This window comes from Cajanus cajan, chromosome 6 (assembly GCF_000230855.2).
Source record: "Cajanus cajan strain Asha chromosome 6, NIPB_CcT2T_4, whole genome shotgun sequence".
NCBI classification, from domain to species: domain Eukaryota; kingdom Viridiplantae; phylum Streptophyta; class Magnoliopsida; order Fabales; family Fabaceae; genus Cajanus; species Cajanus cajan.
Window position 1 is genome coordinate 21072971 of NC_138522.1, and position 72089 is coordinate 21145059.

The following is a 72089-nucleotide window of genomic DNA, read 5'->3' on the forward strand; positions in this document are numbered from 1 at the left end:
CCCACCAGACAAGCAATCTCCCCCTCAGCAATTGCTCCCGCTAGGAATTTAATACTTGACCTCAACTTTGATAAAATTTTTGGATTGAGCATTTACCACTAGGCCAAAAGTTATAATTGATAATGAGGACACAACTTTTTCTACTTAACCATAGTAGCCTAATTTTCACATGTCTCGGCTGTGACTTGGCCCACCTAGGCCTTCACCATGGAACAATTGATGCCCACCTAACAAACAATCTCTCCCTCAACAATTGCTCCTGCCAAGAATTGAACATGCAACCTTGGCTCTGCTACCATTTGTTGGATTGAGCGCTTACCACTAGGCCAAAAGTTATAGTTGATAGTAAGGATGCAACTTTTCTACTTAATTATCAAGTGGCGATTAAACTTTTCTTGGTCTTCTTTTTGTTAGACCATTTTTTCTAAGTGTAGGACACTCAGCTTTCATGTGCCCAAGTTTCTTACACTTATAGCAAATGATCTTCTTACTCTCCTTATTGACAGGCTTCTTAAACATGTCATTTTTCTTATGGGAGCTTCTAAGTCTTCATTTCTTCTTCGGCATGTTCTTAAACTTCTTAGACACGAGACAGATCTCATCATCTATTGAGTTTTCAAAACCTTCTTCTTAGTTGTGCTCAAACTCCACCTTCATAACTTTACCTTTGTCCTTCCTTTTGCTAGTTTCTCTAGTCCTTAGAGCAACAATGTCATTATACTTTGTGAAGAAAAAAAACTACAAGAGAGGTTTGAATAATGTCAATCAAAGACTCAACATTTTTTTATAACAATGAAGTAGTAGCATAAGCCTTAAAGGAATGTAGACAAAGAGATAAGCAAAGAACACATAGTATATTTATACTGGTTCGTCTCAACCACTAAGACTACATCTAGTTTTTGATCAAATTTCACTATCTTTGCAAAGATACAAGTATTATTTTACAAGTCATTTCTGACTCAACCAAAGTATTCTTTGACTTGTCTCTTCAAACAACTATCCAAGTATTCTTTGAATAACAATGTCTTTTATGGCTTCAATTGATAGTGCATAATTAATACATATTTTAGTATATTATGTTGGGCTTATTTGAAATTCATAAGTTTCTTATATTGATGAATTGGTTGGCATTTGTTTTGGTGAACTATTTTAGTTTTAATTCTAAATTCTAGTTAATTTTCATAAATTTTGTTCAGTTTAACATGTCTTGCACAAGTCATATCTAGAGCTCCCAAAGTCAAAATTGGACGTTCTTAGTGTCCTTGAAAATCTAAGGTAGAGCTCTACAACTTCTCTATTGGAGTTTCACACAATTCAAAGTTTAAGGGTCCAAAAATGCACCTCAATGTTACATCTTTGCACTTCATTTTAGGTTTACTTTAGGAACTTATTGTATTAGTAGCCTAACCTTGTTAATTAGTTGATTAGTGGGATGGACCTTGTAAATATTCTAATTAGGCCCACTATATTGGTATATTAATAGGTGTTGAGAGACTTGTTATGTACATTTTCTCTCATTTTTCAAATTTTAGGGTTGCTTCCTCTCTAAATTTCTCTTTCTTTCTCGCAGATTTTCTCTCTACATTTTCTACATGAATAAAATATAGTGTCTTGATGAAGATGTGTGGCTAGGGATGAAAATGGGTAAGCTTAGGTCAGACTTTGAATATATAGGTTAGACTCGTTCTACAAAATTAAAGCTTAAACCTGACCTTATTATCTATTATAAGATTTTTTTATAAGTCTGTCTTGACCTTTTGAAAGCTTAGGTTGGCTTATTTACTTATTTAAAAGTCTATTTATATTAATAATGTTAATTAGATCAATAAACTTAATTTTTAAAAAGTCCACATATTTTATTTTTAATATATAGTTTACTTAATATTATTAAAATTTAAATTTTAAAAGAAATATAGGAGAAAAAATGAATCATTTTTTGTTGAAATGAAAATTCATGTGTAGCCATGTATATTGATGTACACTCACACATAATGTAAGTTTATAAACCTACAATGAAAAAAAATAATTGCATAAAAAAATATTTTAAATATTTATAATTTATTTTTCTTTATAAAGTTATTTGTTTATTTATATTTTTAATAAATGTATATTTGTTTTTATTATATTATAAGTTTAAAATATAGTTTACTCAATATTATTATAATTTAAATATTAAATGAAATATAGGAGAAAAAGTGAATCATTTTCTATTGAGAAGCAATTCATGCTTAGCCATATACGTTGACGTACACTCACGCATAGATTATAAATTTATAAATCTATAATGAAAAAAAGACAATTGTATATATATAAAAAATTATTTTAAATATTGATCATTTATTTTTGGTTTATAAATTTATTTGTTTATTTATATTTTTAATAATATATGTATATTAATTTTTATTATATTATATTATATAAATAAATAGGCTGACCTATTAGGCATAATAGGTTTTTTTTTCTAAACTTAAGTCTAGCTTTTTTTATATAAATAGGTTTTTCTAAAAGTCTAAACTTGACATTATTATTAAATAGATCAAGTCAAACCAAACTTTAAAGAAATTAGGCCACAGGTCCCTGCTTAAGGTCTAGACTAATGTTTCCCCTATGTGTGGCTAATTCATTCAATTGATTCGAGATTCCATGAATTGCGATAAAATTCAAGTTTTCTATCTATTTTTACCATATGAATTATCTTCTTCTCCATTATAGACCTAATTTTCATTTTTATGATTATGAATTTTGTTTTAATTATATTTGAAATAGAATTGAAGATTAATTTTGGATCTAGATTTAAATTTAAATCTAGACCTAAAATAACCTAAATCAACTATTTGTCATTCTTGAATTTCACAAAAATTGTGAGATCGAGATTTCATTTCATGTTTTTTATGAAATTCAATAGATCTAAATTTACATCTATATTTTAATTACATTCGTGTTGATTTAGGTTGATTGAATTCGGATTATAATTTGAATCGTGAAAATTTTATCGATAAAGATTGAAATCTTGAATCAATGCAATTTTCAATTAAAATTTTTGTTTAATTTTTTTGATTGCATTTTTAATTGTTGATCATTATTTCGCTATTTCAAATTCTCTTACTAATAATTGCATGACAAATTTATATTTAATTGACTTATGCCTTCTAGAAAAATGACCTAAGTTGTTCCCTATATTATTGATCATAGAGAAAATATAATAATTTTTTTATAGTGATTCAATAATAATATCATCAAGTATTTTTTTACAATAAAGTCTCTTCAAACGTCAAGGTAAAACACAAAGTTAAAATTGGGTAAAGATAACAAGTATTTCGTCTTTCTCACAAGACGTGATACAACTTTTAAGTACAATCTTTTACACACAAAGAATTAAATGAGTGATTCAAAAATTATTCTCTTCTTTCTTTCTGAATCTTTAAGCTTTTTTACATAAGTGTTTGATGAAGGTGACAATTGCAAACCTTTGAGTTTCACTTGTAGGTTTGCTTTGTTTTTCTTCATTTTCTTTCCTTGTAGAATAAGATGTGTATTGGTGCATTAAATGTGTTTCAAACAACTACATAAAACTAGAAAATGTTACAAATAATCTTTACCATTAAATACTAACCTTCAAGTAACCACATAAAACTAGAATAAACACCTACTTTGGTCCTTGAATTTGAAAGACATTGTTATACTAGTCTCTAAAACTAAGAAATCATGATGGAAACCTAATCCTCAAGGATCCCTTTGGAAGAGGTAAGACCAAGAAGGTGAAGGTTGATCCATAAGAGAGCTCACACATGAAGATCATTAGGTTTCTAACTAGATCCATGGTTAGGAGGCTAAAAGAGGCTTGTTGCGGGTTGCATCAATTGTCCCGTGGCGGAGGCTAGGTGGGCTAAGTCACTGTCGAATCATGGCGCTTGGGCTGCTGCGCTCTTAAGTAAAAAAAGTTGCGCCCTGACTATCAGCTATAGCTTTTGGCCTAGTGGTAAGCGCTCGATCCAACAATTGGTATCAGAGCCAAGGTCATGAGTTCGATACCCAGCTGGGCAATTGCTGAGGGGGAGATTGTTGCAGGTTGCATCAATTGTCCCGTGACGGAGGCTAGGTGGGCCAAGTCATTGTCGAATCATGGCGCTTGGGTTGCTGCGCTCTTAAGTAAAAAGAGTTGCGCCCTGACTATCAGCTATAGCTTTTGGTCTAGTGGTAAGCGCTCGATCCAACAAGGCTTCTACAGAGGAGGTACATTTTAGACCTATGTTTTACTTAAGCATTGAGTATAATTCTTCTTAGTAGTTTCTTAGTCTTCATTGTAAATACATTGAACATATTGTATAGATATTTTTTTGACTTGTATTTTGGGTCAAGTAGTGTAGGATTTTTGTTCCTTGTATTTTGGTGTAATTAATAGTTTATGGGAGGTGTAACTAGAAAGACCATGGGATTATTTGGGCTTGGATGGCCCAAATGGATTTCTAAAATACACCAAGGTTGGATGTCCACTCTCCTAGGCAAGTGGTTTGTGTGGAAGAAAATATGCACAAAGTTTTGATGATGCCAAAGCATTGAAGAAAATAAAGATCAAGTTAAAGCAAGCTGATCAAGAAGCAAGATCTCAAGTAATAACTAGATAAGTCTTGACTGCTTAGCTTAATATGTAAAATGAACTTTTAGAATTTACAAATTTGACTTGGCCATTAAAATAAGAATTTCAAGAAAACCTAAACTTAATACTTTTGAATATAAGAATAAGTTGTTTGAAAAGAAAGCAAAAAGAGTATTCAAAAGATTAAACAAAAATATTTTTAACTGGAAAATAGAAGTTCTTTATATCTTAGGTTTTCATAAGCCAAAACAAGTGACATGTTTCTGGTAATCGATTACCACTTGCTGTAATCGATTACCAGAGAAAGAAAACCTTTCAAAATGTTAAAATGCTCTCTGGTAATCGATTACCACTGACTGTAATCGATTACCAGAAGAGAAATTTTCAAAATTCGAATTTGAACTATACAGCGTTTCAAACATTTTGAACTTAAACCGTTGTAATCGATTACCAAGTCTTGTAATCGATTACCAGAGCCTATTTTCTGAAAAATTATAGAGAGTTACAACTCTTCATGAAAAGACATAACTCAAGAAACAATTGTCTATAAATACCTATAATTTTTCAGAGAAAGGTGACGAACTCAATTGTGAAAAATTATCTTTACAAATCACTTGGCCAAAATCATTTGCAAAATCTCTAAAGAGTTCATCAAAGATCATGAAAGTGTAATATCCACTCTTCAAGAGAGTCATTCTGTATTACTTAATAGATCATTGGATCTATAAAGGAGAAAGGGTTTTTCTCCTTGTTGGTGTTTGAATCTCAACACAAGGAAAGGGAGTTCCGAGGTGTTGGAGGATTCATTTTCTTGTAAGGTTTACAAGAGTAGTGGAATTCTCAAGTGGGAGACTTGAGGACTGGATGTAGGCAGGATTGGCCAAACTAGTATAAAATCAAGTTTGCAATTCTTCTTCCCTACACTTTTATTTATTTGTTATTTAATTGTGTTTGAGTTGTTCTTCATCATCATTCTTTACATGCAAATTTGTCTAAGGAAATAAAGTGATAAGAAAGTAATTGGAAAAGTTTTTATAAGAGGAACCCCCCCCCCCCCTCTTAAGTTAATTGAGGCTAAGGGACTAACAGTTTAGACGTCCAAGTTTGGTGAGGAAGCTATCCAATGTCCAAACTTGTAGAAGAAGCTTTCACATGGCCTTGAAAGTGACATCTCAACTAACTACTAGAAGTAATCAATAGGATAGTTAATTGGAGTTAAGTTAAGCTAAGCTAAGTCATCTTTAAACTAAGGTTAGCTTAGCTTGCTCCACAAGCTTCTAGGAAGGTAACTAGGGATAGTTAGTTTAAGTGTAAGAAAGCTAATTATGGTTCTATTTGAACCACAGTTAGACTAACTTACACCATAAGCTACCTATTCTCTATATAAGGCCTTTCCATTACTTTGTAGACACTTTTGATACATAATAGAGGAATTTCTGAGTTATTACTTCAAATTTCTCTCTCCCAAAAGTCTTCAAACTCTTTGATTTTGATCTAATTCTCTTATCCTCTTCCTAAAGAGTGTGGTGAGGATTAAAATGACTCATCTTCGTCCAATTAGTGGCACCTCTTAAAAAGTGCTCTTCACCTTCCTAGGTGAACCCAAGGGCTTCTACCTCCATTAGAAGCCTCAAAGAAGCTGGAGAAGTGCCAAGAAGTCAAAGGTCTAAGAAGGAACTTGAAAGAGAAATCAAAGCCAATTAATTTTCTATAGGAGATTTCCATCAAATCGTCAAATAAATTCCTAAAATATTAAGAAAATTCCTTCAATTTAACTACTTATTGTCATTGTGATTCTTGAATATATATTAATTTTATCACTTTGGTTACACTTTTTTTTTTTTTTTTAAGTTCTAGATTAATATGATTATGAATTTACATGTTAGGGCCATATTTAACAATATTTTAGTTTCGAGAGTAATATGATAGTGTCCTTCAAATTCAGAGACTAAATTGAGTGTTTTAAAAAAACTAATAATAATGGTAAAATGACATGAGAGTTGTCATGGAAACATGTTGGTTGGTTGGCCGCTGGCGTGAGGAGCAAGAAGGAATGAGGTGGATGATGCATCCCTTTCAAAACCAAAATCTGATTCAAATCCCCACAACAACCAAAAAGATCAAATTATGGCCCCACTCTCAACACTTAAATTGGGTGGGTATCCAACACAGTCACAAATTGAATCAGATCGCTCCACATTCACAACTAGTAGCTCTACATTACTGTATATAAATAAAAGTCTAAAATATTGTAAAATTTAATCTAATTTTAAAAATATGATGAGTCATTGAGTTTAATAAATATGCACAATAAGCATAAAAGACTTTACATCAACTAACTAACAACCAATTTTTTTATGATGTTTAAGATAATTATTTTTATTTATTGACAAACATTAATCATTAATCATTAATTATTAATTATTATGTTAGTAGAGGGATTAGAACTCACATCCTCTTTATCACACCAATCCTATTTCCCTCTTTTAAACCACCAAACCAACCTTATACCTCCCGAAATAATTATTGTATTTTATGATCAAACAATTGTTTAATATATATATATATATATATATATATATATATATATATATATATATATATATATATTAATGCATTTTGTTTTCTCTCTAAGTTGTTACACACATATACAACTGTTTTTTCAAATGGTGACTAAAGATCAAATTTCAATTTAAGAAATTAAAAATAAATTTACTTTAAATTTAAGAAATTGAAAACGTAAAATAGGTGAAGTTATAAGATTAAAGAATTCACCTTTATATTTTATTTTTTAATAAAATGCATAAATCAACTGTCGTCTACAACTTTAATTTCTCATCTTTTAAAAATAAAATAAAAGTCATATATTGCATGCCTGACTTTTAAATATGTTTTTATTAATTCAATACCAAAGTCGTAAATCTAAGTAAGCTAGAAGTCATACATCTTTTGGCTTTGAATTAATGCAAAAGTCCTGGATTAATTTTAACTAGAAGTGGTGAATCAAAACTTTTATATTATATTAATAAAATAGCTATAATCGTCAATGTTATATGGTTTACAGAGCCAGACATGACTGACCCATCCACGTGCCTTGTACATTCCAAAAAGTCCAAAGGGTCTATATATGCATTCGAGAAAAGAACTTAGAAGAAAAATTAAAATTAACTTTTCACAGATTAAATTAACTTAAAACACAGGTTAAAATAAAGTTTTGAAAAAACTACTACAAGAGAAATTCAACAAATATAAATAAGCTAATGTCACCTTGTAGAAAACCTTTATTTTATTTTCCTTTCATATTATTTTTTCCTATATGTATAGAAAAATTTATTTGAACATGTCATAAATCGTGTAACACAGCCAACGATTAAAAATGAGGCATGGCCAAAGAAACAAAAGTGAGATCGGAAATCAATGCAATGCATAGCCAAGTAACACAAAAATCTATGATTGGAATGAAGTACATTAAGTCTTTTCCCCCACACTTGACTGTAATCCATGCGTCAATCAAGCAGCAATTAACTGAAAGCAATTGACAATTTGCATTAGAATCCAAATTGCAAGATATGAGACTTGAATCCACGTTAGAAGTATGAAATTTTAGCGTAAAGTCTCGCATTAGAAGTATGAAATTCTAGAGTGCAATTTATAAAATCTCTGGTTCTATGATTACAACAGCTAGCTTTTGTGGTGATTATCAGATTTGCTTGGCATAACAATACAACAGGTTTAGTAATATAATTTTCTTGCTATCAAAATTCACTTTACAGGTAAGACGAGAAAGGCCAACACAAAATAACTTTCCCCACCAAACTGAGAAACTAGAATGGACATTTTTCACTACAGAACAATCATGCAAGAGGGGATTGATTAATTGGTAACAACAAAATAGCAGGAACACCAAAAGAGAATGCCTGCATATGGTTTTAACTCGCCTAATTTTAATGGTCAAATATCAGTTACAGCAGGAAAGTACCTTGCATATCCTCCACCCAGGCAAATAGTAGATCAATTTTCCAGCTTCTTACATTCAAATGCAACCAATTTCCGTGCCGTCATTCCACCAGGAACTCCAACAATAGTTTAGAGTTTCCAAAAATTTTGCCTGATAGGACTGGTTTATCATCAGTCAGGATGTGATTGTCCATGCTTGCTTGATTCAGTAGTTACCTGGCCAGTTGATATGCGCATGCTGTGGTTGCTGATAAACACTGCCACCGGTACCTACCATGTCAACTGCACCGGCCATTGTCTGGGATTGTTGCAGAAGTGGATGGACTGCACCAGCAGTCACTGCTTGCGTGGGGTGATAGATGCCAGGAAATGTGCCATGGCCAGCCTGTGTAGGGGCAAAAGTCATGTGCTGACCCTGAGGTGTAAGGTTGTAGAATGAACTACTGGAAATGTCAGGACCAGGTGCACCAAGATCCTCATTGGAGGTTAAAATCCCGGCAGTTGTTGCAGAACTTGGATTATAACCACCGGCGGGGGAGGAGCCATATGCGCCATAGGCACCTGGCACAACAAAATGAGTTGAATTAGCAGCATTTGTTCCAGGTTTGAACTGTGCAAGAGGATATTTCATCCCTGCTGCAGCCACTGCTGGAGGAGGTTGTTGAGGAAATGCAGCATTACCCAAAAACTGGTGGATTGCGGGTGGCGTCACATAAAATGGCGAAAAGTAATGACCATAAGGAACATAGTTAGGAGGGTAATGCGGTATATGAACCCCACTTGGCGGTCGAAAGATGGGGAGAGGCTGTTGTTGTTGCTGTTGAGTAACAGCTATTGGGTTTTGCATGACCCCAGCAGCTTGAGTCACAAGTGGTGTTGTACCAGCTGTAGACAAGACACCTCCCTGCAAACAAATAGAATGCACAAGTTTTTACAAAATCTTCAACATGATTTTTCCAAACTGTTATCAGAATCATACTTGAAGAAAATAATGCAATAACATTTATCCTAAAATTGGGAAGTCAGTTCATGCCAGCATCAGTACACTAGGAAAGAAACAAGCCCACAAACCCAGATAAATTCCAATAGAAACCGCACAGCCAACAGAGAAAGGAGAATGCAATTAACAAACAGAATTACAGACCATGGGCACAATGATTTCAGAAAACTACCAATAAATCATCTAGTAAATCAAAGAAGCTTTATTTTTAATGATCGTTCTAATTGACAGCAAGAGATGTCTCCGGGTTTTTTTGCCATATATTTGGGTAATGAAACTAAATAAAGATTTGATCAATTTGTATTTTAAGGACAAAATAGGAAAGTAAATGTGGAGGCCAAAAGAATTAGTATCCCCATTATCTATTATTATAGATCATGTAAAATAAGTTTTTTTATACATCAGTAAAAAAAATAAGTTTTATGATATGTTATGTAAAAATTGATTTTAAGATAAACTATTACATCTGAATTGTCTAAAATAATCAGTTTTCTTTATAGCAAAGTTACAGGAAAAAAAAAAGGTATGAAATTATTTGCAATACTTGATTTTGTATTTAAATTGATCAATTGTTGGGGGGAAATGGGAAAAAAAAAGTTAGCTAAAAAAAAAATTTGAAAAAACAATACGACCTTTTTTCCTCTGTGATAAATTATAATTAATATTTTTTTTATGATAAAATTATAATATAATATAATTTCCTTCAATGTTACCAAACTGAGAGAACAATATTATAAACTAATTTTTGTGAATATAAATCAGTTATAATCTCAAAATATAAACAATCCAAACACAGTATGTATTTAGGATGGTGAGCTCGATTAATATTAGCCTTGGAAACGGTCTCCACTAAGTCTATTAACAGTTTATATACATGGATTCTATGCATAACTTAAGTACTCATTCTCTTGAACAAGAAAGCATTCTCATTCTGAGCTCTCTAAAATATTTTGTTCTCTCTCTCCCGCTCTAAAATTTGTCAGAAGTCATAATTTAAAAATGAACTTTGCATCAACAAAAAGATATGAAAGAACAGAGCAGGAGTCAGAGTTTAGAGACAACAGAGGACATAACAGAGTGGCTGGAAACTGTCATAGGATGGCCAGAAAATGCCAGAAATGATATAGAAAAAGGCGAATAGTTAAGCTTTGTCTAGACTTCAGAGATATCAGTGCACTCTAGTCAAACAAGGAAAAACAAAGGATTTTACTATGCACTAAAGGGAAAAAATCACAACATTGTCCCTAAAACACAGAAATTGACACATTGTTACAGGGGGTGTAAATCAGGTTTTTCTAACCTTATCAGAGTTGCACTGTCTATTGCATGAAAAAGGACACAATTTGGATGCTGTTGTGGCCATGACTGCAAACAAAAACTGCAACATGGCATTGCTTCTGTAGCATTCCAGTGCTGCCACTTTGCAACACAGCCACTACTGCACCACTCTAGCACACTATTGATTGTTAGAGTCCCCTTCGATTTTACTTGAATATATTTGTCAATTTGTTTCTTGAACAATAAATCTGGACTTTGGACTATTCTAGTGTGTTTTCTTATTAATCCTCCTTCTAGTTTCTAACTCACTCTCCAAACCACAAAAAGATTCTTATTGGCACCCTTATTTCGGAACTGAAAAGCTCCTTCTCAAGCTTAAGTCTTTATTATGGACACATGTACTTAACAGGATTAACACAAAAGACTTTTTGCAATCTCCGGAAACATGTTGACATTTTTTATGCATTGCTAGAACTTTTTAGCACTCATGGAGACTGGAGTACTGGGCATACATATCTTATATCTTCTTAGAATAGTGAATTAAGCCTAACTCTACCTTACAAAACCGGCTTGTAAGGTGAGAGTTGTTTTCTACTTATATACTATTCAATTGCCTAATCTCTAGTCGATGTGGGACTTGGGTTTTTCCTAATACATCCCCTCACGTCCAGTACTATTGGGCTTGGTACATGGATAAATGGTGGGTGACCCTTTTTAATGATTTAGGATTGGCTGGACTTAAGTTTTTTTTCTCAATACATCCTCTCATGCCTATGGCGCATGTATCAATGGTGGGTGGCCCATTTTTAAGAATCTAAGATAACTCTGATACCATCTTAGAATAGTGGATTAAGCCTAACTCAACCCTACAAAACCGGCTTGTAAGGTGAGGGTTGTTTTCCACTTATATACTATTCAATTGCCTAACCTCTAGTCGATGTGGGACTTGGATTTTTCCCAATATATCTATTCATTTTGAAGTTGTTTCTACCGGTGCCGCAAAGAGTTTTGGCAAAATGAGGATGAAGGTTTTTATTGAAATGTGCATTCCCATAGTTAGCTACTATTGTAAATATCATAGATATTTAGCAGATCTAGAATATCTCTAAATATTTTTAGATATTTATTTCCCTATTTATTTTTATTTTGTTTCCCTATTTCTTTATTATTGTTATTTCCATTTTTTGAAGATCCACTGATGCTGACTATGTAGAGTCAGTCATAGATAGAAGATCCACTTCTGGTTATTGCATGCTTCTTGGTGGGAATCTAGTAACATGGAGAAGCAAGAAACAAAATGTAATTACTAGATCTTGTGCAAAAGCTGAGTTTCAAGCTATGGCACATGATATATGTGAAGGATTATGGATGAAAATCACTTAAAGTTAAATATGAGAGTCCTGTAAAGTTGTTTTGTGATAACAATTTGGCTATCAACATGGCTCATAATCTAGTTCAGCATGATAGAACGAATCACAAAGATTGATAGGCAATTCATCGAAGAGAAGTTGGATGATGGCATTATAGTTACAACTCATATACCTACAAGGCTTCAAGTAGCAAATGTCTTCATAAAGGGACTTCCTAGTGCTAGATTCCAAGATCTGATTAGCAAGTTGGCAATGATTGATATTCATTTACCAACTTGAGGGGGGTGTTGTAAATATCATAGAAATTTAGAAGATCTAGAATATCTCTAACTATTTTTAGATATTTGTTTCCCTATTTCTTTATTATTTTGTTTCACTATTTCTTTATTATTGTTATTTCCTTTTTTAAGCATAGTTGTTTATAGTATAAAAAGGGGGATTATGGAATGTACAAAACACACAATTAATATACAGTTTCCTTTTCTTCAACTACAACCTTTCAGTGCATCAGGTTGGAGCAAATGCTTGCATCTTTAAACATCTCTTTACTCCGACCTTTTTCTTAATGAAATAGTTTTATTGTTATTGTATTTGGCTTATCATTGAAGTTCTGCCCATGGCTTTTCTAGAAATAAAGTTATTTTTTTTTACGTGTTTTTGTTGCATTCCAAAAGCTTTTTCATATTACTTGTATCTATCTTTCAAGATTTCTTATCATACCCTAATTATACTTTCATCAGTAGTAAAATTTCGTTCTAAATATAAAAAAACCAAAAGAATAAATAATAATCCAGAACTTAAACAAGGAAAAATATCACCCACCCTTTTTTTTTTAACAAATCCAGCAGTACATAGTTAACAAAAATGAAAAAAATGGTAAAATACATTTTTGGTTCCTATAGTTTGCTTCGATTTTAGTTTTGGTCCCAATACTTTTAAGGTTTGGTTTTCAATCCCTATACTTGAAATTTGATGTTTGGCAAAAAATCTGAGAGAGATTACTCTCAGCTGGTATATTATATATATATATATATATATACACACACACACACAAAAAAGGAGCAGAACAAGTACAATTGCCAGCAAAAGCAAGGCTACAGTCTAAAGACCTTAACTCTTAAGATAGATAGGGCCAAAAACAGCTTTTATAAAGCCGCACAACATATATATAATAAACAATTATTTTAACACTCCCCCTCAAGCTTGAACATATAAGTTGTATGCACCAAGTTGGGAACATATAAACTGAATCCTAGTAGCATATAAGTTGTCCTGCAATTTTTCAAACCTGACTCCTTCAAAATATCAAGAGCATATTTTCTTTGTGAAATTACAACACCTTTCTTTGATTGAGCCACTTCGATACCAAGAAAGTATTTCAGACAGCCAAGATCTTTGGTCTGAAAATGGCTGAATAAGTGTTCTTTTAGTTGAAAAATCCTAGTAGCATCATTTCTTGTAATAACTATATCATCAACATAGACCATTAAATAAACTTCCCTATGTAATGACAATAAAAAACTGAATGATCTACCTCACATTGTTTCATTCCAAAAATCTGTACAATATGACTAAATTTACCAAATCAAGCTCAGGGTGATTGTTTCAGTCCATACAAAGACCGACACAATTTACAAACTAGACCACACTCCCCCTGAACAACAAATCCAGGAGGTTGCTTCATGTAAATCTCTTCCACAAGGTCACCATCAAGGAAGGCATTTTTAATATCAAGTTGGTGGAGAGGTCAATGACAAATAGCTGCCATAGCAAGGAAGATCCGAACTATGGTGATCTTAGCCACAAGAGAAAAAGTATCATAGTAATCAAGACCATAAATTTAAGTGTATCCTTTGGCTACCAACCGAGCTTTAAGGCGATCAACTTCACCACTCGGCCCAACTTTAACAGCATAGACCCATCTACAACCAACAGTCTACTTCCCACGAGGAAGAGGGACAAGCTCCCACGTGCCATTGTGTGCAAGAGCCTGCATTTCATCAATCATGGCTTGTCACCATCCAGGATGATCAAGTGTCTCATTGATAGTTTTAGGAACAATAGTAGATGACAAAGAAGAAACAAGAGAAGTTCGAAGGAGACAAGCGATGATAACTCAAAAAATTATAAACATGAGTAGACCGAATATCTTTTCGGATAGCAATGGGCCAATTTGAATTGGAGTCGTGAGAAGATGTGGAGGATGAAGGACCCATGGTATGGGAAGTTGTTCAAAGAGGATCTAAACCACGAGAATCTTCAGGAGGTGTGAAATTAGACTGTTGTGTTCTGTGTTAATATGTAATGAGAGGTGGTGGAACAACTTCAATTGACTCATGAATATGAAAGGCTAATTTTCATCTTGGTTGAAGTTAGAAGGAGTAGGATTCATCATCGGGTCAAAGGATGGAACGGGAAGAAACTATTGAATGGAAACAGGATTGTCCATGGAGGATGAGGAAAGGTGTGTTCTTAAAGAAGGTAACATCAACAGACATATAATAGTAGCCTTTGCAGAAAGTTTGTCTAAATCTGGAGGGACATTATGAACAAAGCAAGTACAACCAAACACCCAAGGAGAGACATGAAATAAAGGGTCATTTGGAAAAAAATTATAGAATGAGGAATTTGATCTTCAAGAGAGGCAAAGGACATTCTATTTATTAAAAATCAAGCAGTAAGGACTACATCTCCCTAATGAAGTATAGGAACATTCATATTCAACATTAGAGAGCGTGCAGTTTCAATGAGATGTTTATTCTTCCCCTCTGCTATAGTGCTATGTCATTTTGTTGTGATGTGAGGACATGTGTATTGACGTAAAATACCCTGTGAAGATAAAAAGGAAGAAAGTTCAACATATAAATATTCTTTAGCATTGTCACTTGAATATTTTAATTATCTTCTCAAATTGGTTCTTAATCTCATTAAAAAAAAAAGACATGAATATGGATAAAAGTTCAGACCTATCTTTCATTAAATAAATCCAAGTACATCAAGAGAATTCATCAATGAAGGTTACAAAATATCTAAAACTAAAAGATGTGGCACAGTTTGGTCCCCATATGTCTGAATGAATAGTAGAGAAAACCGAGTTACATCTATTGTCAGTTTGTTTAGGAAACCATGACCTAACATGTTTTCCTAATTGACACGATTCACATTTCAAAACTGGAAGTTGCTTGAGACTAGGAACCATTATCTTCAATTTTGCTAAACTTGGGTGACCCAAACGGTTATTCAAAAGCTTTGGTGTTGAAGTTGCAAAACAGGACACAGACAGGCTAGTTTCTAGGTAGTAGAGAGCTCATGATTCATGTCTTTCACCAATCAGACAACCCGTACCACATTCCTATATGACAAAGAAATTAGCATCAAATGCTACTGAACAATTTAATGAACAAGTCAATTGGCTTAGAGAGATTAAGTTATAAGGACAATGAGGAATGAACAAAACAGAATTTAATTTTAAGGAAGGAGACAAAGGAATTTGACCAATTCCCTGAGATGCAACTTTTGACCCATTGGCGACAATAACAAGATACGGAACTTTTGGAGAAGAAATGGACGAGAATAAGGAACTGTTACCAGAAAGTGGTCAAAGACACCTAAGTCAAGTATCCATGGACCATGACCTTCCACAGAATGAGAAATACATATTATTGAAACACTTGGTACAGAAGAAGATTGGACTTTGTTGTTGGAGATTTCAGATTTAAGCCTCAAATATTCTTAGTACTCCTCATCAGAAAACTTGGGATTTGATTTTTTAGATTTAGACACATGGGCTGGCGAGGAAAATCATGCAACGAGTAGCAATTTTCTTGTGTATGACCCATTCTTTTGCAATATGTACACTGAGGACATCCACTTCTGCCATCATGTCCTCCTCAATTGCTACGTCCTCCTCTTCCACGAGGTGCTACCATTGTTTAAGTTTCAATAGTTTCAATTGGGTTTTCATCTTTCACTAAGGTAGGAACACGAAGAAGTCAAATGACTAGGCTGTCCATGGAAGGAATTTGATCACCAGCCAAAATTTGGTCACGTATATGATTAAAATCTGAATGTAAACTTCTCAAATTCAAAACCATATATAGCTTATCAAGTTTTTTGTTGACACCCTCCAATGAGTCAGTCACAAGAAATCTTTTCAGTTCTTCTATTGCATCCCGAGCTTTAGTTACATGTGAAACCATATCATGGTTGGTCTATTTAAGAGAAGTTACTCTTTGGGTTGCATCAAAAAGACGTTGAATGTCATTAGCAAAAATATCTTTGGCCTCCTTCCAAAAAGAATGACATGTCTTAAATGATCTAAGTATCTATAATACATCAAGCTCAACTGATTACCATAGAACAACATGAAGCTGGAATTCAAGTTTCTGTCATTGAGATTTATTTTCAGTAGGGATAGCACTGGCTTCCTTCTCCAAATGGTCATGGTATTCTTGACCAAGGAACCACAACTCTAGCGAGGTAGACCAAGACAAATAGTTTTCCAATTCAGTTTTGCAATTGTAATGGTAGGAGTACCAGAAAAAATGGAAATCGGACCCGCGGAGGCCATTTCAATGACAAGGACAAAGGAGAAGAAGTTTGAACACCACAACCCACACCTCCAAGTAGGTCAAAACTAATAGTTGATGGCAGAAGCATGACTAGAAGGAGCCACCGAAACTATTGGAAGTGGTCCAACAAGATTCCGATAAGTAGAGGACAGCGCGTGAGATGCACGCACCAAATAGGGGCACCGAAGAAAAACGACGCGTGGAGGAACGTGCCTGGATATTAGGGTACGAGACTTCCTGGGTTAAATCACACTCCTTGAGGCGCACCTAACCTTGAATTCGGTGACTTAAGAATATAGAGTTGGATCTAACCCACTCTAATACCAACTTGAAATTTGATGTTTGGCACTAGTATATATATATATTTTTTTTTTTGGATGATATGGCACTAGTATATTATATATATATATATACACACACACACAAAAAGGAGTAGAACAAGTACAATTGTCAGCAAAAGCAGGGCTACAACCTAAAGACTTTAAATCTTAAGATAAATAGGGCCAAAAACAGCTTTTATAAAGCTGCACAACATATATAATAAACAATTATTTTAACACCTACAATTTTAAAAAATTTGGTTTTGGTCACTACTACCAGTAATGTGCCAAAACACAAGTCCTGTAAGGTACAATCATTTGGACTTATTCCTAGTATACTCTAAAGGGCTGAATTTAAATAAAACAATAGGGACCAAAATCAAAACAGAATAAAAGGAAAAGGACTAAAATCTAAATATACAAAATTTAAGGACCAAAAACTAAATTTTTAAAGTATAAAGACTAAAACCAAAATGTATTTAATTTCAAAAACAAACATAAAGCATGACAGTAAACATGGCAAAGACCATTGAACGTGGTTAGATTTATATCCCTAAGTACCCTAATGGTATACATCCATACAGGTGGGTGTGGAAGAATAAAAGTGAGTGATATATATCTAGAAAGTAGAAAACGGATTTCAAAATGTGGTCAATTTTCATTCCTTCATTTGCAATCTTCACAATATCACATGCTCTCCTATGATTAACTCCACTCCTAACAAAAGAACTTAAAATTAACAATATGACAGAACTTGGATATAAATGCAGGTTCAAGACACGCATAATTAAATTCAAGAAAATTCAGTTAAGAGCCAAATATAGAGGTGTAATAATACTTTCACCATTAGATTCAAGAACCAAGCTGAAAGTGAGAGAAAGAACTCTGAATCTGAATGTTATTAGAATTCTGTCTTTGTGATACAATTACTCTCGCACACACATATATTGCGGTGATTAACAGAAAGTGACCTGGATTAATTGATCTGACATATACAGTAACCAATACAATACAATACTGCTACACTGGCAGCAGCAGTCAATTACCTGTCACAATCAGAAGCTAACAACCTAAGCAGAATCACGTGCTTCTTTAACACACCAGTATTAATTATGCAAGCAGTAAACTACTCAGACCTCCCTTGGTTTTACTTTAATTACACCTCCCTCAAACTTTACTTTTCAAAAAGTTCCCTTACCCACTGGTGCTATCTGTTCATCTGTTGGTTTTCACAATAAAGATGATTGTGTGCAGTAAGGGAAAAAAAATCAAGGTAAGATACAGTAGTTTCCCCTATGTTTAAATATCATTAACCTATTAGAGTAAACAACTTTTCTTCTTAATATTAGAGAGCACACAGCATTGTACTTTAACAATACATACCTCATGAACAGACTGAGAATTTGGTGCAGGCAGCACTGCAGCATTGCCATTGTACTTAGTTGTAACCTCAGTAGAGGGAAAAGAGGATAGATGACCATCACTGTCAGCACCAGACCGATGAATGTGGGCATAATAACTAGTTGGATCAATAGGTTGATGAACCTATGACAATCAAATTTAACCTTTTAAGCCACAAAAATGAAAGGTAAACTAAATAAACAGAAGTAGATAAAAATAGGTCAGAGGGCTCACAACAAAGCTTGGAAGTTGAGAAATATCATGAGCTTGAGAGTCAGATTTATCAAATTGTGCAGACTGTGTTCCCGACATTGGGGGCATAAAACTTGAACTGTATTTTTGAGAAGTATGCACCAGAGAGCACTGATTATCTCCAGATGGCAAAGTAGCATCTTGCTTGGACTCATTATACTCCTGAATAGCAGGAGATGACACTACAACCTCACCAGATGATAAATTCTCAGGCATAGTAGTGGGTGATTGTGGATGGTCAGTATAATCTTCCACAACAGTTGTAACTGGAGCATTGTGACTGCTGAAGAATGAAGATATAATTTGTCAGAGGGACAAAATGGAAAATTACTGGAAACTAACATATTAGGCAATGCAAACACAAAAGATAAGATATATGTTTCAGTAGTTACGACTTACGAGTACAGAAGAATAAAATACAGAAGAAAATAATTGAAAAGTGTGATGGAGCTAGTTGGGTCTGGAAAACAGCATTATAGCACACATATCAAATGAAAGGAGTTGAAAATTTATTTAGGCTAGTAAGTAAGAACACTCATCATCCAGAGTATTAGATTTAGGTAATTGTGTGTCAAATGTTAGCCACAAACTTGTGTATTTATATTGACAACAGTAACTGTACGATGATATCCCTAATTAATGCTAATTGTAATTAAATCAATACAAAAATAATAACGTGCTAAAAACTAATATTGTCATGCACTGCATGTTAACACAGCATAGTTTCACTCATCAAAAGTTTGAAATTTAAAGCCTAAAAGAATGACTAATTATATTACTTATGTCATAAAACTCTCACATAACCAACTGAGCAAGTCTTCAATTTTTGTGCATCAAAAGTTCTGTTCTGCCCATTAATATCCTTTCACGAATGTACTTCTATATTTATATTTATATTCATTTTTAAGTTTTACTAAACAAGTATTCACCAAACTACATTCACAAACTACAGTTTCAAAAGAATACAACCTTGGGGCCGACTCCTCTGCAGTTTCTTCAACATCCTGTGATACTTCAGAAGGTGGCATAGAACTCTTTTCATTCTCTGGGCCACTATCATAACTTGTATTACCCCTATAAGTGAACCCCAAACTCCCAAAGCTAAACTTATTCTTCTCAGAATCAGGCACCAAGATATGGTTTGGAAGTTTAACATGTTGACGTGGTGAAAGATGTAAATCCTCCATCTTCCTCTGTAGTATAGAAGCAGCTTCTCCAGAGTCAACGACCTTAGACACAGATTGTAACTGCCCAGTTGTTTCAGCAGAAGATTCAGATAAACTAGCTGATCCAGAACCCCCGCTAATTGTACTTGTGGACTTTGGTTTCCACTCCTTATTAAAACCAGCTGTTGTAAACAGAAACTACTTATAAATCTTGACAAGCCAACCCATGACCATAAATGGTTATAGCAGCAAGAAAAATGAGTGCAGTCACACTTAGAATCATCGTATTCAAGCAAATCACACACCTATCAACATCTAAAAATTAAACATACTGATTGAAGCAGTTAAAGGCACATAAATACAGTCAATTTATCTGGGTTGCAACAAATCTCTATAATCATTTGTTAAGCATCATGACAAACACTAATAAGGCAAAGGAGAATTTTCATGTAAATGCAATCATGAAATTAACATCATAATAAAACTGCATTCACAAAAATGAAAAATATCAACGTCATTTTGACTAGAAAGCTGATAACTCTAAACAAGATAAGCCTTAACTTGGTATTTACAACAGAAAAAATAAAAAAAATAAAAAAAAAAATACAGTGGGGAAAAAATATGCTTCATATAGAAGCTAATTTCATGTTCTAAAGATTTTTATATATGTGAGGTTGCGTGTGAAAGCTTGTGGACAACTACAGCAGCTTTACTCCTATTGATTCAAATCATGCTTTCTTTCTTCCCAAAATTCTCCTTTTTTCCTATTAGTTTCTCTCAGTCTTTCTTTTCATATATTGGTTCAACATCACCACTCCAATTTTCAGGTCAACTTAAAAAACAGTAAAGCATGTTTGGATTCTCATCCACGCACCTCTAATGTGGATCAGAGAAGCAACTATTAGTTGCTTTTTTGGTGTTTTTGACATAAAAAATTGATAAAACATGGATCACCAATGAGAATCCAAACATGCACTAAATGGGTATTAGAGTATAGAACTTTACTCGGAAGTTTACTGTATTTTCACTTGTAAAAGTGACTGTTGTTGCTGTTAGTGGTTAGTTGTCTGTTAGTTAGTTTGTTATCTTGCTGACAGGTGTCCTGTATTCCTTCTGCTGTACTCTAGAGTAGCTTCCTTCTACTCTTTAGCAACTATATAAATAGTTGCATCTCCTTTGTATCTTCAGGAAAATATCAATATATTTCACATTCTGTTATGGTTTCCAGAGCAAGGCTCAATCCATGGACCTTTCTCTCTGTTTTTCCTCCTCCTTTCCCTCCACCACATTCTGCTGAAATGAATTCCTCAAAAGCAATAACCTTTTTGACAGTTTCAGAAAAATTAGACTCGAATAACTACTTGCTAAGGTGTCAACAGGTAGAATCGGTGATCAAGGGACATCCTTTGTAACGATCTCTCATTAATCCACAGATTCTGCAGAAATTCAATCCGTTAACAATCACAATGAAGATCGTGTAACCAAAGAGAATTTTGCGTGGGAGCAACAAGATCAACTTCTCTTGTCTTGGCTCCAATCATCTATGTCGAAGGAGATGCTTACCAAAGTCATAGGATGCAAATTGTCCTTGCAGCTATGGGACAAAATCTATATGTATTCACACAAAATGCAAAAGCAAGGCAGTTTCAATCTAAGCTTCAAAATGTGCTGTTAGAGAATCGCACTATTTCCAACTATCTTCTCCACATACAAGAGCTCATTGATACACTAACAACAATCGGAGACACTTTCAATCAAAGAACACCTCAATGCTATCATCAAATTCCAAAGGAATACAAATCCTCCGTTTCTCTTATCAGCAGCAAAATTGAACCATTATCTGTCAATGAAGTCAAAACTATACTTCTCACTGACAAAGATATCGATAAAGAGTCACAAAAAAGAAATATCATGGAAAATCTTCATTGCTAGTCAACATCATTGAAAAACACAGCTTCTAAATCTGGTTCATCAAGAGACAAATTAGCAACTTTATGTAAGGAGAGATGAGAACAAATCCCTAGTTTTTGTTTTTATCAAGATTTTTTTTTGTGACTCCTTCCTCCTTGTTTTTATTTTTATCGAGATTTTTTCTTTTTTTTAAAAAATCTCAAATCCACATGTCAAAAAGTTGGGCCACACACATTGGAGAGTTGGGCAGCGGACCACGTCCATAGCGCACTTGTAAAGTGTCCGCTCCAGAATAGTGTCGAACTTTTGAACACAACAATCCCACACTATGTCCTTGCATCATAGTTAATAGGAAATGGTCAAGATCTTCCTTTTCAATCTGCAGGTATTACCTCCTTTACATCTCTTGTTAATTCTCAAATTCCTCTTATTCTAAAGTTAACCGTTTGTGCCTCAAATTACCAAAAATCTTATGAGTGAGTCAATTTTCTAAGGATAATCATGTTTATTTTGAATTTCACCCAACTTTTTGTGTGGGGAATTTACAGGCCACTAATGAAGTCATACTCAGAGGAGCTGTTAGTACAGATGGTTTGGCATTCTAGGCTTGGTTGGCCTTGTATACATGTTCAAAATATTGTCTACAAACATTGTAATCTTCCTCAAATAAATAATACTACTGAATTCTGTTCATCTTGTCTTGGGAAAGCAGAGACTTCATCTATGTTATCTTCAACTGTTTATAATCAGCCATTAGAATTGATATAATCAAACCTTTGAGGTCCTGCTCCTTTACTTCTATAGGAGGATACACCTACTCTACGATATAGCTTTTGCTGATGCGTACCAGATTTACTTGGCTATATTTCTCAAAACAAAATCTTAAACAATACATATTTTAAAACAATTTCAAATTCTTGTTGAAAAACAGTTTCAAACTCCTATAAAAGTTGTTCAAACTGATTGGGGGTGGGGAGTACAAACCTTTTTTCCAATAATCTAGCTGCAAATGGAATTCAACATAGGATTAAATGTCAACACACACATCATCAAAATGGTGTTGTTGAAAGAAAATATAGGCATGTTGTTGAACTTGGCCTTACTCTATAAGCTCAAGCATCCCTTCCTCTCAAATTTTGGGATCATACTTTTGCTATAAGTGTCTATCTTATCAACAGACTTCTCACATCATCCTTACAGTTTGAAATACCTTATCATAAACTCTTTGGTCACCTCCCTGATTACAAATGGCTTTTTGACCTCAGTAAATTAAAAAAAATTAAAAATACATGAAATAAATTATAAAAAAAAAACTAATTACTGAAATAGGTAGTTTTGGACAAGTCAGCATATACGTGGCACTGAAAACGCCTGGGGGTGGGCGTTTTTTAGAAAAAGCCTCCCCCCCAGGCGCCTTCTATTGCTGATGTGGCACGGGCAGATTTGAACTGAAAACGCCTCCCCCCCAGGCGTTTTGTTGACGTGTCAGATTTGAACTGAAAACGCCTCCCCCCCAGGCGCCTTCTATTTTCAGAAAGAGCCTCCCCCCTAGGCGCTTTCTATATATGGCAAATTTGAAAAGAAAGAATCTGTGGGGTAAGCGTTTTCAAAGCCACCTCTCCCTGAGAAACATTGTGTTTGATTAAGTTGTTTTTTTATTTTTAAAATCATTTCATAAAATAACTAATATTTTAGTTTACATATCACAAAGAGTAAATGTTTATTATATTTAAATTTTATAATAAATTATACATATAAATAAATATTATATTTGAATATATAATTTATATTTAAAATTTATATAAATAGATATTTTTAAATGTATAAAGTATATTTTAGATTTGAGATAAATAATTTATATTGTAGCACAATATTATTTTTAATTATTTTGACTTTGTTTAAAAAATAAAATTTAACTTATAAATAAATATGATAAATAAAATTAAAATATAATTATTTATTAATTAAATATTAATATTTTAAATTAAATTATCAATAAATAGTGTTATAATAAAATGATTTATTATAAATTAAAATATAATTTATATATTTAAAAATATTTATGTATACTAATTTTAAATATAATTTATATTATCAAATATAGTATTTGTTGAGAGGAGAGCTTGAAGCCTAAAGAAGTTTTGATGATCACAACACAAGTGTACAACAACAACTTACAACATGGAAGCACAAAAACAAAGTCAAAGAAAAGTCAAGAAAATGCTATGTAATGGAGCAATGTAATAGAGTTTAGAAATTAAGTTGTTTTGAATGAGATTTTATATTGAGTGCTTAGTATGCTTTGTGCATAATCAAATCTATATCTAAACTAAGTAGAGAGTATATGATGATGAGTTAAAACATTAAAAAGTTATTTTGAGACTTAAAATGAAGTTTTAAGTACTAACTCAAAAATAATCGATTATTGTTAAATATAATCGATTATTCCAGCAATAGGCAAAATGGGATGCCTTGCTGCAATAATCGATTATTTGCCAAAATAATCGATTATCCCAGGAACAACTTTCTGGAATAATCGATTATCCAGCAAAATAATCGATTATATTGTTCTTGATTGGTTTTCAGAAAACCTGAAGAACAAAATAATCGATTATTCTTTAAAATAATCGATTATCTGCGTCTGAAACTTTTATAAATAGTTGGAACTTTGAGAAACTTCAGACAAGAGTTAGAACTGATAATCAATTTGTGAAAAACGTTTTGTAGAGTCTTTGTGATATCTTGGAGAGTTTTCTTTGTGAAATCCAATAGTGAAAACGTTTGTGAAAAGCTTGTGAGAAGATAATCATCATCATATTCTTGAAAGGGGAAGATAAAGATTTGTTCAAGAATTCCAGGTGAATTCGTTCCTTTATTCTTTGTGAATCTTTGTAAAAAATCTTGAAAAGGGTTTCTCAAGTGGTAAGGTTTCTTGTAGTGGGTTCTACAAGGGGTGCTTTCTTGGGGTCAAGAAAGTGGTTATCTTTCGTGTTGAAGTATATGCATGTGTGTGTGCTTGTAAACCTTCTTGCTTAAGATAGTGAAACAAATCTTAATCAGGTGTTGATTAAGGACTGGATGTAGGTCACATGTGGAGTGCCTGAACCAGTATAAAAGACTTGTGCAATCTTCGTCTACCTTATCTTTTACATTGTGTAATTTCTTGGTTGAACTTTAAAGAAGATAAAACTTGATTAACAAATATATGTGAATTTTGACAGTTTAAATCTGAATTAGAGCATTATTGTTGAACCTCATTATGTTGTAATCAAGTGAGCATATTGCATTCATATTTTCATAACAAGTCTTTAGAAAAGCTTCATTTGAAAATTTAGTCTTAGAAAAGTTTAAAAGTGAAATAAAGATCCTAAATACTCTGATAATTTTTAAAAGGTCATAGAATCCAATTCACCCCCCTCTTAGATTGTGCCATTCTTTTCTAACAGTATTTATTTATATATAATTTCTTATAAAATTTTAACTATATATAACAAATATTTAGCATATATATTGCACAGATTAAAATATTAGATAAAAAATTATAGGAATTTCTATAAAAAAATATTATTAAAATAAAATCTCTAAAAATGTTTTCATACAAAATAACCGATTTTATTTTATATGTAAGGATGAATTTTTGAAAACTAATTTTTAGATAAGAAGGGTGAGGACATAATATGAGACAAACCAATAGAGAATATGAGTATCAGAAAATTGAAAAGCAAAAAAATGATATTTTAAATTTTTTTAAAGAGATACAAGTAGTTGTGATTTGCTTATATTTAAGACATTTTTTTTTACTTATAATAGAAAATAAAAGGAGTAAATCTTTATTTTTAAAAGCAAGAAAACATGTCCTAATTTTGAGAAAATATTATTTAAAATCAAAAAATTAAAAAATAATAATTCACCATTGTTTTAAGTACTAATTCATTTAGTGAAATAAATTCAAATAAAATTTATGCGCATTAAATTCCAAACTCGGTATGTAACTTTTAAATTAACTAAAATCACATCTTTCTATAATAGACTCAAAATAATTTTGAAATAAAAAAGAAAAAGATAAATTATTATTTTTGAAAAGAAATTTTCTAAAACACTATCATTGAAAAATATATTTTAGAAAAGTCTTATTAAACATAAATATTTATTTTAAAGAAAATTTAATTAAGTACGTTTCTCAGGGAGAGGTGGCTTTGAAAACGCCTACCCCACAGATTCTTTCTTTTCAAATTTGCCATATATAGAAAGCGCCTGGGGGAGGCTCTTTCTAAAAATAGAAGGCGCCTGGGGGGAGGCGTTTTCAGTTCAAATCTGACATGTCAACAAAACGCCTGGGGGGGAGGCGTTTTCAGTTCAAATTTGCCCGTGCCACATCAGCAATAGAAGGCGCCTGGGGGGGAGGCTTTTTCTAAAAAATGCCCACCACCCAGGCGTTTTCAGTGCCACGTGTGTGCTGACTTGTCCAAAACTACCTATTTCAGTAATTAATTTTTTTTTTAATTTATTTCATGTATTTTTAATTTTTTTTAATTTACTGAGGTCAAAAAGCCATTACAAATAGCTTAAAGTTTTTGTTGTGCTTGCTTTCCCTTCCTTAGACCTTATAATTATATAATAGAAAGAAACTTCAATATAGATTGCAAGAATGTGTCTTCCTAGGCTATTCTACAATTCAAAGAGGCTATAAATGTCTGTCACCTGATGGATATATATATATATATATATATATATATATATATATATATATATATATATATATATGTAGAGAGAGAGAGAGATGTTGTGTTTAATGAGCAGAAATTTCCTTATCAAAACCAAAACATACCTACACCCCATCACCGAGAAACAACATTTGTCTCAATACCTCTTACCCTTACCCAAGTTCAATCCATTAATCCTCCCTCTACACCAATACCATCCACCCCCTCTATTAATACCACCTTTGAATCTTAGCCAGAGACACATACCTCGTGCAACACAGATCAAAACACCAATACTGACAACACCTCCTCACCTAATATCAATAACATCCCTCACAATGCACACCCTACGCAAACAAGACCCATATTCGGAGTAACCTGTCCTAGAGTACAACCAACACTTCTCTTAACCCACATTGAACCAACATCAACCAAATAAGCCTTAGCCAGTCCTGTATGGCTTGATGCTATGAAAGTTGAAAATGAAGCCTTGTTAAGGAACAATGCACAGACCTTAGCTCCACCACCATCTAACAGAAATATTATTCGGTGCAAATGGATTTTCAAAGTTAAGGAAAACTCTGATGGATCTATAAATAAGTATAAAGCTAGATAGGTTGCTAAAGGGTTCCATCAAACCCCTGGTTCTAACTATAATGAAACTTTTTCTCATGTCATCAAACCTATTACTATTTGAATTATCTTAACTTTAGCCGTGTAAAATCATTGGGTGATCAAACAGTTTGACATTGATAATGGCTTTCTTAATGGGCTTCTTGAAGAACATGTCTAGATGGCTCAACCTCCAGGGTTTGAATATAATGACAAGAAACTGGTTTGCAAACTCAACAAAGCTATCTATGGCTTATAATGGGAACCAAGGGCCTAGTTTGATAGACTAAAGCATACTCTTATACAATTTGGGTTTAAAGGCGACACATGTGATCCCTTATTAGTGTATAAAATCTAAAAAGGGAATATTTGTTTGTTAGCTTTTTACTTTTTACATTTTTTTTTGCATTCTGTTACAACTTCAAAATATTCCTAAGTGTAGAGTGACACCTGTCCTTTATTTTCTCTCTGTGCTGCTCCTTTTATAGTTGTATTACTGAAGGGTTTCCTATATATTTTGGAACCTGTGTATTCATTTTTAGTAGGAATGAAATGAAGTTTGTCTTTAAATCTTTATCTCTTTCTACTTTTATCTAATATGACGTCAAGAGCCTTTTTGATCCCTCGGAAGTCGGAACCCTAATTTTCTTCTTCTTCTCCTCTATGGCGACGTCAAATAATCCTTCTTTTTCACAATTTTTCTCCAACTCCATAGCTGAAAAACTTGATGATTCAAACTATCTTCACTAGAGCAGTAGATTGAACTAGTCATCAAGTCCCATAAACTTCAACAATTTGTGGTTAAATGAAACCTGGGAAGTCCAGGACCAAATGCTCCTCACATGGATGCAAGCGATGCTCTCGAAGACCATCCTTTCATGCGTCATTGGCTCAATTCATTCTTATCATGTGTGAGACAAAGTTCATGAGTATTTTAACACTCAAACTAAAGCACGAGCACATTAGCTCCGCACTGATTTGTGTTCTACCACTCTTAATGGTAAATCCATGCGTGAATTTCTGACTCAAATCAAAAACATTGCTGATGAACTTGCTGGAGTTGGAAGTCTTGTGTCACTTGAAGAATATGATGATGCTTTTCTTGAAGGTCTACCACAAGAGTATGCACCTGTGGTCTTTGTTATTGAAAGTAGGTTCATCACCTCTCCTATTGCTGAAATGGAAGCTCTTCCCCTTGCCCATGAGTCAAGAGCTAACAGGTTCCGTAAGCAATCCTTCTCTACTTCCATTAATTACACTCAAGGTTATTCTCGTAGGGGTGTTAGTAGCAGATATTTTAGAGATCACGGTGGTAGTAATAGTGGGCATCGTGGTGGTAGAGGTTCTAGAAGAGGCCACAGTAGTTGGTTTGCAAATTTTCAATGTCATATTTGCTTCAAGTATGAACACACTGCCAATATTTGCTTCTATAGAACTAATGTCAACTATCAACTTGTAGACTCCGTTATCTTATATGATCCCACCACACTGCAAACTGTGCAAGTCACATCTTCATCAAACATTAAAGCCTCCAATACTTGGGTGAATCCTAATCAAAAATAGCTCAACCAAGATGCTCATGCCAATGCCACACCAAGTGCTATGATTACTAATACCTCTTCTCAAGGGACTGCTAATTTTACATGGATCCTTGATTATGGTGCTTCGTTCCATGTTACTGGTGAGCCTCAAAACATCCATTAGCTAGAGTATTTTGATGGTCCAAACCAAATCTTCATAGGAAATGGTCAAGGTTTGCAAATCAATGGTTCTGGTTCTTCCTCCTTTTTATCTCCTATTAACTCCCAATTTAGTTTTCAACTAAATAATCTTCTTCATGTTCCCTTTATCACCAAAAATCTGTTGAGTGTAAGTAAATTTTCTAGAGACAATTGTGTCTTCTTTGAGTTTCATGTTGATCATTGTTTTGTCGAATCTCAAGAAACCAATGAGATTCTTCTTCAAGGTATTGTTGGTGTTGATGGGCTTTATTCTTTTCCAAATTTAAAGCTCCAAAGTCTCTCAGTGTTGGTCTCTTCTTTAGCTAAAATGTCCTCCCAGTTTGCTATCTCCCCTACTATTACTGTAGTTTTAGATAATATCAATGTAAACATAGTAGTCAATCCCAGATAGCGGAGCGGAGCGGTCGACCCTAGAACTGGGATAGCGGGATGACGCGGAGCGGGATAACCGCTATTTTAATATTAATTTATATATATTAAATAATTAATAATATATATATATAAAAGCTAAAAAAACAAAAATAATTCTAAATTCATGCATTAAACATTTTTAATAATTAAAAGTTCATAGTACTCAAACAATACATAATATAAAATGTCTCCAAAACAAAGTGCTAAAGCTCTAAGTAAGTAAAAAATTAAACATTATAGTTTAATCTTCTTCCTCATCAAGATTAAAGTCTTCCTCTCCCTCAAATTCATCACTCCCACTAGCATTAGAATTATATTCTTCTTCTTCCTCTACATCATCATCCTCGTCTTCTAGTACTTCCATCACTTTTTTTCCTTTATCTTACTTGGATGTAGATGCAATTGTTGATGTCTTGTTCACTTGTGTTTGTCTCCTAGTGTATTTCAAAGGTTCACCGGCACCACTTGCTTGGGCAACATCTCTCCAAGTCAAAACATCATCATCAAACACCAAGTCATCTTCAAATTCATCCTCATCATTCTCTTCTCCCAACATCCATTCATTGTTATCATCAACTTCATTTAAAGCAATTGGATCAATTGCATCTTGACACTCAAAGCGTTCTTGAAGAGCTTGATTATATTTAATAAAAACCAAGTCTTGAAGCTTTTGGTGCTCAAGCTTACTTCTCTTCTTTGAGTGAATCTATAATAATTTAACAACATGATGTTAGTTAATTTTCCATTTTCAATAGTAAACTCAAATTTAAATCAACTAATTCATTAACTTACATGCTCAAAGGTACTCCAATTACGCTCACAACCAGATGAGCTACACGTCAAGCTTAGTACCTTAATGGCAACAATTTGGAAATGTGGTGTATGTCCTCCATACATCTTCCACCACTCAGCTATAAATGCAAATATTATTATATAAATAAATTATCAAATAACTATAAAATTTGTAAGTGAAGTTGAAGCTTAAGAAAAGTCTCACTTACCAGGAGCCATTTTAACCCTTGCTCTAACTGCTGCAGGAATGCCAAATCTTCCTCCTGCCCTTTTATATATTGCCAATTGATTGTGAACATTGTCTACAATGTCATTATTTTCACAAAGCCTATCAATACATTTGAAAAGGCCATCCACCACTTCATCATCAGCATCCATTCTTGTTGAATTTTTGTAATAAAACTCGGGATTTAGATAATATCCTGCTGCATGCAACGGATGATGGAGTTGACAATCCCATCTTCTATCAACAATTGCAAATATATCCTTATATTTTTCTTCATTATGATTAAAAGAATTTTGAATTGCCTCCTTAGCCCTCTCCATTGCTTCATAAATGTAACCCATTGTCGGTTTTTTTTCATTATCTACCAACCTCAACACACGTACAATAGGCCCCATAGCCTTTAAAGCATAAACAACATCACTCCAAAATGTAGGCATAAGAACAATCTCCATTGCTTTCTTCCCCTTAGCTTCTTTGGCTCCTTTTGATTGCAACCATTCGTCGGAAGTAAACATCCTTCTAAGATTTGCCTTTAACTTATGCAATCGTTGCAAAGTAAGGAAGGTGGTAGCAAATCTTGTAACTCCATGCCTCACCAATTCAACCTTATTTGTATACTTCCTCATGGTGTTTAGGGTCAAGGTATGATTATAAATGTAACCCACGAGCTTGATGCCTCTTTGTATTACCCTTTTAACTTTAGGGATCTTTCCAATATCTTCTAGCATCAAATCAAGACAATGAGCAGCACATGGAGTCCAAAATAAATGTGGTCTCACAGTTTGTAAAATTTTGCCTAAAAACACAATAACAAAATAATTAAAATTAGAATTTATAACTTATAATCGTATGAGTATAAAATTAGAATATAATTGATTCTTACCCGCCATAACATAATTGCTTCCATTATTTTTTACTACTTGAACAACATTTTTCTCTCCAATTTCCTCAACAAAACTATTTAAAAGTTCAAACACCTTCTCACCGGTCTTGGTATATTCAGAAGCATCCACACTCTTCACAAACATTGTTCCCATTGAACTATTAACCAAAAAGTTAATCAAAGTTCTACTTTTCCTATCTGTCCAACCATCAGACATAATTGAGCACCCATATTTTACTCTCTCTTCTTCATGGCCCTTCAATAAGCCCTTGGTGTATTCCAACTCTTTTTTAAGGAGTGGCACTCTTAATTCATGGTAGCTTGGTGGCTTTAAATGGGGACCATTGGTGCCAATAGCTTCAACCATCAATTTGAAGCTCTTTGATCTAGCAACATTAAATGCAATTCCATTCCGATAAAAAAAGCGAGCAATGTATTGAATTACCCTTGCTCTTGCTTCCTTGTTACAAGCATCATTTAAACTTGTTTGCCACAACCCCTTATTCAATTTGATACTTTCTTCTGCCTTTCTAGTAAAGTGCAAATCAAGGGGACCTTTGACATTTATACCCCTCCTCTTGGAAACAGAAGTGGCTTCACTTGATGTAGATGAAGGTCTCTTAATTCTAGCAATGGCTTGGATGTCATCCTCCTCTTCATTTTCATCTACGCACTCCATATATACTTCTGAGGCAATTTTTTTACTCTCATAGGCAGCCTTCATTTCCAATTTTAGATCCTCAGGAATTTTTCTACAAGCACCTACATCGCCTTTTATTCCAAGTTGATGTTTTTTTGCTCTAGTAATTCCACCCGTAGATGTTTTCAGACAAAAATCACACGTGACACTCTTCCTATTATTTTTGTCTTTTAAGCTGTTCCACTTCCAAAAGACATCAATATTGTCACCAGTGGGCTTAAACATTTCTGTTCTGGGAGTGGGACCAGAATTGGGATTAGTTTCAGTTCCAGCAGAGATTGGTTGGCTCATGATTAAACTGATTATCAAAGACAAAAACAGCCTAATAAAAAGATAATAGAATCAGAAATTAAAAAAAATAAGCTGCTGAAATAGAAATAGAAAAGCAGTTGAATTAATAAAAAAAAAATTTAAAAATTGTTGAATTATATTTAATCAGAAGAAAAAAAATCTGATAAGCAGTTGAATTAATAAAGAAAATTTTAAAAAATTGTTGAATTATATTTAATCAGAAAAAAAAAATCTGATAAATTAAATTTAATCAAAAATTAAAAATACAATTTTCTGAAATTAAAAATAAAATTTTCTGAATTAAATTTATTCAGAAGTTAAAAATAAATTTTTCTGAATTAAATTTAATTAGAAATTAAAAATAAAATTTGCTGAATTAAATTTAATCAGAAATTAAAAAAAAATCAACTAAAATAATTTAATAAAAAAAAAATTATGTTGCAATGTTGCATAAAAGAGAGAATCCTCGAAGGAGAATAGAAGACGAAGGAGAATAGAAGACAAACTAAGTGAGGCGCGTCGGAGCTTGCGGCCACATCGGAGCTGGAGGCGCGTCGGACCTGGAGGCACGTCGGAGTTGGAGGTGCGTCGGAGCTGGAGGCGCGTCGGCGATGGAGGTGCGTCAGAGCCGGAGTTCGTCGGAGTTGCACGCATGATCGCCAAAGAAGAAGAAAGAATCTGAGAGGGAGAGACGAGAGGACTACGAGAATTGAAATCGCGAGAGGGAAAGGGAGCATTAGGGCAAAAAAAGCCCCATTGAAAAGACTGACTTACCCTTAATGAAGGGTAAGTCTGAAATCGCGCCGCGATTTCCGTGATTTGTGCCGCTCCGCTCCACCTCCGACGCGGCCGCTCCGGCCGCTACACAAATCCGCCACGCGACAGCAGCCAGATTGCGGGGTGAGGCCGCTCCGCTCCGGATCGCAGCCGCTCCGCCCGCTATTGACTACTATGAATGTAAATAAAAATTCTAGTGTATCTAGCTCTTCCACTATGTGGCATACTAGGCTAGGTCATCCTAATTCTCATGTTCTTAAGCTTGTTCTTACTCGATGTAACCTTCCATCAAATAAATGTTACTGAATTTTGCTCATCTTGTTGTATAGAAAAGTCTCATAAACTTCCTTCTTCTGCCTCTAAAATCGTATATTTTGCCCCTTTGGATTTAATTTTCACTAATTTGTGGGGACCATTAGATATTAAATCCTTTCTGGATCTGTTTACTATGTTTCCTTCATTGATGCTTTCTCTAAATACACCTGGATATATCCCTTAAAGTCGAAATGTGAAACTCTCTGTTTTTCAACAATTTAAGACTATGGCTGAACTTCAATTCAACACCAAAATTAAAAGTGTTCAATCTAATTGGGGAGGGGAATACAAAGCTTTTACTACATTTCTTGCCACAAATAGAATAGAACATAGATTGATTTGTCCCCACACACATCATCAAAATGGTGTGGTTGAAAGGAAACATAGACATATTGTTGAAATTGGTCTTACTTTTCTTCATCATGCCTCCTTACCTCTGCAATTTTTGGGATTTTGCTTTTACCACTATAGTTTATCTTATCAATAGATTACCAACTACCGCATTAAATTTTAATGTTCCTTTCACTATTTTATTCAATAAATCACCTTATTACAATTTCTTAAGAACATTTGATTGTGCTTGTTTTCCCTTCTTAAAACCATATGCTAGTCATAAACTTCAGTTTAGATCCCAGGAGTGTGTTTTCCTGGGATACTCTAACTCTCAAAGGTTATAAATGCCTATCCTTTTCCAACAGAATTTACATTTCAAAAAATGTTATTTTTAATGAACATAAATTTCCTTATTTAGATATATTTCAGCCAAGTCCCACTCAAAATGTCTCTCCTTGTCAATACTTCGCTCTCAATCCGGATTTATCTCCTCCCTGCACTAATCCTATTGTTTTCTCACAGTAGCCTCCTTTGTCTTCTCAAAACAGTGATCCAGGTGTCACAAACAGTCCCACAATGTCCCCTTCACCTCATGTGTCCTCTTCACATAAGTCCTTCATCTAATGAGTCTTCCTCACATAATGTGTCTTCTCCTGCCTCTTCCACTCACACAGATAATGTTCCTAGAACCATTAATAATCATCCCATGCAAAACCGTTCTAAATCTAGATTTCATAATCCTCGGCTACATCCATCATTATTCTTGGCTCATAGTGAACCTAAAAATGTTAAGCAAGCTCTAGTTGATCCTAATTGGTTCTCTGCTATGCAACAAGAATACACTTCCTTAATACACAATCATACTTGGGATTTAGTTCCCCTGCCATTTGACAGAAAAGCATGGATGTAAATGGGTTTTCAAAGTCAAGGAAAATGCTAATGGCTCTATAGATAAGCTTAAAGCTTGGTTGGTTGCAAAAGGTTTTCATCAAGTCCATGGCTTTGATTTTCATCAGACATTTTCTCCTGTTATTAAACCCATAACTATTAGAATCATTATCACACTTGCTCTTACCTATAACAGGGAATTATTTCAGCTGAATGTGAATAATGCCTTTCTTAATGGCACTTTAGAAGAAAGTGTTTACATGGTTCAGCCCCCTGGTTTTGAAGCTGAAAATAAAAATCTGATTTGCAAGCTCAACAACGCACTATATGGCTTGAAACAAGCCCCTAGACAGTGGTTTGACAAATTGAAATTTACTCTTACTCAATTTGGTTTTCAAGCCAGTAAATGTGATCCATCTTTGTTTTGGTACCAACATCAAGCTCATACCATCTTTATTCTAGTTTATGTGGATGACATCATTATTCCTAGCAGCTCTTCTTCTCTTATTCAACAGATTACTAATCAACTTGACTCCATATTTTCTTTGAAGCAGTTGGGAAGCTTGGATTATTTTCTAGATATTGAAGTTAAATACTTGCCTATATTGAAGTTAAATACTTGCCTGACAAATCTTGGTTTTGACTCAGAGCAAGTATATTTGGGACCTTCTATTTAAAACCAATATGGCTAAAGCTCATTCTGTTTCTTCTCCTATGTTCTCTACCTACCAGTTGTCCAAGTCTAGGAATGACTTATTTCATGATCCAACTCTTTTTGGATCTGTTGTTGGTGCCTTACAATATGCTACACTCACAAGACCTTAAATCAGTTTTGTTGTTAACAAAGTTTGTCAATTCATGGCTAATCCTCCTGACTCTCATTGGGTGGTTGTTAAAAGAATCCTAAAGTATCTAAAGGGCACTCTCTCTTATGGTCTTCATATGCAACCTACTGCAGTTGGCAGCCCCATCTCTCTCACTGCTTTATGTGATGCTGATTGGGCCTCTAATATTGATGACAGGAGGTCAACCTCTGGATCTGCCATCTTTTTTGGACCCAATTTGATATCTTGGTGGTCCAGAAAACAACGAGTTATAGCTCGGTCTAGCACAGAAGTTGAATATCACAATATAGCTCAAGCTTCTACTGAATTAACCTGGATTCAAGGTCTTCTACAGGAACTTAAGGTTCCTTTCTCCACACCTACTTTGCTCTGTGAGAATCAAAGTGCAGTGGCTATTGCTCACAATCCTGTTTTTAACAGCAAAACAAAGCACATGAAGATTGATGTGTTCTTTGTTCGTGACACAGTTCTATCCAAGCAGCTTTTAGTTTATCACATACCAACTTTGGATCAATGGAATGATTTACTTACTCTGCTACCCGTTTTGAAGTTCTTAGAGGCAAACTCAATGTGCGAGGCTTTTGTGACAAACCTCCACCTTGAGTTTGAGGGGGGCTATTAGTGTATAAAATCTAAAAAGGGAATATTTCTTTGTTAGCTTTTTCCTTTTTGCATTCTATTTTGCATTCAGTTACATCTTCATAATATTCCTAGGTCTAGAGTGACACCTGTTTTATTTTCTCTCTGTGCTGCTCCTTTTACAGTTGTATTACTGAAGGGTTTCCTATATATTCTGTAACCTGTGTATTCATTCTGAGTAGGAATGAAATTAAGTTTCTCTTTAAATCTTTATCTCTTTCTACTTTTATCTAATATCCCTTACTATTTGTCTATTCCGCAAATTTAAATGTTGTTCACATTCTTGTCTATGTGGATGACATAATTATTACTAGCAGCAATCAAAACTTCATGGAATCACTAAAGTCTATTCTGCCTTTTCTCTTTCGGATCTTGGAACCTGAACTATTTCCTTGGAGTTAAGGTCAAACATCATTCCAATGGCTCTCTAACTCTTGCTCAAAGTAAATACATCAGAGACCTGCATAACAGAACCAAGATGAATGAAGCAAACTCCAATTCCTCTCCTATGGTCAGTGGCTGCAAGCTTACAAAGACTGGTTCAGATTATTGCAATGATCCTATTCCTACATATTACAGATCTATTGTTGGTGCTCTACAATATGCTTCAATTACAAGACCTGAAATAGGTTATTCAGCCAACAAAGTTTGCCAAATTATGGCTCAAACTCTTGAACAACACTAGCTTGCAGTAAAATGGATTCTTAGATATATAAAAAAGACTATTTCATGGGGCCTCTCCATCAATCCTGCTTCTATAAACTCCCCTTTGTTCCTTCAAGCCTATTGTGATACTAACTGGGCCTCTAACCCAAATGATAGAAGATCTACTTCAGGTGCTGCTCTATTTCTTGTGCCTAATCTTGTGTCTTTGTGTTCAAAGAAACAAATTGTAGTTGCCAAATCAAGTACTGAGGCTGAATACAGAAGCTTGGCCCTTGCAACTTTTGCATCTCTTTGGATTCAAACTCTTCTTCAGGAGCTGGGAGTTTCTCATGCTATTCCTCAAATTTTATGTGACAATATGAGCACAGTTTCTTTACATATAATCCTATTCTCCATGCTCGCACTAAACACATGTAGCTTCATCTATTTTTTGTATGAGAAGTATTGAACAAACAACTTGAGGTTCTCCATGTTCCTGCCTCAGTGAATAAAGCCCTCTCTCCCACTTGGTTTCAGTATTTGAGGTCCAAGATGTTCATTCATCTCACCCCTGCTGAGCATGCAGAGGGGTATTAGAGTATAGAATTTTACTCTGTATTTTCTCTTGTATAAGTGACTGTCGTCACTCTTAGGGGTTAGCTGTCTGATAGTTAGTTTGATATCTTGCTGACAGGTGTCCTGTATTCCTCCTGCTGTACTCTAGAGTAGCTTCCCTTGCACTTTTAGCAACTATATAAATAGTTGCATCTGCTTCGTACATTCAGGAAAATATCAATATATTTCACATTCTATTGTGGGGAAGATGGATATAAATGCACTGAAAGGAATTAATGCATTTTTTCGTCACTTGGTCACACAAACATACAGATTCCATGAGTCAATTCTTGTTCATGCAGAAAAAAAAATGCAATCATAACAAGTCTTCTAAACTTACAAATAGCCATGAAAAAAAACTTTTCACTCAATTCTTATACCGTGATACCTTCTTGACAATAAGTTTGGCAAGAAGGGAAAACATACAACTGCAACAGAAGAATATAAAGCATATTCACACATAGTTATGCATGATGCATCTACATCAATATGCACTCTGTAACAGAGTTATTGCATAAAAATAACAAATACAGCAGAATATGCCCACATGGACTATGGAGTAGACATAAATCTCCTTGTTAGATTAGATTACCTTTCTGAGGGCCAGTTAATTGCTGTGACCGATTACTGTGGTTAGAGGAAGGCCGTGAAGAGCTCCCCTGCATTATTGTTGATGAAGACAGCCCCTCAGTAAAGTGATTCTTTGCCACTCCCCGGGATTTTCCATGAATCTTTCCTTGAAAAGAAGAGCTATCTGTCTCCAAAGCTGTCATACAATCATTGGGGAGAAATTCTTCATTAATTACATTGGAAAACTTTAAAACTCAACATATTATGAAAGTAGTTAATGTAAAAATGTCAAATATCCTAACCAGCCGCTGATTTTCTGTCTGAAGTATTAACAGCATTTAATTTCCCAGGAGGACGTTGGCTTCCCACTTCACAACTGATTGCACCAACAGCACCAGGCAAACGTGAATCACTATATGGAACCAGTACTGGATCGGAGGAGGAGAAACAGACAGTCGATGACGATGCAGGACTAGACCCTAAGTAATCACTGGTGGAAGACACAGGCTCACTTCCCAAAGGATTCTTTGCACCTTTGTCTAATGAACTATCAGCAGGAAAGGCACCACCCAAACTATTATTACGACCAGAAGATGGACTGGTTCTGTCCACATTTCTGGTAGATGAAACAGAAACATGAATACCACTAGTAGTTCCAGGTGCTACACTTGTAGGACCATTGGCAATGACAGGAAGAGAGCTGCAAAGGATATACAGTTGTATGCATTAATCAAATGCATCAGGACTCAAAGTTACATTGCACTGTAACAAATAGCAAGCAGGGGATAGCAATAACAACTTAAAATACAAATTCTCACCTTGTTCCTGAACTTTTTTCTTTAGTCCTTGTCTCTTGAGAAGCTGACAAAGGTGGTGGTACACCCTTCTCAGTCGCTTGATTGGTTCCACTATCTTTGCTTATACCAGAATTCTTATCATCACCAGCATCTGAAAGAAGGCCATCTGAAAGAAGGCCAATAGAATATAATTTTGTTTTAGACAACAATTTTACCACCCAGAAAAAATCTATAAGAAATAAAATCACATAATAGAAATGCAGCTACATCCATTATTTTCCATTAAAGTTACCATTTAGGGTCATGGTCTGCAAAACAAAAGGCGACAAAAAACAACCAATTGCTACTGCAGTGCGTTCAAACTCATCTACCTATTTCTAGCATTTGTAAAACATACAGAACCCAAAGTAACCAAAGCAAAAACTACTTTAACTGAAAATTTAGGTCGTAAACAGTTACAGGGAGTTATCTGACAGTCTGACACCAAGAGTGAGGAAAATACCAAACAAGTTATAGTTCAGAACAGTTATTTTACCATGTAATGTTTGATGAGGCGAAAATTTTCCCCGACCACCCCTAACCCCTCGTCCTTTGGTGCCAGGCCTTGAACGTGACTCCAAAGACTCTAGGTTATTAACATTCTGCGGAGTCTTAAACAAAAGGAAGGAAAAACAATATCAGAATTAGCCAGATAAAATGAATGATAAGAGCAAATTTGAAAAAGGTAACAATAATAATAATAATATAAATTAAAAGATCAGAGCATAAGTAAATTACAAGAATCACATCACATAAGCAAACAAGACAATTTATAAAACTCCTAAAAGTCCCCTCTCTCTGCCTCCGATGAGCAATAGAAGTCCTTCTCCTACCCACCACTGTTATATGTACACCTAACAAAATGGCATACCCATGCTTCAGAACCCACAAGAAATGAACAATTAATACAGAGAAAAAAGGGGAAAAGGCTCCCCCAAACAACCTGACTTAAATGTAACTGCCCAAACACAAAGCATACACAGCAAATCGGAAGTCACGTGCACAAACAATTAGTCATGTCAAATGGGGAAGAAAAATGGTTTGAAAAACTGGAGAGGAATTCACAATCCATAGTAGTCTAAAACATGGCTAGATGTATATATTTAAAAAAGAATCTGTTGTGGACAGATTATGTTCAGTAACAACGACTGGAGAGGAATTCACAATCCATAGTAGTCTAAACATGGCTAGATGTATATATTTAAAAAAGAATCTGTTGTGGATTCACATATAGACTTCGGGTATAAAAGAGATGGACACGATTGCTACAATCTAGTCAACAATAACAAATTACCTCCTTTCTTCTGTCTCTTTTTCTTTTGACCTCGTGAAATGTGTCTGTAAAACAATTTTACAAGGTTATTTTCCTTAGAAACAGATATAGTAACTAAGAACAATAAATATTATACCCCAGCACCAGTAACCCAGAAGAAAGCTTTGTAATGCTATAGCAAGTAGCAACATCAAACAAAATAATGTCATTGACAAAACATTAGTAGGAAACTAAATCTTCCAATCATAAAGAGTAAAACTCCATATACCAGGATGAGTAGAGTATAAAACTAAACAAAGTAGAATGTACAAAGTCCGTTTGCTAAGAGTTCTTCATGCACTACCAGTCATTTTTAAACTTAAACGATTACTAATAATCAAGCATTGTGTATTTCCATTTTCCATAACCACACCCTAAAATAATGATAGCCCCCTAACGCCAATCACCTTATAGCCATTTTAAAAGAAATTTTAACTCTGAAAGGGCAAATTTATAACAAGGGAAGAGAATAATATATCCCTCTCCCCCACAGAAAAGGGCAAGAATCCAATACCTCTTTTCTAGATTGGAGGGGAAGTGAGTATAACAATCCACAAAAGCATAATGTAAAACCAACATAAGAATCCAGTTTTGCCCTACTTAATATTAATATTAAAAACTAGCAGCAGCCAAGAGAGCATCAAACAGTATCATGAGAGCCAACCATTTGGTGACAGTATAAGATTAAAAGTCAAAAAAAAAAACTTAAATTACTTAAAAACAAGTAGAGTCAAGTCAACAAAAAACACCAACACTCAGAACTAATCAAAGCTCAACTTTCCTCATGCCAACTACACATAACCTCAAAAAAAAAAAAAAAAAAAAAAAGAGGAGTGGGGGAGTAAAAAAAAGACAAAACAACTTATCATAACAGAAGTGATATTTGTATAAGCCAAGCTACACCAAACCTCACAAAAACCAAAAGGGTATTACAAAAATGGAAACTTCATCTAAACAAAACCAAAGATCAAAAGCATGATGGTGATGATGAAATTGGTACCCTGAAGGAGAAGCTTATGTGTAGTCTCGTTGGGATCCATGGAACACTCCTTGAGCATTGCATAAATCTCATCCTCACTGTGGTTACCCGTTATCTCCTTTATGTTCTGGATCGTCTTCCTCACACCGCTTGGGATTGAACCCCTCAACCCGCCACCGCTCATCTTTTTTTGCCACAACACTTCCAAACCCAAAAATAAAATTTCAAAAAAAAGAAAAGAAAGAAAGAAGAGCGAATTCCAATTTCCTATTGGGTATAACAAAGAGAGAAAAAGAGGGGCTCAGTGATTATTATTGGTGTGATGATGCAAACGAAAACAAGCTCAAAAAAAATGTGATCCGTTGTTATTTCTCAACACATAATGATGTTTTTCTGATTTTTTTTATATGTATAAGATATAGATTGATCTGTATCAAAGTAGAAACTATGAAAGGAGAAATGTAAAAAAAAAAAACAAACAAAACAAAAACAAAAACAAAAACAAAAATGAAGAGAGAGAGTTTGAGAGGGGGAAGAAAGAGAAGAGAGGGAGCAAAAACCAGACTGTGTTTTACAGTTTAGGGCTTTTTGGTTCTTTTGTTTATATTTATTTTATTTTTAATTTTATATTTATTTTCAATGTGTTTATATTGCTATGTTTGTGCTACTTAAATATGATTTTAGTTTTTATTTTATTTTTGTGATGAGTATTTTTAGTGATTGAGTCATAAATTATTTTTTTTATTGTAACTTTCACGAATTTGAATATTGTTGTATACAATAAAAATTAAATAAAGAATTATGATTTAACTCGATTATTTTCATATAGTGTAAATATAGACGAATTCATCAAAATATTTAGTTGTTTAAATATGAGTTAAATTAGTTTTTATTTAAAATTAATTTTTAGTTATGCTACTAAAAAAATAATTCTCGTTCTTTTATTTAAAGGTAACTGTACATCCTCGTATGTACTTTGTTTAGAGTTAATTACTTATACACTATCAATGTTAATGTAAAACAAATTTACACTAACAACCAATCATATCTTTTAATAGTGTCATGTCATTTACTTATTTAATAAAATAAAAATAAAATAAAATAATTTAAAAGGTATGATTAGTTGTTTATTAATAAAAGAAAGAAGTTAGGAAATTTGTCTTAAAACACTTTTAGGTACATTCTTTTATAAACACAAAAAAAAATATAAATTAAAATTAATTTATATATAAGATAATTTGAAAAAAATCTAATTAACTTTTTTAGAAAAAGATTTTATTTATGCATAAGTTAATTTTAGCTTATAAAAAAAATTATTTTAATTTTTCTTCTTATTTTGCTATTTTAAAATAATTTTAAAAAAGTTTATCCAAACACTATTATAAAAAATTTATCTACTTGTCCTTATTTTAAATATATATATATATATATATATATAAAAGTTAAGTTTGACTCTTACTAATTTTTGCCACAATTTAAATATCAAGTTATTAAATCAACTATGTAACATAGTTGAGTTTGACTCTCAGTAAGTTTTGCCACAATTCAAATCTCAAGTTATTAAATCAACTATGAAACATAGGTTGAATTTGACATAATATATATATATATATATATAACAAAATAAGTATACATATCAAAAAAAGGTACCAACCTATGGACCCAAAACTCCTTCGGTCACAATGGGCCAAAAAATAATTTTTATAAAGTTGTACAACGTATAATAAATAATTGTTTTAACACTCTCCCTCAAGTTGAAGTATATAAATTGTATGCACCAAGTTTGGAATATATAAATTGAATCATAGGTCCTCTTAAAGACTTAGTTAGAATGTCTACAAGCTGGTCATTAGAGTTGATAAACTCGATGATATGTTCTTTGGACAGCAGTTTCTCCCGAATGAAATGACAATCAATCTTTATGTGTTTGGTTCTTTCATGAAACACTATATTGGAAGCAATATGAAAGGCTATCTGATTATCACAATATAACTTCATTTGCTTAACTTGACAAAATTTTAACTCTTGAAGGAGTTGTTTAATTTACACAAGTTCACAAGTAGTTAGAGTCATATATCTATATTCAACTTATGCACTAGATCGGACAACAACACTTTGTTTCTTGCTCTTCCAAAAAATAATGTTCACAATATCCTGTTGTGGATCTCCCATTTATGGGACAGTCACAATAATGTTCCCATTGAAGTTGGACATGAAACACACAGAAGGGGGGATTGAATATGTGTGTGTGATACAAACGAATTTTAAAACCATTTTCGTAAGAGCAATGTTCTTCATCCAATGTACTTTTAAATACTAGACAGTTATGCAGAGTTTGCTTAACACAAGATCATTGCATCTGAAAGATTTATCGTCTGCTGAGGAAAATGATTTATAATAATAATTAAGGTTCTTGCATTTTCCTTTTCAAGATAGTTTCACTTAAGGATAGGCAGTAGATAAAACTTTTCAATATAATATATTTGTTAACAAAATTTGTGTCTTCGTCTGAAAAATGGTTTTAATGAAGAATACACAGTACACGAATTTTTTAACCTGATTTGTCAATTAAGAAGAGTTTGTGTCTGAAGTATAAATAAAACAATGCAATCATTTTTATATTGGTTCGCTCAACTGAGCTACGTCTAGTCTCATTCAACTAAAGGGTTCCACTAAATGTGCAATTAAGTACAAAAGTATTGTTGACCACTTTTGGCCTGTTGACTTCACTCATCAACGCTAGTATCTTCTTATCAGCCTCTTCAGGCTAACAATGAGTATTATGGACCACCCAGGTCAGAACCAATCCTGGTCCAAGTATTCTCGACCTTTCCAGGTCTTGAGTATTTTAGACCATCCTGATCATGGCCACTCCTGGTCACGAGTATTCTCAACCACTCCTGGTTGGCTAACTTCACTCACCAGCTCTAGTATTCTTAAACCACTTCAGGTTTCCCAAGTATTCTCAACCACTCCTGGCCCGCCAGCTTCACTCACCAGCGCTAGTATTTTCTTATCAACCACTTCTAGCTAGCAGTGAGTATTCTCAACCACCTCCTGGCCCGTCAGCTTCACTTGTCGACACTAGTATATTCTTATCAGCCACTTCTGGCTAATAGTGAGTATTCTTTGACTAGCCTCTCCAGGCTTTACAAGTATTCTTTACTTAGCCTCTTCAGGCTTACAGATGATAGACGTATAATCAGGTTTGAGTATTTGGGTTACTCTCACAGAGAGGATACATATATGGTTTACACTCTCTAAGGTTTAACTACCTTAGTCCTATAGAGATTCTGAGTGTGTGGGTTACTCTTTACAAAGAGGATACATAAGGTTATAACACTCACTAAGGTTTTCTTCCTAAGATACACTTGGAACACCTTAGACTACAAAGACGAATACAATGATACATTGTAGATTTGACTATGAAGAATCGATCTCTGATCTCTCTATTTTCTTTTGGGCTTGATAATACTTTTGGAGCTTAATGCTAAAAGCCTAGGGCAATGCCTATAGTCATTTTTTCGTTACTTCTTGCCAACCTTTTTTGGTTTGAGGTTATTGCATACTTATAGGCCTTGAAAAATTTACCCGTTGCATATGTCCGTTGAAGCTGATATAGTTGTTCATGGCTAGTTTGATCCTTTCATTTAATGCATTTGGTCTTGCATTAAATGTTGCTTTCTATTTTTAGATATTGCGTGTATTCTTCTCTGTCTTGTTGCCAGTAATGTTTGTCTTTATCTGAGACCTAGAAGTTATTTGTCTTTTTCTGGTCATGTAGCAATATAGCCATTGTCCTTTTCTGAAAAAGTAATGCACTTTTTCTGACATATACATGCTTTTGCTTTTGCGTGCTTCTCTTATTCTTCGTTTCTTCATTTAGATCACGCGTTTTATGTTGAGAGCTTCTGTGTGGTTGTAGACGATGCCTTGGTTTGTCTCTTGAGACTTGATTCTTTAATTGCTTGCGTGGTAGTCTTCGTCTTCGTCTGTTGGTTCTGTGCATCTCAATCTTGACCTTTGTCTCACGTCTCAGTTTAATGTTTTGCTTTTTCTTTGATCTAGTCAACAATGTGAATAGACAGACATTGTTTCCGCCTGGAGTATCTTTCAATCTGTGTTGTCCTTCGTCTGATGCATGGTTGACTTTCTTCTTATCTTTGTCTCACGCTTGGTCCATTTCTTCACGTTGTACTGGAGGTTGTTCTTGACACACATCCATTTGATATTGGACTCATAGTCGTATGGTGCACATATTATATTTTGTCTGTTCAATTGGCTTGAATTGTCTGGTTCTCATGATGTGCCTTGCCTTGACTGTTCTTTTAACAGAGTTGACCATCTGGCTTCTTCTTATGTTCAACACAACTTTTCTTGTTCCAGGTTTGGTCTCGTTTTGGCTTTTCTTCTGATACTCCAATGTCTCTTTTTGGTATTTGTTGAATGTTCTTTCGTCCGCGATCTGACCTCGTTTTGATGTTTGACTAACCATCATCTGATTCTCTTATTTAGTTTGCACAGGCTTCGTGGATTCTTACATTTAATGCATCTGATCTTGCATTAAATGTTTGCTTGTTGAATCTGGATTTCACAAAGTCTTATTGTACCGTTTGTTTGCTTCTATATCTGGCATTAATCATGACCTAGATATCTCTGTACTTTCTTGGTGTTGTAGCTACAAAGGCGTTGTCCTTTGCTGACTGGTAGGTGTATTTGCTCTGACACATGCAACTTTGATTTGTGGATAAGCGCTAGTCCTATTTTGTTATTCTCTCTTCTTCTATTTTGATGACTTCGTGTGTTCTTCTAAGAGTGTGGATGCTAGGTAGTTATTCTCGTTGTGACTTTAGACGCAATCCAACCTTCTTGGTCTTCGTTTGTGTATTTGAGTCTCTGTTTAGTCAGCTGTCATCGTCCATGGTCTTGTATCATCTGAGGCTTCATTATTTTCCTTCTTGTGTTGGCCTTGATTTCGTTGGATCTCCTCATCTGATGTCTTGTTAGCTTTTGCCCTTCATCTTGGTTGCTCGTGTCCTGTTCTTTATTTCTTTTGTGTCTATGTTTGTGGGTGTCTTCGTCTGATGTATTCCCTTCATTTGATCAGCCTTTATCTAGTGCTTAGCTCATATCTCTTGGTTCTAGTGTGGATGGTAATACATGCATATCCTCTATTCTTCAACTTTCTTGTACTTATATCTAAAACACTAACACACTTGTTAGAAATAACAACATGTATTATATTTGTCTCATTCAAAACCTTGCTGAAAATTGTTTTCGTCTTCGTCTAACTTAACACCCATTAGATCCGATCCAACCCGACCAAAATTCTGCACTGTACGAAGTTGGATAATGAATTTTGTGTTTTTTAACTTGTGACTCGACTAGAGTTTAGAATAATACTTTGTGTCACTCTTGCTCATTAATATATTTTGAGCTTTTGGGTTGATAATATTGTAACAATACAACATATTTATTTTAGGCTTAAAATATATTTTAGTCTCTCAAATTTAAAATTAGTCTTTTCGTTCCTGTAATTTCAAAAAATATGACTTTAGTCCTTATACTAAGATTTTGTTAGAAAATGTGTCAAATACTATCACATAAAATATAGCTATTGATGTGTTTGTTAGTGAAAACATCAGATTAAACCTAATTGATACTTCATAACTGTTTGAATCCGTTACTTTCAAATATATTATTGGTAATTTGAGAAACTAAAATAAAATTTTAAAAAATTATAGGGATTAAGAAAACCATTTTAAATTTGAAATAAAAATTTTTTACCTTAAACTTGAAGGACTAAAAATACATTTAAACTTTTATTTTGAATTTTATTTTGTATTAATGTTAGTTGTTTGATCAAATAATAATTTAACAAATCAATAAATTTATTTTAAAATTTAATTTATATTATTAATTTATTTTATGAGTTGATAACATTGCATTTACAACAAGCTATCAAATGATTTTCATTTATTATGAAATAATTAATTTTTTACAAAAAAATAAATAATTTTAAGGCTCATGATATATACACTTTTTTTATAAGTATACCTTTTAAAAAAATTACTAAAATATCCTTAATTTTTTAATTTTAGATTTTTTTTATTTTACAATTCCATTAAATTGAACACTATCTTCTTCTTTTTCACACATCTCTTTCTTTCCTCTTTTTAATTTTCACATACACTCCCTTACCTTTCCTTTTCTCTCCATTTGTTTTAGTAGGTAATTTTAATTATTTTGACTTTACATTACTCTATTTCCCTTTTCTTTTAGTTTTCATATTATTATCCCCTTCTCTCTTTTTTTAGTTTTCACACACCCGAATGTAAAACTATTTTACGATAACGTTATAGGCATGTGTGACTTCCTCAATAGTATTGATGATGTTGAACCAAATGTAAATTTTTTTCTTCGAGCACTACTCCCCGTTGAAAGAATTGTGTTTTTAACATACGTTTAGAACACTAAATTTACTATTCTAAAAGAACTTTTCGGAACACTAAAATTAGTGTTTCAAAAAATACTTTCCAAAAATGTGTTATTGTACATGATTTTCGAAAGTTATTTTCAAAATAATAAATTTAGTGTTTTGGAAAGTATATAAATAACACAATTTTAGAAAATACTAGAACATTAATTTCACTATTTTGAAAAGCATTCAAGAATAGTGAAATTAGTGTTTTTGAATTTTTTTTCCATAATACTAAATTTAGGGGGTGTATTGGATTAAGATTTTAAAGGACTTTTTTAGTTAAAAAAAATCCTGCGGATTTTAAAAGACTTTGCAGGATTTTCATGACTTTTAAGATTTTGAAGGATTCTACAAGACTTAAATTCGAATTTTAATGGATTCTGCAATTTTAAATCAGGATTTTAATGGATTTTATGAGACTTTGTGGATTTTGTAGAATTTTCGTGGATTTTTGACATATGATAAGATTTCAAAAAAAAATCATACATTCAAATTTAAAAAGAGTCAAAGACAAAAATAATAAAAAAAACAACAATGTCTAGATAAATAATAATAATAATAATAATATTTCTCTATAATATCATATCCTCTTAAATAACATTCACCCACATATCCATAGCTATACTAGTCCTCTAAGCATTAGCGTCTTCTCGCTCTTACTCCTGAGTTTGAATAATAAACTCAAAAATATGATCTTCATTAACAGGTAATGTTGAAGATGAATGATCAAATACCTTGGTCATTATAAAAAACATGTAAAAATTGAAATATAGAAACATAAGATAATTTTTTATAAAAAAATTAGTAAATTTGATACTGAGAAAATATTTAGATATATAATTTTTTTTATATAAACGGAAGTATTTAAATACAGAGAAAAAAAAAATATATATATATATATATATATATTAGTATTTTAGTTATATATTATATGATAATTTTTTAACAATATATATAAATATAAATTATTCTAACAAATATTTTAATAATATTTCTTTTTTTAATAAATAAGTTAAGGAGGCATAAACCCTAAACCATAAAAAATTAGATACTGCAATGTCTTATGTTAATTTTCTTTTTTTAAAATATAAAAAATCATAATTTCACAATATAAAAATTAAAAAAAATAATTGTTGAGTCATGAAAGGAGGAGAGATAAGAGTAACAAGCTCAAGGAAAAGAGAAAGATCGCAATTTTTATGCTGAGAGGGTTTTTTCCTAAGTAAGATCCATTTTCATTTCATTCTACTCACAAAAACCCTAACTCAATTCAACCTAAATATATATGTACTATCTGTACCGCCATGCCGAGCTCGAGCTCGATATCATAGTGCAGGACGACCTCGGACATGCGCTGAGCGATCTCGGTCTAGGCGAGATCCGCTATTTAATCAGATCGTAACTGATCTCGGGCCCAAGGCCCAACACAACCCTAATTCACACCAAGGTACGTGCATTATTTATACGAGACTCACACTCATACAAACCCTAACTTTGGCATCGGAGTCTCTTTTGCAGGTACCACCTCCATCTTGGAGCAGCAAGCGTACTAGCGAAGGAGGCTCACCGATCTTACCCAGCGGATCATCCCTACCTCAGATTCCTAGTAAGAACATTTGGCGCCCACCGTGGGGCCGATCAAGATAGCTCTTATCGGCCACGCTTATGGTATTCACCCGAAGCCATAGTAGACGCGCAACAGACGACGCAGATCGCACGACAAGCATGGACAACGAAGCGACACTGAGAAGGCTGATCGAACAGGTCGAACAGATGCAGCAACAACACGATGCCGATCTGCAAAACATGCGTGCCAAGCACGAAACTGACCTAGCCGCAATGCGGACTGCCAATGAAGCTGATCTAGCGGCACTACGCGCTGAAAACGAGCAGATTCGTGCCCAGCTCCCTCGACGCCCTTTTGATCATCCTCCTGAGGCGAGCAACCTCCACGAGGAAGAAGGGCATTCGGTCTCTCAGCCCCGAACTGTGACTAGGGCACCGACTCCACGACCTGCCACGCATCGGTCTCATGCGCCGACGAACAAGTCGGCCCATGAACTCAGCAAGGCCCCTACTCATGTCACGGGGGATCAAGCTACCTTCCGCCGCCACCCTTTCGTGGATGGCATCATGGAGACGCCGCTCCCACACGGATGGAAACCTCTCCACCTCGACCGTTACGACGGCACGACGGACCTGGATGAGCACATTGACCTATATACAACGCAGGTAAACCTCTACACTAATAATGAAGCTATACTGTGTAGGGTTTTTCTGACCTCGCTCAAGGGGGCTGCACTCAATTGGTACACCCAGCTCCCCGCTGAGTCAATCCACTGCTTCAACACTTTGGTCAGGCGATTCACGGCGCAGTATGCAACAAGCCGACCTCATCACATCAAGTTAGCCGCCCTAGCCAGCCTCAGGAAGAATGACGACGAGCCACTCCGGACGTTCATGGAACGATTTGCCGCCATCTTGGTAAAGATCTGAAATCTGAACCCTGAGGTCGCCCTGCACGCCACGCTCATGGCACTCAAGCCCGGACCATTCGTCGACAGCCTATGTCGTGAGGCTCCTCGCGACATGGACAAGCTCCGCGCCCGCGCTACGGGCTATATCCAGATGGAGGAACACTCCGCTTTCCGTGACCAGTTCGCGGCAAGGGACCAATGAAGCCAGAACAGGGTCACAAGGACAAGATCAAGGTTAACAATGACAGCTAGTTCAAGAAGTCGGCTAGGGCAAACAGAGGGGGGAGATATGACTTCTATACTCCCCTGAACACGCCCCAAGTACATATCCTGGAAGAGGCCAGTAACAGCAACCTGCTCACCCTGCCACCACCAGGTCACACCCCCAACAGTGCCGACAAATCCAAGCATTGTCGGTACCACAGGAATCACGATCACACCACTGAGAAGTGTCGCACACTCCGAGACCGCATTGAAGAACTCATCCAGGAAGGCCACCTTGGCCAATACGTCCAGCGACAACAGGGTCACCGAGGAGGCTATGGTGGACGAGGACGAGGCAGAGGTCGTGGAGCTCGCACGGACCAACCCTCTGGCTCTCAGTAAAATGCTAGCGGAGCAGTGCAAGTCGAGGTAAGCTAGGAAGCAGGGTCAGCTCCCCTACGGGGAGTAATCAATACAATTGCAGGTGGTTTCGTAGGGGGAGGCGCTAGCACCTTGGCCTAGAAGAGACACCTGCGCAATATCAACAACGTCCATTCCGCTACCTAGGGAGTGTACTTAGAAATTGGGCTTGAGTTGGGCCTAGGCAAAATTTTGCATATTGGACTCATTTTTCTCCTAATTTTTCATAGATTTGATTTAGCTAGGTCTCATCATCATTTGATGAACCTAACTAAACCAAATCAATAATTTTTGAAATAAATCAAAGGAGAAAAAGAAGCCAAGGCCGCCTAGCTCCTTCATTTCTCTTTGGCCGAAATTTCCATGTGCATTCTTGAGTTTTTGAAGCTTCTCCTCCAAGTTTCTAAACCTTGGTAGGTTGGCTGACCTTACCCTAAACCCTAAACCCTAAACCCTAAACCATGGTCAAGGATAGCTTCTCCTACAAGTTTTAGAAACCATGGATGGTTAGCTACACCTTACCATGGTTCCTAGTGAACCATGGTTAAGGTTAGCTTCTCCTAGAAGCTACCTCTCCCTATATATTTGTAATTCCTTCACTTGTACTCACTTTTGGACATTTATAAGAAAAAGAATTCAAAATTCTCTCTCATTTTTCAAGAGTCAAATTCGTGAGAAACTTTCTCCTAAGTTCTCTCTCAAGGTTCCTTCTCCTAGAAGCTTGGTTCATCAAGCTTCTTCACTTCTTCAAGAGGTAACCGAACCTCTCTTAGGTGCTTCTCCACCATTGGAGAATCCTCCAAGGTGATTCCGCCACCTTCAAGGAGTTCAACCTCATGGAGCATTTCAGTCCTTGCATGGAAATCTTGGATGAACATCATTCTTCTCCAAGTAGCTCCATCAGTTTTGGTATCTAGAGCCTAGTGCTCTTGAGGTTTGGTGTTCTAATTTTTTTTGTATGAATCCGTGTTGTCTCTTCCTTCTTCTATGTCTAAATATGTGTTTGCTGAATGGATCTAAATTTTCTAAAAAAAATTTATAGATCCTATATGTCACATAAGAAGTAAGTTGATTCATGTTCTTGCTTGTTTCCTAATCCATGAATCACTTGTGTTGTGCTTTAGGTTCTCTTGTTCTTGTGCGTTTTTGTATTTGATTGAGTCTTCTCCATTCTATAACATGTGTCCGTGATTGGACAACATTCATTGAGCATAGATTTTGTTTTTGAATCTCTTGTTTTGTCTTAGAAAGTCATGTGTAGTCCTTTGTATGTTGAAACTTCCTAGACTAGCTTGTTTGACCTAATTTTTTTGTTTTGTGTTGTTGTGTCCGAAATTTTTGTATCTTTTGCTTATTGAATCTGTACCTTACTATATGTGCTTTTACTTTACATGTTTGAGTTCTTAATTTGCTATTAGTTCTAGCAAATTTCCTAGAGTTAGGTTTCTATTATGTCTTGTTAAAAGTTTTGTCAAAAAAAATTGTTAAACATTTTTCCTATTAGGTTTCTTTGTGTCTTGTTGTGTGGCTGAAACCTATTGCAATTTTTTGAACCTTAAAATAGAGACAAAACAGAGGTGTAAGTGTTCTAAATGCATGAGAAAAACAAAAGAATGAGTGCTTAAAAAAAATTTGACCTAAAAACAATACAAAATAGTGAAGCACTAGTTACAAAATGCATGTGAACACCTCTTGTTTTGTGTGAAATTTTTGCTGCAGTTTTTCTAACCTAAAACCGAGACTTATAAGTGTTCAAAAGGCAATTAAACTCCTGATTAATCAAAGAAAAATAAGTCAAAAATATTTTGCAAAAAGAAAAGAAAAAAAAAATAGCAAAAGAAAAAGCCAAAAGGAGTGAGAAATCTAGTGAAACTAGCTCTTGGTTTTGGTGTGTGTTTGTTTACATATTTTCGGTCCAGCCACATAAATTGTGTCTTATTTTTGTTTCTAATCTTAGCTTTTGTTTTGTAATCCATTCTAGTGCCTTTGATAGGATATCTCTTGTGTGCTAGCTTTCCAAATTAGCCTTAATTGTTGCTTGTCATTTTTGTGGAATTCCTTCTAGTTTTGTCTCATCTACTTCCACCAATTGGTGTAGCTGTTCCTAATTGTTCCTTTTCAGTTTTTGTACTAATATTCCAGCATCTTAAGGTGTGTTGAGTTCCTCTTGGAAGGTGTTGAAGGCCAAGCTCAAGGATAACCATTATTAAAGGATTTTGGTGGTGACCTAGGAGCTTGTTTCTCATTGGATTGGATTCTTGGAAATTCAAACACCTAGGAGTAACCAACATCAAGGTTGCTTCTAAAGAGGAGTGTAACCAACATCAAGGTTGCTTCTAAAGAGGAGTGAAACACATTGTGAGGCTGCAAGCTAGGTGGCTGAATTGGAAGAAGAAGGAGCAAAATTTTTTGTGAAAAATTTGTGAAGAATTTAGCAACAAATTTAGTGATGGAAATTTTTCTTCAAAAATTTCAATACCAAATTTGTCACTAAAGTTGTCACTAAATTAGTGGCTGATTTTTGTTTCTAAAGTTCTTGGTGCAGCCACTAAATTTTCTTTAAGTGAATTTACATTTCATTTGGTGTAAATTTACATTTCATTTTTGTAATCTTTTAATTTCCAATTTTTGTACAAGGCCTTTATTAAGGAGTGTCTTGGAGTACCTTTGGTGTATCTCCATCTCTCCTTAAGTGTTCTAATAGTAATTTTCGTTTAGTACTTGTGAGAGGGTCCTTGAAGGTCTTTGGTGCCTTTCAAGCTCTCACATAGGTTTAATTGCTTTCCACGTCTAGTTTAAGTTTTCTAGTCTTTAAGTTTTCAAGCAAGTTATGTTTTAAGCAATTTATGTTTTCAGCAATTTAAGTTTTCAAGCAATTTATGTTTTCTTGTCATTTATGTTTTCAAGCAAAATATAATTGTACACTCTAGGAACTTGTTTGTTATTTTTCTTTGAGAAAAGATCTTTGTGAAAATTGCTTTGTGCAAGACAAAAGTACAAGGGGGTTTAGAGATTTTTACTTGAAGAGGCTTGGTTATTAAGTGGCTCTTTAGTAGCTCACCTCCCTCCAAAGTTCAATTTGTACTCTTAGACCTCCAAGTGCCAAGTCTAAAGCACTTCAAAAATCTTATTTTCATAAAAACTATTTTTGTGTGAAAAAATCTTCTTGAATTAAAATGTCTCAAAATTCCTCCAATAGTGAAAGTGATGGCTCTCCAAAAAGTCTTTCATATATTACTAAAGAGCTCAAATCACTTAAACTATGGAAAAAGCAAGAGTCTCTTCAAAGAGAAAGAAAAAAAATTGAAAGAGAAGGACAACTTTCTTATATTGAGGAAGAGCTCAGAATTTTAAAACAAGAAGAAGAAAAATTGAAAGAAAATATGAGAAAACATAGAAAAAAAAGTAGGAGTTCACACTCCCAATACACATCTCCTAATGAAAGCCTTAATGTGGGCAACCATTATCAACCTTCCCCTAGAAAAACTATTAAACCTAGGGAATCCAAGGTGGATCTCCCTCAATTTTTTGGGAAGGATGATGTGGAGACCTACCTTGATTGGGAGATGAAGGTAGAACAACTCTTTGCTTGCCATAGGGTAAGTGAAGAAAGAAAAGTCCCTCTTGCAACCCTTAGCTTTCAAAATGTATTGGTGGACCTCTTTGGAAAGAGAAAGGCGTCTCCACAATGATCCTCCTATCCAATATTGGAATGATCTTAGGAGTGCATTAAGGAGGAGACACATTCCCTCTTATTATGGCAGGGAGCTTATAAATAAGCTCCAAAGGCTCCAACAAAAGGATATGACTGTTGAACAATATAGGCAACAAATGGAGCTATACATGATGAGGGCATGTATTAGAGAAGAGGAAGCCACTGCAGTAGCCAGATTCATGAGTGGTCTTAACTTAGAGATTAGAGACCAAGTGGAGCTACTACCCTACAGGGACCTAAATGACTTGGTCCAACTTTGTGTAAGGGTAGAACAACAAATGTTGAGAAAATCTTCTGAAAGAGAAAGCTCCCACTCTAGATCTCTTAGGAAAGACTACTTGGAGGAGGAAAAACCTTTTGAAAAGAAAATTATTTCAGAACCCTCCAAAGAATTGGCTAAGAGGAAAGAGAAAAATAAAGATAAGGATAAAGATCTCATCACTCCACACACTAGCACAAAGACTAGTGATATTAAATGTTTCAGGTGTTTAGGGAGAGGCCACATTGCTTCTCAATGCCCTACAAAGAAAGTCATGATCTTAAGGGGGCATGACACTTATAGTAGTCAAGAAGAGACTACTACCTCCTCTTCTAGTGAGAGTGAGGTTGAAACAAAGCTTCAAAGATCCAAAGTGGAGCCAATTTATCCTTATGAAGGAGAGCTCCTAATGCTTAGGAGAATCCTTCATAATGAACCTAGTGGTACCCTATCACAAAGAGAGAACCTCTTTCATACAATATGTAATGTTTTAAATAATGCTTGTTCTCTCATTGTTGATAGTGGTTCATGGTGCAACTGTTGTAGCACTAGGTTGGTTAAAAAGTTGAGTCTAATTACTATGCCACATCCTCAACCTTATCATTTGCAATGGCTTAATAAGGATGGTGACATAGTAGTTGACCAACAAGTGAAGGTCAAGTTTTCCATTAGGAAGTATGAGGACCAAGCTTTATGTGATATAGTATCAATGGAAGCTTGTCATATTTTGTTAGGAAGACCATGGCAATTTGAAAGAAAAACTGTACATGATGGTCTTACTAATGAAATTACCTTCACTCACAAGAGAAAGAAATTTGTACTTTATCCTCTCTCACCTCAACAAGTGGCTGAGGATCAAGCACAAATGAAAAACAAAAGAAAAAGAGAAAAGGTAGGGAAGAGTAAAGAGGAAGAAATATCCTCTAAGGTAATTATGCCTAAAGAGAATTGCTTTATCACTAAAGAACCTATGAAAACTATTCTCTTTATTCATAAGAACCTTAACTCTTACCCTCACGCTACCACTAGTCTTGAAGAAGAGATTCACAAATCCATTATTTTTAAAGAAAAAGAATCTCAACTTCGAGATTTTGTGAAGGAGAAGTGGACTTCATTTAGTTCTACTTCTCATACTACTTCCTTGGTGGTGCCCAAGGTAGATAGCCTTCCTACCTTAGTTGTGTCAATAATGCACCCGATTTATGGAATATATTATTTGTTGGATATAACATCTGAACTGATGGAGGACCATCCATGATACTTCATGTGAAACCCATCACATGGTCCAATGCTATGACTAATTTTGAGTAGTGTAGGATTTATTTGGTTTATTCCAATTTTACCCTTGTATTTTGGGGTATTTTAGTCATAGGATTTATTTTCTTTGTATTTCCTATTTTACCCTTGTATTATGGGGTGCTTTAGATAATTAGGGTTTTCAATTTTTGGGCTAGGGTGTTTTAGAGGAGGTGACGCAATTTTTGGCAAAGTTTGGACCTATTTTTGGTGTTAGAAAGGCTTAGGCCCAAGTGGAGGGCAAAGGTTGCATGGTCTTATCATGCACCTTGTTATAGCCAATCTAAACCCATAGATTCCAAACTTGGCCACCAAGTTGCATCTAGGGTTAATTTGGCATTGCATTTGGAGTGCATTTGGCCTTGGCATTTTCGGCCATGCAACCCTAAATGCAACCCTAAATGCAACTCCTCCTATAAAAACCCCACACCCCACCACTTGTAAACACTTTGGATTATATAGAATTTGAGTGAGCTTTTATGCCTCAAGTCCTTATCCTTAGTCCCTAGGGTTGCTTCGGCTAGCCTTCCTTCATTCTCCACCCTTGGAGAGTGAAACCTAGAGTGGCCTCCACCTACCTTGGAGTGAGCCAACTTTGAGCACCCAAACACCTCCACCCTAAGTGCTTCCGCCCAAACCCCATCATTTCACGCCAACCTCCTTTCCTTCACCATATCTCCTCCTTTTGTCCACCTTGTTGAACCTAGATCAAGGGCTAGGCTTCCTCTCCATCATCTCTACGTCATTTCATGGAGAAGGAACCCATCATGAACTTTCAAGGTTCCTTGTGACAAATTCTTTTCATAACTATCCAACAAATAATATAATCCAAAATTGTTTAGGAAATTTCTTGGTAGTATTTTCATTATTTTCTAGGAAATGCCTAGCTTACCACATAGGGTACTTTAGGCAAGATATTTTAGTTTTTAGGATTAAGTCTTTAGTCTGCTATAGTTTTAGCTTTAGCACATTTTTAGGATTTAGAAATATACCTAGTCTATGTTTAGGAGAGGATCCTATTCATTATATTAGTAGGTCTAGTGTCATAGATTTCTTTAGGTTCCATGAAAGGATTCCTTCTAGGATATTCCTTTCACATTTATTTGTTGAAAATATCACCTCTAATGAATTTTATTATATATTTGTAGGTATGGCCAATAATCATGAGGACCCTCGAGATTTGAGGTCAAATCCTTTTCAAGAGGGAGGGGATGATAGACTATGGCCAAGGCCAAGGAATCCAAGAGGTGATATACTAAAAGAACAAAGAGGAATGGGATGATCTTAAAGACCTTTTTCTTATGTTTATACATATAGTAGTTCTTGTTAGTCAAGTAGCCTCGTATAACTTAAGAGGGGGGGTGAATTAAGTTATCTAATTTTTCTTCTCTTTTTAAGTTTTTCAAACTTCTTTCTTATAAATTCAATATCATAAACAATTTGAATGTAATGATGCAAAAAATTCACAATCAAAATTAAAAGTATAGGGAAAGAGAATTGCAAACTTGATTTTATACTGGTTCGGCCAACCTTGCCTACATCCAGTCCTCAAGTCACCCACTTGAGATTTTTCACTATGCTTGTAACCTTTACAAGACTCAAATTCTCCAACACTTAGGAATTCCCTTTCCTTGTGTTGAGAATCACAGACCACCAAGGAGAACAACACTTTCTCCTTTTACAGATCAATAGTTGAAATGAATGAAGTAGAACAACTCTCTTTGAAGAGTGGATTTTACACTTTGTTGATCTAGTAGAACTCTTTAGATAATATTTGCAAATGATTTTGGCCAAGTGAATGTAAAGATAATTTTTCACAATAGAGTTCGTAACCTTTTTCTGAAAAATTATTGGCTTTTATAGATGTTTGTTTCATAGGTCATGACTTTTCATGAAGAGTTGTGACTTTCTAAAATTTTTCAGAAAATTGCCTCTGGTAATCGATTACAAGACCTGGTAATCGATTACATGTACTGGTAATCGATTACCATATTGTTAAAACTGAGGATTTGAAAAACTTCTATTTTCAAAAACTTATTTAAAAAATTATATTTGGGTTTTCTTTGAAATTCTTTATTTTAAATGGCCAAGAACTTTATGCAATATTTTCTAAAGATTTCTTTTTACATATTAAGCTAGGTTGACAAGACTTATCTAAAACATTTTGAGATTTTTGTTTCTTGATCACCTTGCTTTAACTTGACCTCTTGTTTTCTTTAACTTCTTTGGCATCATCAAAATCCTTAACATACGTTCTTCCACAGTTCTTTTGTATAGGTTATTTTTGCCTTTGTATTTATGAGGCACTTTACTTGCTTTTTCTAGTGTTTGTATATTGATTTCAAGGTAGGTTACTTGGAGATTTTAACTCCGTTTAACCTCCCTAATTGATGTATTCATTTTGTATTTTTTCAGTAGGGAAAAAAGGGTGACATTTAGCAAAGCTAGGGAGTGTACTTAGAAATTGGGCCTGAGTTGGGCCTAGGCAAAATTTTGCATATTGGACTCATTTTTCTCCTAATTTTTCATAGATTTGATTTAGCTAGGTCTCATCATCATTTGATGAACCTAACTAAACCAAATCAATAATTTTTGAAATAAATCAAAGGAGAAAAAGAAGCCAAGGCCGCCTAGCTCCTTCATTTCTCTTTGGCCGAAATTTCCATGTGCATTCTTGAGTTTTTGAAGCTTCTCCTCCAAGTTTCTAAACCTTGGTAGGTTGGCTAACCTTACCATGGTTCTTAAGTGAACCATGGTCAAGGATAGCTTCTCCTACAAGTTTTAGAAACCATGGATGGTTAGCTACACCTTACCATGGTTCCTAGTGAACCATGGTTAAGGTTAGCTTCTCCTAGAAGCTACCTCTCCCTATATATTTGTAATTCCTTCACTTGTACTCACTTTTGGACATTTATGAGAAAAAGAATTCAGAATTCTCTCTCATTTTTCAAGAGTCAAATTCGTGAGAAACTTTCTCCTAAGTTCTCTCTCAAGGTTCCTTCTCCTAGAAGCTTGGTTCATCAAGCTTCTTCACTTCTTCAAGAGGTAACCAAACCTCTCTTAGGTGCTTCTCCACCATTGGAGAATCCTCCAAGGTGATTCCGCCACCTTCAAGGAGTTCAACCTCATAGAGCATTTCGGTCCTTGCATGGAAAGCTTGGATGAACATCATTCTTCTCCAAGTAGCTCCATCAACATCGCATCCCAACAGATCTCGTCCTTCGACGAGTTCACCATACAACATGTGCCGCAAGAACAAAATGCCCGAGCCGACCTCTTATCAAAGCTAGCCAGCACCAAAAGGCCTGGACAGCACCAGACTATCATCCAAGAGACCTTGCACTCACCCAGCCTGGACGACTAAGTCGTCAATACTAGCGACAGCGAAGACTAGGGGTGGATGACAGGAATCTAGAGTTACTTGAAAAAAGGAATCTTGCCCGAAGACAAGGACGAAGCTCGGAAGATGAGGATGAGATCGGCCAAGTTTGTAATTATCGGGGATGAGCTATTCAAGCGTGGCATTTCCACCCCACTACTCAAGTGCTTGACCGCGCCTCAGGCAGCCTATGTAATCGAGGAAATTCACTGGGGCATATGTGGCATGCATTCCGGAGCACGCTCAATGGCGACTAGAGTACTTCGAGCTGGATACTACTGGCCCACTCTGAAATTGGATTGCCAGGACTACGTACAAAAATGCAAAGAATGCCAGCAGTTCGGCAACACACACCGGCAACTGCCCGAAGCTCTCCACCATATGATGTCGGCATGGCCTTTCTCCTAGTGGGGAATGGACATCCTTGGGCCATTCCCCCCTGCGAAAGGTTAGCTCAAGTTCCTCCTAGTGGCGATCAACTACTTCACCAAGTGGATCGAGGCATGCCCACTCGCAAAAATCACCACAAAAAATGTGCAAAGGTTCACCTGGAGGAGTATTGTTTGCAGATTCAGAATCCCTCACACCCTAGTTACTAACAACGGCCGACAATTCATCGCACAGGGATTCGAGGACTTCCTTCGTGAGCTCAGAATCAAGCATATCCCAACCTCGGTGGAACACCCCCAGACCAATGGCCAAGCCGAAGCAGCAACAAGGTCATTCTCAGGGCACTTAAAAAGCGGCTTGGGAACGCCAAAGGACAGTGGGCCGACAAGCTCCCCAGCATCCTTTGGGCGTATCATTGCACCCCCCAGTCAACCACGCAAGAAACACCTTGTAGGCTAACCTACGGAACTGACGCAATGATCCTAGTGGAAGTCGAAGAGACATCCCACCGACGCCAAGTTTTCAACAGCGAGCAAAACGCTCGAGAGTTAGCAGCCGACCTCGACTTGGTTGACGAGCTTAGAGACGAAGCTCAAATCCACGAAGAAGCCTGCAAACTCTGAGCTTCCTGAAGATACAACACCAGGGTGCGACCTCGCTCTTTCTGAGTTGGCGACCTGGTATGGCGATTGCTAGGCGAAGCACGGAAAGACACGTCAGATGGGAAGCCTGCACCCACTTGGGGTGGCCCATTCCGAGTTACAGAAGACTTGGAAAATGGAGCGTACCGACTAGAAAAGCTCAGCAGAAAACCTATACCGCGAACTTGGAATGCTACGCATCTCAAGTTCTATTTCAGCTAATTTTGTACGAATGAGCTGTGCACTCTTTTCCCACCTCAGTCTTTTATCCTAAAAAACAGAAAAATGGGTTTTGGCTGAGAGGGTTTTTAACGAGGCACACTTACACAAGCAATTCGCTCCGCCCTAAAACTCAGTCTGAGTATCACAAAGTATAAAAGTACACAACAGACATTGAACATGTGTCTCAAAATGCGCAAACAGGAAAAAATCAAGCCTAAACGCAAAGGCAAAGAAAAGCGCAACGGAAAATAGACAAAAAATACATATATATACAACAATGTTTTCGAAGTTCCACACTTGAATTCAAGAAGAAAAATAAAGCAGAGAAAATTAAACTAGGCCATTACACATTTAGCCTACGTAGAGGCATTCTCGCTAGAGTTGTCCTCGACGTCATCCTCCTTTACCAGCTTTCCGAAGCGGACAACCTTCTCCACATGCATGGCGGAGAAATCGAACCCTGGCGCGAGGAGCCTGGCTTGGCGAGTGGCCTTGAGGAAACCCCTCTTATGCTCAACCACAATAGACCATTCGGTTTCCTCAAGCTTCTTCTCCAACGTTGCCCTCTCCTCCTCCAGCTTCGCGAGGTCCACTCTCAAAGCGGCAACCTCCTCCTCTTTGCCACCGAGAAGAACCTCGTCGCAGAGACGCTTCTCAGTCGCCACCACCAACTCGCCCTTCAGAGATGTCACCTCATCCTCCAACGAGCGCACCCGACCCCGGGAAGACGTCACCTCATCTTCCAGAAAGCGCACCCGACCTCGGGATGAGGCAGCAAGCTCCTACAGCTCACTCACCTGGGAGGCATAATTCTCGTTGGAACGCAGGGTGATCTCTAGCGACTTCTGGACCCTCGCGAGGTCCCCCCCTCGCTGCTCGAAGCTCGGCCCCCTGCATTTTTGCTTCACCAAGGGCGGCGCTCAGAACCTTGTTCTCCTCCTTTAGGGCCTTATTCTCCTCCCTCAAAGGTTGGTCTCGGCTCCTCAGGCTAACCAGGTCCTCTTGCTGTTTGGACCACTTATGCTTCCAGTGGTCCACAATCGCCATAGTCCTCTACAGAAAGACCTGGGCGGCGTCAAAGCCTTCCACGGGCCCGACCTCGTCTATCAGCCCCTGGTCGTCCGAGCTCAGCGAACCTTGGGGGAAGAACTTCTCAACAGTCACTCCCGCGCTCCACAGCGAGTCCAGGTCAGCTGAAGCACTAACATAGTCCAATCGCACCTGCGAGCGGCCCTTCCCGAAGCAGTAAGCTAAATATTGGCTCCGTGAAGTTGCAGGCGTAGCTGTGGGGACCTCGAAGTTCGGCCCTTTGCCGCGAGTCTCGACAGAGGCAGAAACAAGCGTCCCCTGCTCGGCAATAGGAGGATCCACGCCTGGCACCTCCGGCCTCGGGGGTACTTGAGTCTCGGCAGCGTCCCCTGCCTGCAAAAAAAAGCCCCATGTCAAAAGACAAAAGAACAACACACAAGATAGAAGGAAAAACGAAAAGCGAGGTACTCACCACGACGGCCTGGGAGACTTGCTCAGCAACCTGGGCCCCCACCGGCGGCTATCCCTGCCTGCAAAAAGCGATAGCGCCTCAATAAATCAAGCAAAGCCAACATAGAAGAAAAGTTAAAGAAAACAGGACACTTACCTCGGCGGAGGGAGCAACTTGCTCAGTAGTCTCCGTAACAGCCATTTGGGGAGCCTCCCCAGGTGGAGGGCTCCCAGTAAGGTCGACTGCGTCGGCATCAGCAGCCTTGGAGGTCACCTCCTCCGTGCCACGAGGGGCAAAGGTCCCCTCGACCTCTTTCTCGCCCCTCTTTCTTTTTCGGTTGACCTTCAGGGGGGAAACCTCCTCTTGAGGCTCGGGGACCTCGATCTCGGCGACATTGTAGCGGTGCTTCAGCTCACGCCACTTGTTCCTGCCCATTATGCCTGCAAACACAGAAAATAAAACACATCAGCAAAAGAAGGTTTCACAAACCCTAACAATCTAAAGAGGACGAGATACTCACTCTCCAGGCCTCTTTCCTTGTACGCTGAATTCGCAAGCGACAGGACGAGCTTGCAATCCAGCGGGCGCGGCAAGGTTTTCAACGGCGGCCGCCTCCGAAGCCGTCAACTTCAATTGGCCCACCCCGTGAAACCTAGACGGTTTGGGGCACCAATAGAAGGGGAACTTCGGCAACCCGCCGAAGTAGAACGCCCCATCCTCCAACGGGTCGACATCCACAAGGGCAACCCAGAAAAAATCTTATTTAAAATTTTTGTATGACTGGGAGTAAAGAGTGAATAAACCCCCATCCCTACTCCCACTCAGAGATAATATGCCATAAGGTGGAACGCCTATCTTCAGCTGGTAAAAATGAAGAAAGACGGGAAGAGACACCTCTATCCTTAGAGCCGAACACAGGACTTGAAAAGCCCTCAAAAAACCCCAACTATTTGGGTGCAACTGGCAAGGAGCCGAGTTGATAAAATTCAAAAAATCACACTCGAATTGAGTGAAAGGAAGGCAGACGCCTAAATCCCTAAAGAAACACAGGAAGACATAGAAATGGGGAGGGTCTGCAGACTTCCCCATGTACACACCCTCACCGGCCTGATAGGGTTCAAGCCAGATCATTCGGGAAAGAGAAGGGTCACAAATTCTGTGCGATTTCCAAACCGTATTAACCTCAAGAAAAGACCGAAACACACTCTGGGTTTCCCCCATCTCGCGCCGAACCCAATCGTAGCCAAGAATGCCTGGAACGAGGTCCCACTACTACAAAAACACTGTTTAACATCGCCATATTTACATCGGTTCTGGTAGAACCGATGTAAATTATAAACGCGGTGGCAAACTTGTAAATAAATAGAAAATACAAACATATTTACATCGGTTGAGAAGAGAAACGATGTAAATATGAGAAATTCTACATCGGGTCTATGATTGACCGATGTAAAAATGAAATTTGAGAATTGTTCTACATCGGTTTTTCTTAGGATTGATGTAGAAATGAAACCCTAATATCACCCTCAAAGGCACAATACCCTTTCAACGCTGTCAGCCTCCTACCACACCCAAAACCGTTCTCCTCGCGGAAGGCCTCCTCTTCCTCAACCACCACCTCCACGTCCTCCACTCTGAGGCTTCGCCATTGAAAAGGCCTGCATAGCGCTTCAGGCGCTCAGCTTAACCAAGGACAACCTTATTAGGTTAATATACGAGTAGGAAATTTTGCCAGTGGCGGCGACGGTGAACTACGCTGACAATACCGACGCGAAGAACCTCTACATCATATCGGTGAAGGGGATCAAGGGAAGGTTGAACCGGTTGCCGTCAGCGTGCGTCGTAGACATGGTTATGGCCACCGTCAAGAAGGGAAAACCCGATCTCCGTAAGAAGGTTTTGCCTACCGTTATCGTCCGTCAGCACAAGCCTTGGCACCGAAAGGACGTAGTCTACATGTACTTCGAAGGTATATCACTCTTTCTTTCCCTTCCTCTGTAAAATTATTTGTGTTTTGGAACTGTTTCTGAGATTTTGGTTTTCGTTTGTGTAGATAATGCTAGTGTGATTGTGAATCCCAAAGGTGAAATGAAAGGTACGTGATATCTCTTGTCAATGCCTGGTTTCAATTATTGATTGAGTTTGCTTGTTTAGGGTTTTGTTTGGTTGGTTTTCTTAGTGTGAAATTGGATTGTAATGTTACTTGTTTCGTGTGTTGTGTTTGTCTTGTAATTGTAGGTTCTGCTATTACTGGTCCAATTGGGAAGGAGTGTGTTGATCTGTGGCCCAGGATTGCTAGTGTTGCTAATGCTATTGTTTAAGTTGGTTTTAGCTACTTTAATGTTTCTGCATTTTGAACTTGTTTTTGATTGTGTTTTAGGTTGAATTGTAGACATATAGTCTGTCTTGCTTGATTTTGAGATGAGAATGTTTTTGATGGGATTAATTGATAATTATAAGAGTTGTTTCGGTTCGTTCTTGTGTTCTGAATGTTAATTTGATTTTACCTTCTTTTTAGGGTGATAATAAATCCTTCCTTGTTTGCAAAAAGAAGATGGGAACATCTCCTGAGATGCTATGCTGTTTCTGCCCTGCTCCTTTTAGACAGTTCCTTGAGATTGTAGTGAACGTGAAATTTGATGAAGAACCTAACTATTCCAAGCTTATATCTTTATTTGATGGTATGCTTAGGCCCAATCCTGCATTGAGGCCTATTAATACTGAAGGTGCTCAAAAGGTAATATTATCATGTGATTTTGGATTATAACTTTTTCTGAATGATATATATAGAAATTGTACAGAAACAGTCAGGAATTTTTTCCCATTTACAAATAGGATTTCCTCTTACTCCCTTAGCTGCATGCTCTATTTTAGGAAACTTAATCTTGTACTATTAGATTTGATTTGATATGATGTGTTAAAATGTGATACAAAATATAAATTTTCACTAATGCTGGGCCATAATCTTAATAAAATTGAGGAAAATGACTCTTGAAATATTATTTAATATGAAAATCAATCATGGTAATATAATAGAACATGGGAACTAATACTAAGATCATCTAAGATACTCTAAATATACTAATATACTATTTTGGATGTTTTCATGTATTGTGGCACCCACCCTCATGCTAAGTCTTATTATTAAGCTTTAAATTTGTTGCACATATATATATATAATAAATAATGGGGCATATATCAGAACTGCTTTAAAACTGATAGTAGGGCATATGGCAACCTTGACTATTTTTATTATTATGTTTTTGGTCTTTGTGTTCATGTTGGTACCTTGTTCCCTCAAACAAAATTTACCAGGTTGGTCAGAAGAGGGGTAGATTGAATATTGAGGAAGAGGATGATTCACAGCCCAAAAAGAAGGTTCGTTTGGGGGTTCCTGCTACACAATGGATTTCAGTTTACAATGCAAGGATGCCAATGAAGCAAAGGTATTACTCTTTGAGCAATTGGATATGAGGTTTTTTATGCACTTTACATTGTATTAATATTAGAACCTTTTTCAAATCAAAAAAAGGTTTGCTTTAGTCTTACATTGGTCCAACCTTTAATTTGAATTCACTTGTTTAATATCACATTGTATCATATATGTATCATCTAAATGATTCAGACCTTGTTCATTAAAAGTGTATTTTAGAGCCATTTGTGAACCAGAAGTATTTTTTTGTTAAACCAAACTTAAGTCCTTTGAGTGGTTGAATTGAGCTTGTCCTTGCATAACTTGAACTATATTGTTTTAATGATAATTATGTTGTAGAAAAAGTTTAATTAATAGGTGCTGAAATATTTATAACTATGTTATAAACTTACAGTATATGTTAAAAATTAAGTAAATTTAACGCTTTAATTAAGCAATAATAGTGGACCAAATGCCAACTTTACAAATAATGCAGTTCTTGATTTACATAAATAAATTCAGTCCAGCTTTTTTTAGTTTTAAGTGTTATTTTGCTTTTAAGTTATTATAGTTGGTAATGCATCATATAATCTAGCTATAAAGTTGATTCCTTAATATAGGGGGCTTAGTTTTCTTTTCAATTTGCAGCTTGAATTTTTGTTCATTCTTGATGAATTCTTCATTTTCATTATTTCTTTTGTTCTGATTACTTTTCAGTTATCATTTGCTACGTGTCATTCTTGAATATGTATGTATATCCTAATTGCTTGCATGATTGTTATGCAGCGTAACTACCGGTTCTTCTTCATGTTTGTCTTCTCAACTACACTACTTTGTATATATGTTTTTGCGTTTTGCTGGGTCTATATTAGAAGAATTATGGCATCAAAGGAGACAACAATTTGAGCTGCTGGGTTGTGTTGGTCCCCTTCAGCAAATAAGCATGATTTTTTTTATTAAAAAAAAGCAATCTACATCGGTTCTCTTGAGAACCGGTGTAGATTTAAGCATAAATCTACATCGGTTCTTCAGAGAACCGATGTAGATTTATGCTTAAATCTACATCGGTTTTTCAGAACCGATGTAAAATTGTATACATTTTCTACATCGCTCTATTCTACATCGGTTTTAGAACCGATGTAGATGACTTTAGAGAACTGATGTAGAATATGCATCTTGTAGTAGTGTCCTTAGGCGGGTTCACCACCTTCTTCTTCTCAGCGGCGGCCGTTTCGATACCCACCGCCTTGCCTCGTGCCTTACCTTTGCCCTTGGCAGGCGCGGAGGATCCGACACCACTCTCTCCAGCCATCAAGAAAACAAAAGACTCGAAGAAGGAGAAGATTGGAGAAGCAAGAGAGAACAGAGTAATCGAAGTACCTGATACTCCTGTCACAAACGAAAGAACGGTAAAGAAAGAGCACAACCCAGTTGCCGAAAACAGCGACGGAAATAGAGAAGACGAAGATGAAAGATTAACGGAAGCGAGGAAGACAGCGTGCGCAGGAAGCTGAAAGGGCGAAAAAGGGTAAAGTGAATGAGAAAGGGCGCGAGAGGGAGAGAAAATGGGGTTTTCCAAAATCTAAACGGCCACAACACGTGTCAGCCAGGGGGCATAACTGGCGACACACTTAATGACTCCCATTATGACGAGCACCAATCATAATTGCATAACCGTCACCCTCACCCACACGCCACCTACACGTTTTCAAAAACGTTTTCAAAAACGAGGCAACAGTTACGACACGTGGCATCTCGACAGGCAGGCGTACGCGAAGGGTCACGACCACTTGACGAGCTCGGTCTTAACTCTTCGACCTACGGTCTTCAGAGCTCGGGGGGCTAGTGTACTATCCGTACCGCCATGCCGAGCTTGAGCTCGGTATCACAGTGCAGGACGACCTCGGACATGCACTGGGCGATCTCGGTCTAGGCGAGATCTGCTATCTAATCAGATCGTAACTAATCTTGGGCCCAAGGCCCAACACAACCCTAATTCACACCAAGGTACGTGCATTATTTATACGAGACTTACACTCATACAAACCCTAACTTTGGCATCGAAGTCTCTTTTGCAAGTACCACCCCCATCTTGGAGCAGCAAGCGTACCAGCGAAGGAGGCTCACCGATCTTACCCAGCGGATCATCCTTACCTCGGATTCCCGGTAAGAACAATATATATATTGTAGAGATCATGATATCAATTTCATCTTTCACCTTTCCCTTTTCTTGACGTGTGTTATAAAAAAAAATTACCACTTAAAAATTAAAATTTCAAGCGTTTTTTGTGTTATATAAAAGAAAATTAAATTAAATAGAATAAAATAGAGCAAGTCAATGATACTGTTATTTACATATCGAAGTTTTACAAAATAGGATAATGAAATGGGAACAATACTACAATATTATATATGAGTAATGAACAGTAGTATAGTATTATTAGCAGAGAAAAAATGGAGAAGACAGAAGCATAGAAAAAAAAATGAAAAATTCACTTGAAAATTCTTGAAGCACTTAAAAAGTCACTTCAAACAATCCTCCAAAATCTGATGGGTTTGGATGAGATTGTTTTATGAATTTGGTATTTATAGATAGCACTAGAAAGTCCTTCAAAATCCCTCTAACATAACAATCATTTAAAATCCTTATATTTTTGAATACCAATGAATTATTTTTAAGTTGTAAAAAATCTCAAATGAATACTAATAGATTTTAATGGACTCTTTAAAAAATCTTGAAAATCCAGATTGAATACCACTTGATTGTTTTTAAGTGACATAAAATCCTGATTGAATACCAACGAACTTTTTTACTCAAAAAAAGTCTTTTAAAATCTAATGAAATCCTAAACCTCCTTAATGTTAAAATTTTTGGAAGTGTGAAAGGGGAGGAAGTGTTGGAAGAAAAAATGCAGGCCTACCTCGATAGAAGCTGTCGAGGAAAAAGCTACATATGTGCATATAAAAATTGAAAGAGAGAAGGAAAGAGGTGTGTGAAAAAAAAGAAGAAAATGATAAATTAAAAGTTGGAGTAAAATTAAAAAAAATTAAAGAATAGAAAAAAGATTAAGGATATTTCAGAATTTTTTTTAAAATAATTTACTTATTAAAAGAATATATATATATATATATATATATATATATATATATATATATATATATAATGAACCTAAATTTAATTATGTTAATTTGATGAGATAACTCAATCCAACCTAGGCATGACAATGGCTCGTCCCCACAAATTTAAAACACCCTCGCCCCCGCCCCGATATTCGTTAGGAGTAAAATCTGGGTATCCATTCCTGCCCTCGACGAGGTTCAGATTTTCTTTTCTATTTCTAATAAATATGAAAAAAAAAGATAATACAAATTTTTACATATAAAAGTTTCTAATTTTAGTTTTTATATATATAAGGATAATTTTTTTAATTATATTATTAAGTGAGACAGGGACAAGGTCAGGGTGGGTATTAACATTCCTGTCCCCGATTTTACCAATTGAAAAAAATTTGAACCCGAATCTAGTCAATATAAATTTTTCCCCTCTAAATCAAGACGAATCACGGACCAAATTAAAATATCATACCTAATCTAACCCATTAATTGAGTTGAGATGAATTTAAAAAAAATACAAAAATCTAATTCAACCTCTTTTTGAATTTTAATTAAATTAAACAATAAATTCATCTAAATCCCACCTCGCTTACCTATGAAGATTGTCTTCGTGAAAAAGTTACGTTTAACCTAATTTACTTTTCATGAAATGAATAAAAATAATTATTTTCCAAGTTTTATGCACCGAAACGTGTGAAAATGGGTTGAATAGTTTTCAAACGAAAAACAAAACACACACGAAATCTCCACAACAAAATGAGCCCTTGCGCATGAAATCTCGACAAAAAAGGCAGCCCAAGCCCAAAGAAGAGAAAAGCGCGTGGGGAAGACCTCAATAATAAGTAAGTAACCCTAGCTATCCTCTCTCTCTCTATAGCTCTCCTTCCGCTACTTGCAGATCTCGATCTGCACCCAACCATGTCCTCCAGAAAATCCGACAACCCTCACTCCGGCGACGGTGCCAGTCCCGGGTTCGCTCCCTTCTCTCTCTTCATTCCTTCCTTCATTCTCCTTTCTCCTCTCACTTCTCACTTCTCACTTCTCACTTCTCACTTTCCCCTTTCCATGCAGCAAAATCTTCATCGGAGGGTTAGCCAAAGACACCACCCTAGGTCGCACCCTCACATTTTTCCCTTTTCCTCTTTTCTCACCATTCATTCATTCATTTATTTATTTATCTATTTTCGTTCCTTCTCGCAGAGACCTTCGTCAAGTACTTCGAGAAGTACGGCGACATAACGGACTCCGTTATCATGAAGGACCGCCACACGGGCCGGCCCAGGGGCTTCGGGTTTATCACCTACGCCGATCCCTCCGTCGTTGACCAAGTCATTCAAGAGAGCCACGTCATCAACGGCAAGCAGGTGCGCTTTTCTTCTCTTCTCTTCTCTTCTACGCGTTTTCTCAACCCGCCGTCGTTTTCACCCCCTTCCCTGTCGTTTCGCTCTTCCCAGGTCGAGATTAAGAGGACCATCCCCAAGGGCTCCTCACAGGCTAACGACTTCAAAACCAAGAAGATTTTCGTCGGTGGCATTCCGACATCGGTTTCCGAAGGTCTCCTTTCGTTCTTATTCGTTGTCTATTGTTTGTGTTTGAGTTGGTGTAGAGTTCAACCCTAAATTTGTCCCCAAAACATCTCAAATGTTGGTCTGGGCCGTGTTAGAATGGCTTAATTGCACTTTTTGCAGCTTATTTTTCACTTTTTTTTTTTTTGTGGATTTTGCCGATCGACTTTCAAAATTGTTCATGTTGCCACTCAACTCTCAAAAGTTTGCATATTTTGCACCTTGTCATGATTGTCGTGCATGAAGGCATGTTGATAGCTAAGGTGTCATGTTGATTGCTGACATGGCATGTTGATGGTTGATGTGTAACATTATACCACCTCATTGTGGGTATGTTACATTAGTAATTCGTGTCGGTGGTTACCTAATGATGTCAGGTGGTCCACCTAACAATGTGGAAACATGTGTAGAATTTGGAAAGTTGGGTTGCAAAATGTGCAATTTTGAAAATTTAGGGGGAAAATTTGCGAAAATGTAGAATCGCGCCTATTAGAGTTTTAGCACTAAATATTACAAATGTTGTTCGAATTAGAATTTAAGCACTTGTCACTTTAGTTTATGAATGACATTGGTGATTATTAAGCACGTAACAAATGTTGGTTTTATGAGGATGCTGATCGTATCACAAAATGATGGACCTGATTAATATGTGTGAGATTTTTACTTTCTTCAGTACTGATGTGTCTGTTAGATTTTGTTTGTGATAAGTTATGTGGAGTAATACTTTTTTGGTTCTGTGGGCTAATTGTGTGTTTTTGATGGATTTGTGTGTGGATTACAATACAGATGAGTTCAAGAACTTCTTCTCCAAGTATGGGAAGGTTGTGGAGCATGAGATTATACGGGACCACACCACAAAGCGATCCCGGGGTTTTGGCTTTATAGTTTTTGACAGTGATAAGGTTGTGGATAATATATTGGCGGATGGGAACATGATTGATATGGCTGGTACTCAGGTGAGTTGTGTGTGGTGCTTTAGGGTGTTTCATGTCTTTCGAACTGGCAATGCTAATTATAAACAAGTAGTCTGTTTCTATGTTAAGGGATTTGGTTCTGAAAGAATTAATTGTTGGGGCATCCTGTTTCTCCTCCATGATGTAATGCAAAAGTGTCTATTTTTGTTAGTATATTATTGCTATTGCTGGACTTGTAGAGTAGTGAGCTTACTGCAGGTTTATTATTTCTCCACACAAGCCGGGCAAGTAAATGTTGTGCTTATGAATGAACCTAGGTTGACTCAGTTCTTTGTTGTAGGTTGAGATCAAGAAGGCTGAACCAAAGAAATCCTCAAACTCAGCTTCTCTTCCTCCATTTGCTAGTGACTCTAGGGCACGTTCTTACAATGATGGTTTCAGTGGATTTGGCGATTCTTATGGAAGTTTTGGGGGTAGCGGTTACGGTCCTGGTTCTTATAGGTCACTTGGAGGTTTTGGTGGTAGGCTTGGCGATTATGGTGGGTATGGGGGTGGAGATGACTTTGGTGGTAGTTTTGGGGGTTATGGTGGTGGCGGTGCTGGTGGCTATTCTGGTTATCGAGGAGAATCATCATTTGGCTACTCTAGTCGCTATGGATCGTACATGGGGAGCCTTGGTGCTGGATATGGTGGTGGTGGGTTAGGTGCATATGGTCGAGGTGGTGGGGGCTATGGAAGCTATGGTGGTCCAGGTGCTGGTGGGGTTTATGAATCAGGCCCTAGTGCTGGTTATGGTGGAGCAGGAGGTGGAGTGTATCCTAGTAGAGGAAACTATGGTGGCAGTAGTCGTTACCATCCTTATGCAAGATAGTTTTATTACTAAGCTTTGCAGTAGAATTTGCATGCAGGTTTAAGCATTTCTAGACACACGGCACTTACTGCAGGTGGCCACTTTCTAGAAGTCAGAAGAATCACTAGCATGTTGTTTTATCTATTGCTTAGACAACAGAAGGTAGAACATCATCAGTCTAGAGCTTTCTGAGCATCATCAGTCTAGAGCTTCCCATCAGTTATCAGCCTACATGATTTTAGATAGGCACATTATGCTTTTATGTGATATTCAGATGTTTGCAAGTTAGACTGTCACAATTCTGGATATGAAATTTAGTTAGAATCGTGGTGG

The 72089-nt window shown here is 35.9% G+C and overlaps 4 protein-coding genes across 9 annotated transcripts in view; 3 read left to right on the forward strand and 1 right to left on the reverse strand.

The window, feature by feature from the left end:
* Positions 1-7865: 7865 nt before the first annotated feature.
* LOC109811718 (uncharacterized) lies at positions 7866-41523 on the reverse strand. Of its 6 annotated transcripts, XR_014434598.1 has the most exons (11): positions 40959-41517; positions 39941-39984; positions 39143-39257; positions 38629-38773; positions 38113-38510; positions 37833-38006; positions 19716-20094; positions 18729-19029; positions 18477-18638; positions 8577-9458; positions 7866-8122 (listed from the first exon to the last, which is right to left on the reverse strand). XR_014434598.1 is itself a non-coding variant. In XM_083076859.1 (10 exons), exons 1-10 carry the CDS (start codon positions 41119-41121, stop codon positions 8760-8762), a joined length of 2571 nt encoding a protein of 856 aa, XP_082932985.1. In that variant the 5' UTR covers positions 41122-41517; the 3' UTR covers positions 8219-8759. The 6 variants fall into 6 exon arrangements, 5 of the variants coding, with proteins under 5 accessions (XP_082932985.1, XP_082932984.1, XP_082932983.1 ...); XM_083076859.1 differs by lacking the exon at positions 7866-8122 and having other exon boundaries at positions 8219-9458; positions 39143-39248; XM_083076858.1 differs by lacking the exon at positions 7866-8122 and having other exon boundaries at positions 8219-9458; positions 18729-19026.
* Positions 41524-52728: 11205 nt separating this feature from the next.
* Positions 52729-57881, forward strand: LOC145959001 (uncharacterized). The gene is made up of 2 exons (XM_083076862.1): positions 52729-52814; positions 52849-57881. Exon 2 carries the CDS (start codon positions 54165-54167, stop codon positions 55749-55751), a length of 1587 nt encoding a protein of 528 aa, XP_082932988.1. The 5' UTR covers positions 52729-52814; positions 52849-54164; the 3' UTR covers positions 55752-57881.
* A 6057-nt stretch (positions 57882-63938) lies between these two features.
* On the forward strand, positions 63939-65390 carry LOC145958848 (casein kinase 1-like protein HD16). The gene is made up of 3 exons (XM_083076388.1): positions 63939-63996; positions 64140-64638; positions 65217-65390. The coding sequence occupies exons 2-3, from the start codon at positions 64456-64458 to the stop codon at positions 65373-65375; spliced, it is 342 nt and encodes a 113-aa protein (XP_082932514.1). The 5' UTR covers positions 63939-63996; positions 64140-64455; the 3' UTR covers positions 65376-65390.
* Positions 65391-69226: 3836 nt separating this feature from the next.
* LOC109811701 (RNA-binding (RRM/RBD/RNP motifs) family protein) overlaps positions 69227-72089 on the forward strand; it is a 3026-nt gene continuing 163 nt past the window's right edge. The window contains exons 1-6 of the mRNA XM_020375507.3: positions 69227-69398; positions 69499-69539; positions 69628-69791; positions 69882-69981; positions 70779-70948; positions 71247-72089. The exon at positions 71247-72089 is cut by the window's right edge and continues 163 nt beyond it. Coding sequence (XP_020231096.1) covers positions 69346-69398; positions 69499-69539; positions 69628-69791; positions 69882-69981; positions 70779-70948; positions 71247-71777 — 1059 coding nt within the window. The 5' untranslated portion in view covers positions 69227-69345 and the 3' untranslated portion in view covers positions 71778-72089. The remainder of the gene's footprint in view (positions 69399-69498; positions 69540-69627; positions 69792-69881; positions 69982-70778; positions 70949-71246) is intronic.

What these genes read in the sequence shown, in the direction of transcription:
- LOC109811718 (XM_083076857.1), bottom strand. Translation starts at nt 41,121, where the DNA reads ATGAGCGGTGGCGGGTTGAGGGGTTCAATCCCAAGCGGTGTGAGGAAG. An exon ending in GCCTCATCAAACATTACATG is followed by an intron (nt 38,774 to 39,142) that starts GTAAAATAACTG and finishes GCCTTCTTTCAG; the next exon opens with ATGGCCTTCTTTCAGATGCT. An exon ending in GAAAAAAGTTCAGGAACAAG is followed by an intron (nt 38,511 to 38,628) that starts GTGAGAATTTGT and finishes TATCCTTTGCAG; the next exon opens with CTCTCTTCCTGTCATTGCCA.
- LOC145958848 (XM_083076388.1), top strand. Translation starts at nt 64,456, where the DNA reads ATGGGAACATCTCCTGAGATGCTATGCTGTTTCTGCCCTGCTCCTTTT. An exon ending in ATACTGAAGGTGCTCAAAAG is followed by an intron (nt 64,639 to 65,216) that starts GTAATATTATCA and finishes AAAATTTACCAG; the next exon opens with GTTGGTCAGAAGAGGGGTAG.
- LOC145959001 (XM_083076862.1), top strand. Translation starts at nt 54,165, where the DNA reads ATGTATTGGTGGACCTCTTTGGAAAGAGAAAGGCGTCTCCACAATGAT.